General features: G+C 44.7%; 4 protein-coding genes across 12 annotated transcripts; 2 read left to right on the top strand and 2 right to left on the bottom strand.

Moving 5' to 3' along the window:
• Positions 1–22,177: 22,177 nt before the first annotated feature.
• On the bottom strand, positions 22,178–28,418 carry LOC125544871 (WAT1-related protein At3g30340-like). 6 transcript variants are annotated; one of them, XR_007299776.1, is made up of 7 exons: positions 28,022–28,416; positions 27,683–27,740; positions 27,492–27,571; positions 26,365–26,643; positions 24,818–24,914; positions 23,391–23,458; positions 22,178–23,295 (listed from the first exon to the last, which is right to left on the bottom strand). XR_007299776.1 is itself a non-coding variant. In XM_048708650.1 (4 exons), exons 3-4 carry the CDS (start codon positions 27,522–27,524, stop codon positions 26,407–26,409), a joined length of 270 nt encoding a protein of 89 aa, XP_048564607.1. In that variant the 5' UTR covers positions 27,525–27,571; positions 27,683–27,740; positions 28,022–28,407; the 3' UTR covers positions 26,255–26,406. The 6 variants fall into 6 exon arrangements, 3 of the variants coding, with proteins under 3 accessions (XP_048564607.1, XP_048564606.1, XP_048564605.1); XR_007299775.1 differs by having other exon boundaries at positions 22,180–23,295; positions 26,150–26,643; positions 28,011–28,418; XR_007299777.1 differs by lacking the exon at positions 24,818–24,914 and having other exon boundaries at positions 28,022–28,415.
• Positions 28,419–35,632: 7,214 nt separating this feature from the next.
• Positions 35,633–42,342, bottom strand: LOC125544870 (putative pre-16S rRNA nuclease). Of its 2 annotated transcripts, none has more exons than XM_048708647.1 (8): positions 42,104–42,342; positions 41,139–41,302; positions 40,291–40,348; positions 36,696–36,767; positions 36,522–36,617; positions 36,216–36,308; positions 36,013–36,073; positions 35,633–35,913 (listed from the first exon to the last, which is right to left on the bottom strand). In XM_048708647.1, exons 2-8 carry the CDS (start codon positions 41,285–41,287, stop codon positions 35,906–35,908), a joined length of 537 nt encoding a protein of 178 aa, XP_048564604.1. In that variant the 5' UTR covers positions 41,288–41,302; positions 42,104–42,342; the 3' UTR covers positions 35,633–35,905. The 2 variants fall into 2 exon arrangements, with proteins under 2 accessions (XP_048564604.1, XP_048564603.1); XM_048708646.1 differs by having other exon boundaries at positions 41,139–41,297; positions 42,104–42,341.
• A 103-nt stretch (positions 42,343–42,445) lies between these two features.
• Positions 42,446–46,431, top strand: LOC125544869 (isopentenyl phosphate kinase). 2 transcript variants are annotated; one of them, XM_048708644.1, is made up of 12 exons: positions 42,446–42,608; positions 42,703–42,939; positions 43,464–43,561; positions 43,708–43,750; positions 44,147–44,208; positions 44,312–44,368; positions 44,796–44,831; positions 44,943–45,020; positions 45,231–45,297; positions 45,429–45,491; positions 45,898–46,001; positions 46,106–46,431. In XM_048708644.1, exons 1-12 carry the CDS (start codon positions 42,557–42,559, stop codon positions 46,196–46,198), a joined length of 990 nt encoding a protein of 329 aa, XP_048564601.1. In that variant the 5' UTR covers positions 42,446–42,556; the 3' UTR covers positions 46,199–46,431. The 2 variants fall into 2 exon arrangements, with proteins under 2 accessions (XP_048564601.1, XP_048564602.1); XM_048708645.1 differs by lacking the exon at positions 44,312–44,368.
• A 263-nt stretch (positions 46,432–46,694) lies between these two features.
• LOC125544868 (clp protease adapter protein ClpF, chloroplastic) lies at positions 46,695–51,568 on the top strand. 2 transcript variants are annotated; one of them, XM_048708643.1, is made up of 11 exons: positions 46,695–46,903; positions 47,257–47,671; positions 47,890–47,949; positions 48,034–48,125; positions 48,328–48,406; positions 48,478–48,571; positions 49,073–49,185; positions 50,029–50,074; positions 50,741–50,781; positions 50,868–51,026; positions 51,138–51,568. In XM_048708643.1, exons 2-10 carry the CDS (start codon positions 47,333–47,335, stop codon positions 51,021–51,023), a joined length of 1,020 nt encoding a protein of 339 aa, XP_048564600.1. In that variant the 5' UTR covers positions 46,695–46,903; positions 47,257–47,332; the 3' UTR covers positions 51,024–51,026; positions 51,138–51,568. The 2 variants fall into 2 exon arrangements, with proteins under 2 accessions (XP_048564600.1, XP_048564599.1); XM_048708642.1 differs by having other exon boundaries at positions 46,697–46,903; positions 51,131–51,568.
• Positions 51,569–71,119: the final 19,551 nt, after the last annotated feature.

Raw genomic sequence — 71,119 nt, 5'->3', positions numbered from 1 at the left:
TACTTGCCGTGAGCCTTATCACTCATCGGACTGCATACATCAGTATGTATTATTTCCAATAAGTCAGTTGCTCGCTCCATTGTTCCAGAGAACGGAGTCTTAGTCATCTTGCCCATGAGGCATGGTTCGCAAGCATCAAGTGATTCATAATCAAGTGATTCCAAAAGTCCATCAGCATGGAGTTTCTTCATGCGCTTTACACCGATATGACTTAAACGGCAGTGCCACAAATATGTTGCACTATCATTATTAACTTTGCATCTTTTGGCTTCAATATTATGAATATGTGTATCACTACGATCGAGATCCAACAAACCATTTTCGTTGGTGTGTATGACCATAAAAGGTTTTATTCATGTAAACAGAACAACAATTGTTCTCTAACTTGAATGAATAACCGTATTGCAATAAACATGATCAAATCATATTCATGCTCAATGCAAACACCAAATAACACTTATTTAGTTTCAACACTAATCCCGAAAGTATAGGGAGAGTGCGATGATGATCATATCAATCTTGGAACTACTTCCAACACACATCGTCACCTCGACTTTTACTAGTTTCTGTTTATTCTGCAACTCCCGTTTCGAGTTACTACTCTTAGCAACTGAACTAGTATCAAATGCCGAGGGGTTGCTATAAACACTAGTAAAGTACACATCAATAACATGTATATCCAATATACCTTTGTTCACCTTTCCATCCTTCTTATCCACCAATTACTTGGGGTAGTTCCGCTTCTAGTGACCAGTCCCTTTGCAGTAGAAGCACTCAGTCTCAGGCTTAGGTCCAGACTTGGGCTTCTTCACTTGAGCAGCAACTTGCTTGCCGTTCTTCTTGAAGTTCCCCTTCTTCCCTTTGCGCTTTTCTTGAAACTAGTGGTCTTGTTAACCATCAACACTTGATGTTTTTCTTGATTTCTACCTTCGTTGATTTCAGCATCACGAAGAGCTTGGGAATTACTTTCGTCATCCCTTGCATATTATAGTTCATCACGAAGTTCTACTAACTTGGTGATGGTGACTAGAGAATTCTGTCAATCACTATTTTATCTGGAAGATTAACTCCCACTTGATTCAAGCGATTGTAGTACCCAGACAATCTGAGCACATGCTCACTGCTTGAGCGATTCTCCTCCATCTTTTAGCTATAGAACTTGTTGGAGACTTCATATCTCTCAACTCGGGTATTTGCTTGAAATATTAACTTCAACTTCTGGAACATCTCATATGGTCCATGACGTTCAAAACGTCTTTGAAGTCCCGATTCTAAGCCGTTAAGCATGGTGCACTAAACTATCAAGTAGTCATCATATTGAGCTAGCCAAACGTTCATAACGTCTGTATCTGCTCCTGCAATAGGTTTGTCACCTAGCGGTGCATTAAGGACATAATTCTTCTGTGCAGCAATGAGGATAAACCTCAGATCACGGATCCAATCCGCATCATTGCTACGAACATCTTTCAACTTAGTTTTCTCTAGGAACATATCAAAATAAACACAGGGAAGCAACAATGCGAGCTATTGATCTACAACATAATTTGCAAAATACTATCAGGACTAAGTTCATGATAAATTTATGTTTAATTTAATCATATTACTTAAGAACTCCCACTTAGACAGACATCCCTCTAATCCTCTAAGTGATCACGTGATCCATATCAACTAAACCATGTCCGATCATCACGTGAGATGGAGTAGTTTCAACGGTGAACATCACTGTGTTGATCATATCTACTATATGATTCACGCTCGACCTTTCGGTCTCCGTGTTCTGAGGCCATATCTGTTATATGCTAGGCTCGTCAAGTTAAACCTGAGTATTCTGCGTGTGCAACTGTTTTGCACCTGTTGTATTTGAACGTAGAGCCTATCACACCCGATCATCACGTGTTGTCTCAGCACGAAGAACTTTCGCAACGGTGCATACTCAGGGAGAACACTTATACCTTGATAATTTAGTGAGAGATCATCTTATAAAGCTACCGTCGAACTAAGCAAAATAAGATGTATAAAAGATAAACATCACATGCAATCATAATATGTGACATGATATGGCCATCATCATCTTGTGCCTTTGATCTCCATTTCCAAAGCATCGTCATGATCTCCATCGTCACCGGCATGACACCATGATCTCCATCATCTTGATCTATATCAATGTGTCATCATATGGTCGTCTCACCAACTATTGCTCTTGCAACTATTGCTATCGCATAGCGATAAAGTAAAGCAATTATTTGGCGCTTGCATCTTATGCAATAGAGAGACAACCATAAGGCTTTTGCCAGTTGCTGATAACTTCAAGAAAACATGATCATCTCATACAACAACTTATATCTCATCACGTCTTGACCATATCACATCACAACATGCCCTGCAAAAACAAGTTAGACGTCCTATACTTTGTCGTTGCATGTTTTACGTGGCTGCTACGGGCTTAGCAAGAACCAATCTTACCTACGCATCAAAACCACAACGATAGTTTGTCAAGTTGGTGCTGTTTTAACCTTCGCAAGGACCGGGCGTAGCCACACTCGGTTCAACTAAAGTTGGAGAAACTGACACCTGCCAGCCACCTGTGTGCAAAGCACGTCGGTAGGACCAGTCTCGCGTAAGCGTACGCGTAATGTCGGTCTGTGCCGCTTCATCCAACAATACCGCCGAACCAAAGTATGACATGCTGGTAAGCAGTATGACTTATATCGCCCACAACTCACTTGTGTTCTACTCGTGCATATAACATCAACACATAAAACCTAGGCTCTGATACCACTATTATGGAACGTAGTAATTTCAAAAATTTCCTACGCACACGCAAGATCATGGTGATGCATAGCAACAAGAGGGGAGAGTGTTGTCCATGTACCCTCGTAGACCGAAAGCGGAAGCATTATAACAACGTGGTTGATGTAGTCATACGTCTTCACGGCCCGACCGATAAAGCACCGAAACTACGGCACCTCCGAGTTCTAGCACACGTTCAGCTCGATGACGATCCCCGGACTCCCATCCAGCAAAGTGTCGGGGAAGAGTTCCGTCAGCACGACGGCGTGGTGACGATCTTGATGTTCTACCGTCGCAGGGCTTCGCCTAAGCACCGCTACAATATTATCGAGGATTATGGTGGAGGAGGGCACCGCACACGGCTAAGAGATCTCAAGGATCAATTGTTGTGTCTATGGGGTGCCCCCTGCCCCCGTATATAAAGGAGTGGAGGAGGGGAGGGCCGGCCCTCTCTATGGCGCGCCCTAGGGGAGTCCTACTCCCACCGGGAGTTGGATTCCCCCTTTCCTAGTCCAACTAGGAGTCCTTCCAAGTAGTAGGAGTAGGAGACAAGGAAGGGGAAGAGGGAAGAGAAGGAAGGAGGGGGCGCCGCCCCTCCCCCTAGTCCAATTCGGACTAGTCAATGGGGGGCGTGCGGCCTGCCTCTCCCTCTCCCCTAAAGCCCAATAAGGCCCATATACCTCTTCCCCCGTATTCCCGTAACTCCCTAGTACAACGAAAAATACCCGAACCACTCGGAACCTTTCCGATGTCCGAATATAGTCGTCCAATATATCGATCTTTACGTCTCGACCATTTCGAGACTCCTCGTCATGTCCTCGATCTCATCCGGGACTCCGAACTAATTCGGTACATCGAAACTCATAAACTCATAATATAACTATCATCGAAACCTTAAGCGTGCGGACCCTACGGGTTCGAGAACAATGTAGACATGACCGAGACACGTCTCCGGTCAATAACCAATAGCGGAACCTGGATGCTCATATTGGCTCCTACATATTCTACGAAGATCTTTATCGGTCAGACCGCATAACAACATACGTTGTTCCCTTTGTCATCGGTATGTTACTTGCCCGAGATTCGATCGTCGGTATCTCAATAACTAGTTCAATCTCGTTACCGGCAAGTCTCTTTACTCATTCCGTAATACATCATCTCGCAACTAACTCATTAGTTGCAATGCTTATGTGATGTGCATTACCGAGAGGGCCCAGAGATACCTCTCCGACAATCGGAGTGACAAATCCTAATCTCGAAATATGCCAACCCAACATGTACCTTTGGAGACACCTGCAGAGCTCCTTTATAATCACCCAGTTACGTTGTGACGTTTGGTAGTACCCAAAGTGTTCCTCCGGTAAACGGGAGTTGCATAATCTCATAGTTATAGGAACATGTATAAGTCATGAAGAAAGCAATAGCAACATACTAAACGATCGGGTGCTAAGCTAATGGAATGGGTCATGTCAATCAAATCATTCACTTAATGATGCGATCCCGTTAATCAAATAACAACTCTTTGTCCATGGTTAGGAAACATAACCATCTTTGATTAACGAGCTAGTCAAGTAGAGGCATACTAGTGACACTCTGTTTGTCTATGTATTCACACATGTATTATGTTTCCGGTTAATACAATTCTAGCATGAATAATAAACATTTATCATGAAATAAGGAAATAAATAATAACTTTATTATTGCCTCTAGGGCATATTTCCTTCAGTCTCCCACTTGCACTAGAGTCAATAATCTAGTTCACATCGCCATGTGATTTAACAGCAATAGTTCACATCACCATGTGATTAACACCCATAGTTCACATCGATATGTGATCAACACCCAAAGGGTTTACTAGAGTTTGTAATCTAGTTCACATCGCTATGTGATTAACACCCAAAGAGTACTAAGGTGTGATCATGATTTGCTTGTGAGATACTTTTAGTCAACGGGTCTGTCACATTCAGATCCGTAAGTATTTTGCGAATTTCTATGTCAACAATGCTCTGCACGGAGCTACTCTAGCTTATTGCTCCCACTTTCAATATGTATCTAGATCGAGACTTAGAGTCATCCAGATCTGTGTCAAAACTTGCATTGACGTAACTTTTTACGACGAACCCTTTTTGTCACCTCCATAATTGAGAAATATTTCCTTATTCCACTAAGGATAATTTTGACCGATGTCCAGTGATCTACTCTTAGATCACTATTGTACTCCCTTGCTTAACACAGTGTAGGGTATACAATAGATCTGGTACCCAGCATGGCATACTTTATAGAACCTATGACTGAGGCATAGGGAATGACTTTCATTCTCTTTCTATCTTCTGCTGTGGTCGGGCTTTGAGTCTTACTCAACTTCACACCTTGTAACACAGGCAAGAACTCTTTCTTTGACTGCTCCATTTTGAACTACCTCAAAATCTTGTCAAGGTATGTACTCATTGAAAAACTTATCAAGCGTCTTGATCTATCTCTATAGATCTTGATGCTCAATATGTAAGCAGCTTTACCGAGGTCTTTCTTTGAAAAACTTTTATTCAAGTATCCCTTTATGCTATCCAGAAATTCTACATCATTTCCAATTAGTAATATGTCATCCACATATAATATCAGAAATGCTACAGAGCTCCCACTCACTTTCTTGTAAATACAGGCTTCTCCAAAAGTCTGTATAAAACCAAATGCTTTGATCACACTATCAAAACGTTTATTCCAACTCCGAGAGGCTTGCACCAGTCCATAAATGGATCGCTGGAGCTTGCACACTTTGTTAGCTCCCTTTGGATCGACAAAACCTTCTGGTTGCATCATATACAACTCTTCTTCCAGAAATCCATTCAGGAATGCAGTTTTGACATCCATCTGCCAAATTTCATAATCATAAAATGCGGCAATTGCTAACATGATTCGGACAGACTTAAGCATCGCTACGGGTGAGAAGGTCTCATCGTAGTCAAACCCTTGAACTTGCCAAAAACCTTTTGCGACAAGTCGAGCTTTGTAGACAGTAATATTACTGTCAGCGTCAGTCTTCTTCTTGAAGATCCATTTATTCTCAATTGCTTGCCGATCATCGGGCAAGTCAACCAAAGTCCATACTTTGTTCTCATACATGGATCCCATCTCAGATTTCATGGCCTCAAACCATTTCGCGGAATCTGGGCTCATCATCGCTTCCTCATAGTTCGCAAGTTCGTCATGGTCTAGTAACATGACTTCCAGAACAGGATTACCGTACCACTCTGGTGCGGATCTCACTCTGGTTTACCTACGAGATTTGGTAGTAACTTGATCTGAAGTTACATGATCATCATCATTAGCTTCCTCACTAATTGGTGTAGTAGTCACAGGAACAGATTTTTTTGATGAACTACTTTCCAATAAGGGAGCAGGTACAGTTACCTCATCAAGTTCTACTTTCCTCCCACTCACTTCTTTTGAGAGAAACTCCTTCTCTAGAAAAACTCCGAATTTAGCAACAAAAGTCTTGCCTTCGGATTTGTGATAGAAGGTGTACCCAACAGTTTCCTTTGGATATCCTATGAAGACACATTTCTCCGATTTGGGTTTGAGCTTATCAGGTTGAAACTTTTTCACATAAGCATTGCAACCTCAAACTTTAAGAAACAACAGCTTAGGTTTCTTGCCAAACCATAGTTCATACGGTGTCGTCTCAACGGATTTAGATGGTGCCCTATTTAACGTGAATGCAGCTGTCTCTAATGCATAACCCAAAACGATAGTGGTAGATCGGTAAGAGACATCATAGATCGCACCATATCTAATAAAGTACGGTTATGACGTTCGAACACACCATTACATTGTGGTGTTCCAGGTGGCGTGAGTAGTGAAACTATTTCATATTGTTTTTAACTGAAAGCCAAACTCGTAACTCAAATACTCTTCTCTACGATCAGATCATAGAAACTTTATTTTCTTGTTACGATGATTTTTCACTTCACTCTGAAATTCTTTGAACTTTTCAAATGTTTCAGACTTATGTTTCATCAAGTAGATATACTCATATCTGCTCAAATCATCTGTGAAGATCAGAAAATAATGATACCTGTCGCGAGCCTCAGTATTCATCGGACCACATACATCAGTATGTATGATTTCCAACAAATCTGTTGCTCGCTCCATTGTTCCGAAGAACGGAGTCTTAGTCATCTTGCCCATGAGGCATGGTTCGCAAGCATCAACTGATTCATAATCAAGTGATTCCAAAAGCCCATCAGCATGGAGTTTCTTCATGCGCTTTTCACCAATATGACCTAAACGGCAGTGACACAAATAAGTTGCACTATCATTAATAACTTTGCATCTTTTGGTTTCAATATTATGATTATGTGTATCACTACGATCGAGATCCAACGAACTATTTTCATTGGGTGTGTAACCATATAAGGTTTTATTCATGTAAACAGAACAACAATTTATTCTCTTACTTAAATGAATAACCGTATTACAATAAACATGATCAAATCATATTCATGCTGAACGCAAACACCAAATAACACTTATTTAGGTTCAACACTAATCCCGAAATTATAGGGAGTGTGCGATGATGATCATATCAATCTTGGAACCACTTCCAACACACATCGTCACTTCACCCTTAACTAGTCTCTGTTTATTCTGCAACTCCCATTTCGAGTTACTAATCTTAGCAACTGAACTAGTATCAAATACTGAGGGGTTGCTATAAACACTAGTAAAGTACACATCAATAAGATGTATATCAAATATACTTATGTTCACTTTGCCATCCTTCTTATCCGCCAATCACTTGGGGTAGTTCCGCTTCTAGTGACCAGTCCCTTTGCAGTAGAAGCACTTAGTCTCAGGCTTAGGACCAGACTTGGGCTTCTTCACTTGAGTAGCAACTTGCTTGCCATTCTTCTTGAAGTTCCCCTTCTTCCCTTTGCCCTTTTCTTGAAACTAGTGGTCTTGTTAACCATCAACACTTGATGCTCTTTCTTGATTTCTACCTTCATCAATTTCATCATCATGAAAAGCTCGGGATTCATTTTCGTCATCCCTTGCATACTATAGTTCATCACGAAGTTGTACTAACTTGGTGATGGTGACTAGAGAATTCTGTCAATCACTATCTTATCTGGAAGATTAACTCCCACTTGATTCAAGCGATTGTAGTACCCAGACAATCTGAGCACATGCTCACTAGTTGAGCGATTCTCCTCCATCTTTTAGCTATAGAACTTGTTGGAGACTTCATATCTCTCAACTCGGGTATTTGCTTGAAATATTAACTTCAACTTCTGGAACATCTCATATGGTCCATGACGTTCAAAACGTCTTTGAAGTCCCGATTCTAAGCCGTTAAGCATGGTGCACTAAACTATCAAGTAGTCATCATATTGAGCTAGCCAAACGTTCATAACGTCTGCATCTGCTCCTGCAATAGGTTTGTCACCTAGCGGTGCATTAAGGACATAATTCTTCTGTGCAGCAATGAGGATAAACCTCAGATTACGGATCCAATCCGCATCATTGCTACTAACATCTTTCAACACAATTTTCTCTAGGAACATATCAAAATAAACACAGGGAAGCAACAACGCGAGCTATTGATCTACAACATGATTTGCAAAATACTATCAGGACTAAGTTCATGATAAATTTATGTTTAATTTAATCATATTACTTAAGAACTCCCACTTAGATAGACATCCCTCTAATCCTCTAAGTGATCACGTGATCCATATCAACTAAACCATGTCCGATCATCACGTGAGATGGAGTAGTTTCATTGGTGAACATCACTGTGTTGATCATATCTACTATATGATTCACGCTCGACCTTTCGGTCTCCGTGTTCTGAGGCCATATCTGTATATGCTTGGCTCGTCAAGTTAACCTGAGTATTCTGCGTGTGCAACTGTTTTGCACCCGTTGTATTTGAATGTAGAGCCTATCACACCCGATCATCACGTGGTGTCTCAGCACGAAGAACTTTCGCAACGGTGCATACTCAGGGAGAACACTTCTTGATAATTAGTGAGAGATCATCTTAAAATGCTACCGTCAAACTAAGCAAAATAAGATGTATAAAAGATAAACATCATATGCAATCAAAATATGTGACATGATATGGCCATCATCATCTTGTGCTTTTGATCTCCATTTCCAAAGTATCGTTATGATCTCTATCGTCACCGGCATGACACCATGATCTCCATCATCTTGATCTATATCAATGTGTCGTCATATGGTCGTCTCGCCAACTATTGCTCTTGCAACTATTGCTATCGCATAGCGATAAAGTAAAGCAATTATTTGGCGCTTGCATCTTATGCAATAGAGAGACAACCATAAGGCTTTTGCCAGTTGCTGATAACTTCAAGAAAACATGATCATCTCATACAACAACTTATATCTCATCACGTCTTGACCATATCACATCACAACATGCCCTGCAAAAACAAGTTAGACGTCCTATACTTTGTCGTTGCATGTTTTACGTGGCTGCTACGGGCTTAGCAAGAACCAATCTTACCTACGCATCAAAACCACAACGATAGTTTGTCAAGTTGGTGCTGTTTTAACCTTCGCAAGGACCGGGCGTAGCCACACTCGGTTCAACTAAAGTTGGAGAAACTGACACCTGCCAGCCACCTGTGTGCAAAGCACGTCGGTAGGACCAGTCTCGCGTAAGCGTACGCGTAATGTCGGTCTGTGCCGCTTCATCCAACAATACCGCCGAACCAAAGTATGACATGCTGGTAAGCAGTATGACTTATATCGCCCACAACTCACTTGTGTTCTACTCGTGCATATAACATCAACACATAAAACCTAGGCTCTGATACCACTATTATGGAACGTAGTAATTTCAAAAATTTCCTACGCACACGCAAGATCATGGTGATGCATAGCAACAAGAGGGGAGAGTGTTGTCCATGTACCCTCGTAGACCGAAAGCGGAAGCATTATAACAACGTGGTTGATGTAGTCATACGTCTTCACGGCCCGACCGATAAAGCACCGAAACTACGGCACCTCCGAGTTCTAGCACACGTTCAGCTCGATGACGATCCCCGGACTCCCATCCAGCAAAGTGTCGGGGAAGAGTTCCGTCAGCACGACGGCGTGGTGACGATCTTGATGTTCTACCGTCGCAGGGCTTCGCCTAACTCCGCTACAATATTATCGAGGACTATGGTGGCTGGGGGCGCCGCACACGGCTAAGGAAAAGATCACGTGGATCAACTTGTTTTTATGGGGTGCCCCTTTCCTCAGTATATAAAGGATGGAGGAGGAGGAGGCCGGCCAAGGCTAGGTGCGGCCAGGATGTGGAGTCCTACTAGGACTCCAAGTCCTAGTAGGAGTCCACCAAGAGGGGAGGAAGGGAGAAGGAAGTGGAGGAGAAGGAGAGGTGGCCGGCCCCCTTTTCCCTAGTCCAATTCAGACTAGAGGGGAGGGGGGCGCAGCAGCCCCTTGGCCCTTTCTCCTCTTCCCACTAAAGCCCATCAAGGCCCATTGCTTCTCCCGTAACTACCCGGCACTCCGAAAAATACCCGAATCACTCGGAACCTTTCCGATGTCCGAATATAGTCGTCCAATATATCAATCTTTACGTCTCGACCATTTCGAGACTCCTCGTCATGTCCCCGATCTCATCCGGGACTCCGAACTCCTTCGGTACATCAAAACTCATAAACTCATAATATAACTGTCATCGAAACCTTAAGCGTGTGGACCCTACGGGTTCGAAAACAATGTAGACATGACTGAGACATGTCTCCGGTCAATAACCAATAGCGGGACCTGGATGCCCATATTGGCTCCTACATATTCTACGAAGATCTTTATCGGTCAGACCGCATAACAACATACGTTGTTCCCTTTGTCATCGGTATGTTACTTGCCCGAGATTCGATCGTCGGTATTCCAAATACCTAGTTCAATCTCGTTACTGGCAAGTCTCTTTACTCGTTCTGTAATACATCATCCCGCAACTAACTCATTAGTTGCAATGCTTGCAAGGCTTAAGTGATGTGCATTACCGAGAGGGCCCAGAGATACCTCTCCGACAATCGGAGTGACAAAACCTAATCTCGAAATACGCCAACCCAACATGTACCTTTGGAGACACCTGTAGTACTCCTTTATAATCACCCAGTTACGTTGTGACGTTTGGTAGTACCCAAAGTGTTCCTCCGGTAAACGGGAGTTGCATAATCTCATAGTTATAGGAACATGTATAAGTCATGAAGAAAGCAATAGCAACATACTAAACGATCGGGTGCTAAGCTAATGGAATGGGTCATGTCAATTAGATCATTCACTTAATGATGCGATCCCGTTAATCAAATAATAACTCTTTGTCCATGGTTAGGAAACATAACCATCTTTGATTAACGAGCTAGTCAAGTAGAGGCATACTAGTGACACTCTGTTTGTCTATGTATTCACACATGTATTATGTTTCCGGTTAATACAATTCTAGCATGAATAATAAACATTTATCATGAAATAAGGAAATAAATAATAACTTTATTATTGCCTCTAGGGCATATTTCCTTCATTACCTACCAGAGATGACCCCTAAAAATGTATGAAGACAATGGTGGTCTGTGAAGATATTCAAAGTGAAGATTATGACATGAGAAGACATCGCATGAAGACTATGGAGTGCGAAGACATAGTTGTTTCGTAGCTTCCTTTTCTTCTGTGTTGAGTCATAGGAACCACCGTATTGTTAAGTGGGGTCCAAGTGAACAAAGTCAGAGTGACTAATGTGATGCTCAACCAAATCCTATGTCTTCGAGCGAAGACAATGAGAGCAAATCTTATCCAGATCTGGATGAGTCAGCTTTACTTGTTGCCCAAGTCAAGCTGTCGCGTGTGTTTGAAATCTGACCATTGGACACGTGTCAGTTCCTTAGTGACCCAGGGTCATTTCGGACAAATCAGGTCGGGTTGCCTCCTTGCTATAAATAGCCCACCCCCTACACACCATAAATTGGTGGCTGCTCAGAGTTAGTTCACGGCTTTTGTCATTTGAGAGCAACCCACCTCTGAAGCATTTGAGAGAGAGATCCTTGCGAGGACAAAGCCCTATACACCCAGATCCAAAGAGTGTTAGGCATCACTGAAGTCTTTCTGTCCGCGTGATCTGAAGACTTGTTACACTTGAGGACTGTGAATCCTCCAGCCGGTTAGGCGTCGCGTTTTGAGCGTCAAGAGTCATTGTGGATCACCGGTGAACGAAGTCTGTGAAGGTTTGGAAGTCTACCTTGAAGACTTACCAGAGTGATTGGGGTGAGGACTGTGTGTCCTTAGCTCCAGGGGAATAAGGTGAAGACGCGGTCTTCTCAGTTAAATCTCAGCCTCCCTAACCAGACGCATAGTTGACACAGCAACTGGAACTGGTCTACCAAATCCTTGTCTTCACCAAGCTACTGGTTCTATCCTTCACTTCCCTTTACTTCACAGTTTGTCTTCGTGAAGTCATTTCTCTCCTGTATGATCTGATTGACTTCACTGAGTTAAGACTGTTTACTGTTTGGCTTCATACTATCTTCCATCCTGATCCTTACTGCCTAGTTGCTGATAGTCTTCGTGCTTTCACTTCATTGCTTACTTGACTATGGCTTGTCTAGTGTAGTCTACCTTCCGCTGCATATCAATAGGTTCATTCCCATCGGTTGTCTTCAAAGCCCCCATGTTTTGAGGACTTTCATAAAAATCGCCTATTCACCCCCCTCTAGTCCATAACTAGCACTTTCACACTTGTGATAGGGACCTTTATTGTGCAATCTGTCGCTTTTATTTCTTCCATATCACAAGCTTGTATAAAGCTTATTTTCTCCACACTAATAGATCATACATATTTAGAGAGAAATTTTTATTGCTTGCAACAATGACAACTTACTTGAAGGATCTTACTCAATCCATAGGTAGATATGGTGGACTCTCATGGCAAAACTGGGTTTAAGGATATTTGGAAGCACAAGTAGTATCTCTACTTGGTGCAAAGAATTTGGCTAGCATAAGGGGGAAAGGCAAGCTCAACATGTTGCATGATCCATGACAATATAATTTATTTCGGATATAAGAAAACATAACCGATTACGTCGTCTTCCTTGTCCAACATCAACTTTTTAGCATGTCATATTTTAATGAGTGCTGACAATCATAAAAGATGTCCAAGATAGTATATTTATATGTGAAAACCTCTCTTTCTTTATTACTTCCTATTAATTGCAACGATGACCAAAACTATGTTTGTCAGGTCTCAACAACCTTCTCATCATACTCTTTATATGTGAAGTCATTACTCTCCATAAGATCAATATGCTCTCTTTATTTCCTTTTATTCTTTTTTTCTTTTATTTCCCTCAAGATCATAGCCAGATAACCAATCCCTCGACTCAAGACTAATCTTTATTATATATAGTTCACGGACTCGATTACATAGATGAGGATCAACACAAAAACTCAAACCTAGATCATAGTAAACTTTATTCTATTAGATCAAGATATAACCAAAAGGATCGAACTAAGAAAAATGGTAAAGATAGAAGTGTGATGGTGATACGATACCGTGGGCACCTCCCCAAGCTTGGCAGTTGCCAAGGGGAGTGCCCATACCCATGTATTTATGTCTCTTTCCTCGGAGGTGGTGATGATGGGGTTGTTGATGATGTAGGCTTGTCATCCATCTTCCAAGGCATAGGCTCACCATCATAAAAGGATGATCGAGTCTCCGAGATCCTCAAATCTGCAGCCAAACTCATCCTCTTGAATCTATATTCATACTCATAGTTTTGGTTTTGCGGGTCATAGATCTGGGCTTGGAGGTGCTCGATTTTCCCGTGAAGCTTGAAGATGGTCTCCCCAATGTTCTTGGTATCCAGCTTCTGGCTGTTGGTGAACTCCGCGATCATCATATGGTTGGCGTTGAATCCGCATTCCACCATCCACTGGCACTTGAAAACTTGTTGCTCCATTGCTTCGAGTCTTGTCTCCACGCTTCTGGTCCTCCTTGGTCCCTCAACATCGCGGATGTGCAGCATCCCCTCACGCATCTCAATGGTTTAAGGGTGTTTCAGCACCTCCGCAAGGTAGGGGTTGATGAACTTCTTGAAAAATTTATCCTTGGGGGCGTTTGAAGACGTCATGGTGATCTAGATCTGTCAGAAAAATAGCTCGACACAAAAGCAGAGAACTTCGTCATGGTACGGTGGTCAAAACCTTCGGGAGATTATATAATGAATTTTTGCCGACCAAAAGAAGTATCGTGCAAGAAAATGGAGTCCGGAGGGCACACGAGGTGCCCACGAGGTAGGGGGTAGGGCGCGCCCTCCACCCTCGTGGATGCCTCGCGTCCTTTCCAGACTACTTATTTTCCTACTTTCTTAAGTATTCCAAAAGAGAGAGAAATTGTTGTTAGAGATGTTTTGGAGTCGGTTTACTTACCGTACCACATACCTATTCCTTTTCGGAGTCTGAAACGTTCTGGAAAGTGTCCCTTATGTACTTCTCCGGGGTTATGGTGTCAATAACATTGGTTTCAACATTTATGGGATTACCTGAGATATAATGTTTGATTCTTTGTTCGTTCACCACCTTCGGATTTGTGCCTACAAAGTTGTTGATTTTTATGGCACCGGAACGATAGACCTCCTTGATAACGTAAGGACCTTCCCATTTAGGGAGGAGCTTTCCTGGAAAATATCTTAAACGAGAGTTGTATAATAGAACATAATCACCTACATTAAACTCACGCTTTTGTATCCTTTTGTCATGCCATCTTTTAACTTTTTCTTTAAACAGTTTGGCATTCTCATAGGCCTGGGTTCTCCACTCATCAAGTGAGCTAATGTCAAATAGTCTCTTCTCACCGGCAAGTTTGAAATCATAATTGAGCTCTTTAATGGCCCAATATGCCTTATGTTCTAGTTCGAGAGGTAAGTGACATGCTTTTCCATAAACCATTTTATACGGAGACATACCCATACAATTTTTATATGCAGTTCTATAGGCCCATAATGCATCATCAAGTTTCTTGGACCAATTCTTTCTAGATCTATTAATAGTCTTTTGCAAAGTTAATTTAATCTCTCTATTACTCAGTTCTACTTGACCACTAGATTGTGGGTGGTATGGAGATGCAATTTTATGATTAACATCATACTTAGCAAGCATTTTACGAAAAGCACCATGAATAAAATGTGAACCACCATCAGTCATTAAGTATCTAGGGACTCCAAACCTCAGAAAAATAACTTATTTAAGCATCTTAATAGAGGTGTTATGATCAGCACTACTAGTTGCAATATCTTCTACCCACTTAGTAACGTAATCAACAACAACTAAAATATGTGTATACCCATTAGAGGAAGGAAACAGTCCCATATAATCAAAGCCCCAAACATCAAATGGTTCAATAACAAGTGAATAGTTCATAGGTATTTCTTGAGGTCTACTAATATTACCAATTCTTTGACATTCATCACAAGACAAGACAAACTTACGGGCATCTTTGATAAGTGTGGGCCAATAAAAAACCGGATTGCAATACCTTATGTGCAGTTCTATCTCCAGTGTGGTGTCCTCCATAAGCCTCAGAGTGACACTTGCGTAGGATATGTTCCTGTCATTCTCAGGTACACAATGTCTAATAACACCATCTACTCCTTCTTTATAAAGGTGTGGGTCATCCCAGAAGTAATGTCTTAAATCATAGAAATACTTTTTCTTTTGCTGGTATGTGAAACTAGGTGGTATAAATTTAGCAACAATGTAATTAGCATAATCAACATACCATGGAGCAATACGAGAAGCATTTATGACAGGTAATTGTTCATCAGGAAAGCTATCATCAATAGGTAGTGGGTCATCAAGAACATTCTCTAACCTAGATAAGTTGTCTACAGCGGGGTTCTCAGCTCCCTTTCTATCAATAATATGCAAATCAAATTCTTGTAGCAAGAGAACCCATCTAATAAGTCTAGGTTTAGCATCTTTCTTTTCCATAAGATATTTAATAGCAGCATGATCAGTGTGAACAGTTACTTTAGAATCAACAATATAAGGTCTAAACTTATCACAAGCAAATACAACTGCTAAAAATTCTTTTTCAGTAGTAGCATAATTTCTTTGGGCACTGTCTAGAGTTTTACTAGCATATTGGATAACATTTAATTTCTTATCAACTCTTTGTCCTAGAACAGCACCTACAACATAATCACTAGCATCACACATAATTTCAAAGGGTAAATTCCAATCAGGTTGCTGAACAATAGGTGCAGAAATCAAGGTTTTCTTAAGTATTTCAAATGCTTCTACACAATCATCATCAAAGACAAAAGGAACATCTTTTTGTAAGAGATTAGTCAGAGGCCTAGAAATTTTTGAGAAGTATTTAATGAACCTATTATAAAAACCGGCATGACCAAGGAAACTTCTTATACCTTTAATGTCCTTAGGACATGGCATCTTTTCAATAACATCAACTTTAGCTTTATCAACTTCAATACCTCTTTCATAAATTTTATGCCCCAAGACAATACCTTCATTAACCATAAAGTGGCACTTCTGCCAATTCAAGACAAGATTAGTTTCTTCACATCACTGCAAAACTCGATCAAGGTTGCTTAAGCAATCATCAAAAGAAGTTCCATACACGGACAAATCATCCATGAAAACCTCAACAATCTTTTCACAAAAGTCAGAGAATATAGCAGTCATACATCTTTGAAAGGTAGCTGGTGCATTACATAAAACAAAAGGCATACGTCTATAAGCAAAGGTATCGAAAGGGCAAGTAAAAGTGGTCTTTTCTTGATCCTCTTTTGACACAGGTATTTGAGAGAAACTAGAATAACCGTCTAGAAAGCAAAAATGTGTATGTTTGGATAATCTTTCTAGCATTTGATCAATAAAAGGTAAAGGCTAATGATCCTTTCTAGTAGCTTTATTTAATTTGCAAAAATCAATTACCATTCTATAACCTGTAACAATTCTTTGTGGGATCAATTCGTCTTTATCATTAGGAACAACAGTAATACCTCCCTTCTTAGGGACACAATGGATAGGACTTACCCACTGACTATCAGCAACATGATAAATTATACCTGCCTCCAGAAGCTTTAGTATTTCATTTCTTACCATTTCTTTCATCTTAGGATTTAACCGTCGTTAGTGATCAACAACCGGTTTAGCGTATTTCTACAATTTTATTTTGTGCTGGCATAGAGTGGGACTAATGCCCTTAAGATCATCAAGAGTATATCCAATAGCAGCACGGTGCTTCTTCAGAGTTTTCAATAATTTCTCTTCTTCCTGCTCTGAAAGGTTAGCACTAATAACAACAGGATATATCTTCTTTTCATCAAGATAAGCATATTTAAGAGTATCAGGTAATGGTTTAAGCTCAAACACGGGATCGCCCTTGGGTGGAGGAGGATCCCCTAGAATTTCAACAGGCAAGTTGTGTTTCAAAATAGGTCCCTGTTTAAACAATACTTCATCTATTTCCCTTCTTTCATTCATAAACATATCATTTTCATGGTCTAGCAAATATTGTTCTCAAGGATCATTAGGAGGCACGGCAATAGAAGCAAGACCAATAGTTTCATCTTTACTAGGCAATTCTTTATCATGGGGTTGTCTACGAAATTTGGCAAAATTAAAATCATGAGACATATCCCCTAAACCAACAGTTACAATATCCTTTTCGCAGTCTATCTTAGCATTAACAGTATTCAAGAAGGGTCTACAAAATATAATGGGACAAAAGTCATCTTGTGGGGAAGTAAGAACAAGAAAATTAGTAGGATATTTAATTTTACCACACAAGACTTCAACATCTCTAACAATCCCAACTGGTGAAATAGTATCTCTATTGGCAAGCTTAATAGTAACATCAATATCTTCTATCTCAGCAGGTGCAATATTGATGACCCACAAGTATAGGGGATCTATCGTAGTACTTTCGATAAGTAAGAGTGTCAAACCCAACGAGGAGAAGAAGGAAATGACAAGCAGTTTTCAGTAAGGTATTCTCTGCAAGCACTAAAATTATCGGTAACAGATAGTTTTGTGACAAGGTAATTCATAACGGGTAACAAGTAACAAAAGTAAACAAGGTGCAGCAAGGTGGCCCAATCCTTTTTGTAGCAAAGGACAAGCCTGGACAAACTCTTATATAAAGGAAAGCGCTCTCGAGGACACATGGGAATTATTGTCAAGCTAGTTTTCATCATGCTCATATGATTCACGTTCGTTACTTTGATAATTTGATATGTGGGTGGACCGGTGCTTGGGTACTGCCCTTCCTTGGACAAGCATCCCACTTATGATTAACCCCCCTCGCAAGCATCCGCAACTATGAAAGAAGAATTAAGGTAAACCTAACCATAGCATGAAACATTATGGATCCAAATCAGCCCCTTACGAAGCAACGCATAAACTAGGGTTTAAACTTCTGTCACTCTAGCAACCCATCATCTACTTATTACTTCCCAATGCCTGCCCCTAGGCCCAAACAATGGTGAAGTGTCATGTAGTCGACGTTCACATAACACCACTAGAGGAAAGACAACATACATCTTATCAAAATATCGAACGAATACCAAATTCACATGACTACTTATAACAAGACTTCTCCCATGTCCTCAGGAACAAACGTAACTACTCACAAATCATATTGTTCATAATCAGAGGGGTATTAATGTGCATAAAGGATCTGAACATATAATCTTCCACCGAATAAACCAACCAGCATCAACTACAAGGAGTAATCAACACTACTAGCGACCCACAGGTACCAATCTGAGGTTTTGAGACAAAGATCGGATACAAGAGATGAACTAGGGTTTGAGAGGAGATGGTGCTGGTGAAGATGTTGATGGAGATTGACCCCCTCCCAATGAGAGGATCGATGGTGATGACGATGGTGATGATTTCCCCCTCCCAAAGGGATGTTTCCCCGGCAAAACAGCTCCGCCGGAGCCCTAGATTGGTTCCGCCTCGAGACGGCGGCGCTTCGTCCCGAAAGCTTCCTCCCTATTTTTTCCAGGGCAAAAGACACCTTATACCAGAAGATGGGCATCAGGGGCCTGCCAGGTGGCTCACGAGGCAGGGGGCGTGCCCAAGGGGGTAGGGCGCGCCCCCCACCCTCGTTGACAGTGGCTGGCTCCCCTCTGGTGCTTTCTTCGCCCAATATTTTTAATATGTTCCAAAACTGACTTTTGTGGAGTTTCAGGACTTTTGGAGTTGTGCAGAATAGGTCTTGCTCCTTTTCCAGCCCAGAATCCCAGCTGCCGGCATTCTCCCTCTTCATGTAAACCTTGTAAAATAAGAGAGAAAAGGCATGAGTAGTGTGACATAATGTGTAATAACAACCCAAAATGCAATAAATATCAATATAAAAGCATGATGCAAAATGGACGTATCAAAGATCATCTCCCTTAGGAACGATATAATGAATTTTAAGCAACTTGATCATGAACATGTTGCACAATCTTGGGAAAGGATGAAATTGATGATAAGAAATTGCCCTAATCACGATTTAAGTTTATGGATGATCATACAAAAATTTTATGCCAGATTGAATTTTGCATCTAGAAATCTTTTAGATTCCGCCGCGGGAGGTACTTTTATGCAAATTACATTAGGAGAAGCTACTAAACTCCTAGATAATATTATGGCTAATTACTCTCAATGGCATACCGAAAGATTTTCTACTAGTAAAAAAGTGCATGCGATTGAAGAAATTAATACTTTGAGTGGATAGATGGATGAACTTATCAAATTAATTGATAGTAAGAGTGATCCTATTGATCCCAATGATATGTATCTGCCTACTTTGATTGAGAACAATAATGAATCTATGGATGTGCATTTTGTTGGAAGGAACAATTTTGATAATAACGCTTATAGAGGTAATTTCAACCCTAGGCCGTTTCCTAGTAATTCCTCTAATAATTATGGTAATTCCTACAACAATTCTTATGGAAATTATAATAAAATACCCTCTGATCTTGAGAACAATATTAAAGATTTCATTAATTCCCAAAAAGCTTTCAATGCTATGGTTGAAGAAAAATTGCTCAAGATTGATGATTTGGCTAGGAACGTTGATGCTGCGCTTTTCTCATATTGATATTTGCTAAGTTACTTTCGTTGATGCTGCTGTTACAATCATTACAGAACTACTATTGTTACTGTTACTACAACTATCAAACTATCATACTACTGTGCTACTAAACAGTTTGCTGGAAATATTTAGTTTTTAAGGTGTGATTGAATTGACAACTCAACTACTAATACTCATAAATATTCTTTGGCTCCCCTTGTGTCGAATCAATAAATTTGGGTGAAATACTATCCTCGAAGGCTGTCGCGATCCCCCATACTTGTGAGTTATCACTAGGTAGTATCCCTTATTGTATTGGTGGCCATTGGCCTCAAAGTTGACCTTTGGGCAGTTGCCTTTTGCAAGCCTTCCGAACACCGGAGATCGCTGAATCACATTGATGTCATTGTAAGAACCTGCCATGCCAACAAAGAGTGACAAATCCAGATATCTTGTGATGCCATAACTTCAAGTATGCAAGCTTTAACATGCCCCTGCGAAGCAAATGGAGAGTTTCTTCCACTTCCGATGCATACACCCTATGCTATCGAGCATTCCTAGAAAGTAGGCATGTCCAAGTCCGCATGTCGGTGCCACTTCCAATTATCTCCACATACAGCAGTAGGCCTGTCCAAGTCCGCGCCCGCCGGCGATGACCATGAAGGTGAGGGCGGCGTCAATGCTGGTGAAGGACCGTGCCTTCTCATGCTCTGATGTCGCTTGAACTACATTTGTATTTCCCTCAAAGAGGAAGGGAGGATGCAGTACATTTATGGTAGGTATTTCCCTCAATTATGAAACCAAGGTATCAATCCAGTAGGAGAACCAAGCAACACTATGTAAACGGTACCTGCACTCAAAGAACAAATACTTGCAACCCGACGCGTAAGGTTGTCAATCCCTCCATGGTAAAAAGATAGATAAATTTGTGATGGATTGGATAAATAGCTCTCGATAAAACGCGAAACAAAATAAGTAATAAAAAAGTGCAGCAAGGTAATTTTGAGTTTTTGGAATAATAGATCTAAAAATAAAAGCAAATAAAAATAGATCTCAAAGCAAATATGATATAGAATAGACCCGGGGCCGTAGATTTCACTAGTGGCTTCTCTCAAAAAAATAGCGCACGGTGGGTAAACAAATTACTGTTAGGCAATTCATAGAAGATCGAATAATTATGACGATATCCAAGGCAACGATCATTATATAGACATCGCGTTCAAGATTTGTAGACCGACTCCTGCCTGCATCTACTACTATTACTCCACACATTGACCGCTATCCAGCATGCATCTAGTGTATTAAGTTCATGGAGAAACGGAGTAATGCAATAAGAACGATGACATGATGGATGTAGACGAGATCCATTCATGTAGGAATAGCCCCCATCTTGTTATCCTTAATAGCAACGATACATGCGTGTCTTGCAGCCCCTTCTGTCACTGGAAAAGAACACCGCAAGATCGAACCCTTCACAAAGCACCTCTTCCCATGGCAAGAAAAATCGATCTAGTTGGCCTAACTAAACCAAAGATTCAAGGAAGAAATACGAGGCTATAAGTAATCATGCATCAGAGATCAAAGAAGACTCAAATAATATTCATGGATATAGATCTGATCATAAATTCAAAATTCATCGGATCCCAACAAAGACACCGCAAAAAAAGAGTTACATCAAATAGATCTCCAAGAGACCATTGAATTGAGAATCAAAAGGAGAGAAGAAGCCATCTAGCTACTGCCTACGGACCCGTCAGTCTATGATGAACTACACACGCATCATCGGAGAGGCACCACTGAGGATGATGAACCCCTCCGTGATGGTGTCTAGATTGGATCTCGTGGTTCTGGAACTTGCGGCGGCTGGAATTGTGTTTTGTCTACTCCCCTATGGTTTCTGAGATATTTCGGCATTTATAGGGCGAAGAGGCGGTGCGGGAGGCCACCGAGGGGGGCACAACCCCCCTGGGCACGTCTGGGCTGCTGGGCGCGCCCAGGTGGGTTGTGCCCACCTCGGGCCTCCCCTCGGGTACTTCTTCGGCCCATGTTGTGTCTTCTGGTCCAAAAAAATTCTCCAAAAAGTTTCGCTGCGTTTGGACTTGGTTTGGTACTGATATTCTGTGAAGTAAAAAACAAGCAAAAAACACCAACTGGCGCTGGGCACTATGTCAATAGGTTAGTCCCAAAAAAATGATATAAAGTTGTTATAAAATAATTGTAAAACATCTAAGAATGATAATATAATAGCATGGAACAATCAAAATTATAGATACGTTGGAGACGTATCATGCTTCGACGCTGGGAAGGGCGACCATAGATGCCGGCAAGGGGTGGGCCCCAGTGGATGCGGCGTGGCCGTTGGGAAGTGGTTGGATGCGGCGGCGGCCTGAGTACTGTCGAACCGACCAAAAAATGGGTGGCGGCGACGAGGGCGGGGGTGTCGAGCGTGAAGGAGGGAAAGGAAGAATGACCGATGTGCCACCAATGGGTGGACTAGGGAGAGGACAAGGACGGGCGTCGCACACGTCGGCATTGTGTCTGCGATGCCGCAAACTCAGCCCAACTTTGGACCGAACATGGGTCACAGCGGACAGAAAAACGGACACCTGCCCATTTTCGTCAGTGCATTGGCCCACGTTTTCTATCTGCGCGGATCCAAACGGACGCGGCCGGACCAAATGGGTCGCCGCATTGGAGTTGGCCTAATTTCATGTCGGGAGAGTAAGGGTTTTTTTACCGGCTTCTTGCCCTAGGGTGACCAAACTTGTTCTAAACCCTTTCTTAATTAATAAATGCGGCAAGTCTTTTACCCATTAAAAATAGAAAAAAACCTGTCAAAAATTGGGGATCGGGTGTTGTTAAATCTTCTACAAACATGATTTTTGGTTCTTAAATTTGGTATTAGTTTTGCTAAAAAATAGTCGTTTATCAAAAGACGAGCCTAGTCCTTTTTTTGGCAAAGACGAGTCTAGTCTTTTTTCTTTGTGGTAATAGGTGTCTCATTAATAAAATAAAGATTCAGTTATAAGCCATGTAAACAACGGCATTACATGACTGAAAAGATAGAATAATCCTATACAAAAAACCAGCGTATGCCCCTCTCTTTCAAGGCAAAGAAGACAAATCACCTTTTCACCCGAGCTCGACGCGACTTCATCGCAGTTCTGCAGCTTTACGAACCTTCAATGTAGTTTGCCTAAAGCAAAATCATAGCCGTTGAAAGAAACAGACTGGCGCAATGTGTCCGCGGACATGCAATCTAACTCCAGAATTGGCACCCCAGCACAACTACGACATCGGAGGAGGAAACCAAAACTGTCAGCTGCCAACCACCAAATCAGCACAACATGCACCTTCTTGCAGTTGTCACCTGCGTAGAGAGCTGTCTGCGCGTACTCCTGAATGTCAAAACCTCCCAGCTCCATCGTGACGTCGGAGACAACGCCATAGCAACGGAGACAAAGCAGAAGGAGAAACACACCTGAAGGGGTCGTTGCCGCCGCCTCGCCGAGACCATCCATGAACCCTAACGCCGCCGATCTAAAGGATCTGCAAACAAACAATGTCATTAACTCCAAGACGCTGCCATAAAGAACACCGACGGTGTGAGAGTGGAACTGAAGCAGATTTATTCTTCCGAGCGTCACTCCCATCACTCCAACGACGCATCACGACTTACAAAATCAATCCCTAGCTACAGTGCGGAGGAACAACAGAGTCCCCCTTCCTCCTGCCGTCGAAGCAGTAGTCGGAAGGAGAAGGGACCAGCCCAGGCCGGTGGAGATCGGAGGTAGAGGGTCGCCTCCCTAGTTACCTTCACGTGGCAGCGGCTAGGTTAAGCCGAGCCTAGTCTAACACGACGAATTGATTTGGCAGCTCGTGGTAGTGGATGTGCGTACCGGGCGTACGTATGCGTAAAGCGACGCGTGGCCCAGGCGGCAGCGCACGGCGCGCGTACCCGACCCACCCCTCGGCGGTCCGGGCCGGGAGGGCGCCGCGTCTGGCACCACTTGGATGGATCGTGCGAGCCGCCGCCGTGAGCGCGCGCGGCGCGGGGCCGTAAAACACACCCGTTGTCGAGCGACGTCACACGCCGCCCGCATGCGCGGATGAGTCCCACAACCGCATGGCATCTCTCGCGTGATCAGTGTGTACGTGCAAGGGGGCGCATGCGTGCGTGCTCTAACAAACTGGCCATGGGCATCTAACTAGTGGTTCATGCATATGCATGAATGGAGAAGATACTCGTTTTCGCAAGGAACATGCATGAGGGTATGGATATGGCCGGGGTAGCGTGCCTTTTGCGGGTAGGCTAGCAGCTCTCCGCTCCAAGTTTTGTGGCCTACCGGAGTGCATGAAACTGAGTATTACTAATACTCCCTCTAAAAAGAAATATAATAGCGTTTAGCTCATAGTGATCTAAACGCTTTTTATATTTCTTTACGAAAGGAATACTAATTTGTGTTCCCTGGCTTGCTATGGTCACCGTGTCAGCCTTAGAATCACACAAGTATTAATTGGAGAGCCGTTGATGCGGATGGACGCCTGATATATTATGCTCCGGGCCATTGGCTCCAGTCCCTTCCTTTCTCCAGCATACTACTATTGCTTACAACACAGACCAAATTGGTCCTGATTTGTTAAGAAACTCCACTAGTAACGCATATATCTTTCTTTAGCATACATGTACACTCCAAGCATATTTTGAGTGGAATCAGTTCAAACACACGTTATGTATTGGTTGATGAATTAACACTTAATGGAATGACGCCTCATCCATATATTGTTTACGTTTCATTTATATATATATATATGTATATATATATATATATGTATATATATATATGTATATATATATATGGAATGTGATAACTGTCAATCATGTGGCAGATTCAAAAACTACCGCACCTCCCGAACGAACCCCCTCCTTCGATCCGATTTTCTCCTCCCCGCACACGAGGTTGCGTGCTCTCCCCGGTTTTCTAGGTCGCTGCACCCGAACTATCTGCAGTTTAAAAAAAAAGAAAAACACAGGCCTTACAAGAGGATTGAAACCACAACCTACCATACTAAATGTAACAACAACAACCAGCTGATCTAGCTCCCTTTGCTGATTCTACAAGAGTTACATGGAAATTGTATCTTCCTGAGACGAGATTGAAAAAAAAAGACAGCGATCGATAACTGAAAATCCAAACCAGTGGCCTCACTTGTCCAGGTTTCAGGACACGCCCTAGTTCCATCATTTTTTCTGCACGTTTCACGCCGGTTCACATGGTTCACAAACCCGATCATCCTCTTCCCTCCTTTTTAGATGCAAATTACCACAATATTTTCACCTAAGTTATCAACTATGTTGGTCGTATATTACCATGTTATTTACATAGAAGTTAATGAGGGATATTTTTCAACAACCTTTTCACCCTTGGTTAAATTTAACGCGGTGTCTTATGTAAGTTATCAGGTATGTGGTTCGTATATTATCGTGCTATTTTCACATAAGTAACCAGGGTATGTTTTTTAATATTTTCCCCTTTGATCAAATTTACCATGGTGTCTGTAAGTAACTTATCGGGTATGCGGCTCATGTATTACCGTGCTATTTTCACATAATTTACTGGGGGTACATTTTTCAATAACTTTTTCCCCTTCTTGCTCGAAGTTCTCACGGTGTTTATACGTACTTATCGGGTATACGGTTCATACATTACCGTATTATTTTCACATAAGTTATTAGGAGTATGTTTTTCAAGAACTTTTTCCCCTTCTTGGTCAAATTTACCATGGTATTTGCACCTAAGTTATCAGGTATACGGTTCATATTTTATCATGTTATTTTCACAAAAGATACCAAGGGTATATTTTCAATAACATTTTTCCACTGTTCAAAGTTACCGTGGTGTTTGTATGTATGTTATCGGGTATCGGTTCATAAATTACTGTGCTATTTTCACATAGGTTACTGGGACTATGTTTTTCAACAACTTGTTCCCCTCCTTGGACAGAGTTACCGTGGTGTTTGACCTAAGTTATCAAGTATGTTGCTCATATATTACCATGCTATTTTTATATAAGTTATCCAGAGTATGTTTTTCAAAAACCACATGCTATTTTTATATAATCTATGGGTTGATTCCATGAGTTTTGGGTCTTCTATGATTTTGTTTTTTGCTTCACTAGTTCCATGAATGAACAACCACATGGATTGGTCAATCTTAGCACAAGCATGATGTAGCTGACCTGGTTAGCGTGGTCAGAATTTCCCACTGAAGAGGCTAGGTCATGGGTCGATGCACCATGTCAGCATCACGAAGGAATGCATCATCACAAAGGACATGCCAGACGCGACCACAACCCGAATTCAGGTAAAATCAATCAAAGTCGATCAGCGGCAAGCCATGTTGTGCATAATGTAGCAAGCAATTCAAAAGCATGATGGTTGGTTGGTTTCTTACGGAGTACATGAAAGTGATGATCTGGAACTTGCTGGAGATGGTCTAGCCGGCGAGGTTGCGCTGCACGGTGACCTGGATGAAGCTGAAGACCACACCTATGTAGAAGGTGATCACCATGGCGCCGTCTAGCGAGACGAGCGTGTTGGCGAGCTTGGTGGCGCCGATGGCCGCCCTAAGGTTGAGCGACTCGGAGCGGGTGACTACAACGAGCATGAAGGAATGCTGGGGGATGGCCATCCGGCGGTTGGAGAAGCCCGTGTTAATGAGGCTCTCCGCCATCTGATAAGATAAAGAGAAATGTGGTTTATCAAGTTGAAACAATACAAAGTTATCGGCCAAAACAAATACAAGTTATTGTGCTGACACATCATAAATTATCATGCTAAAATGAAGTTACCATGCCAAAAAATAGAATGAGTTCAACATGTTGACAAAGTGTGAGTTAAATGTGGTGACACTTCAAAGTTATCAAGCTGACATATTGTTATCATGCTCAGTTTGCATAATTATCGGGTTGAAAGTAAAAAAACTGTTCAAATCAGATCAGATTAAAAATGCTGACACGGTATAAGTTATCAGGCTAAAACAATATGGATTATCAATCAAAAAAAATTCAAGTTACCATGTTGAAAAAAATAAAATGAGTTAAATAGGCTAACAAAGTGATTCTTACCATGTTGACACACTAGAATTTATTCAGGCCGACATACTATAAATTATCAGGTTCAAGCCGCATAAGTCATCAAGTTGAAGTTAAAACATGAGTGTTCAAACCAGTTAGAGTTAAACATTTTGATACATCACAAGTTATCAGGCTGAAGTTTCATAAGTTATCTGGTTAAAATAGAAAAGAATAAGTATTCAAAGCGGTTCGAGTTAAACTGTTGGCACGATATAATTTATCAAGCTAAATCAATATGAATTATCAGGTGGAAGTAATGGAATTACTATGCTGAAAAATAAAATGAGTTAGACAGGTTAGCAAAGTGATCGTTATCATGCTGACCCACTAGAAGTGACCAAGCTGACACTGTAAGTTATAAGCTTCAGACTTTATACTTCCTCGGAACAAAATACTCCTCATGTCAACTGGTCTCAAGGCCAAGAACAGAAGGAAACGCAAGTACCTGAATGGTCAGCCCCAAGATCGATGACACCATGTTTGTGCAGCTTTCGGAAGGTCTTGAGGCCCTTTCATGATATGTAGCTGAAGCGGTGCACGTCGATGTCAATCTCAGGCCATTGGTGATGTACATTCGATTACCACATATCACACAATTTAAGAATAGCAACCAAATGGGTTGATCGAGCAACGCACTTCAGTTCTGATGGACCCCATAGAGGATGAGCGCAATTATGGCACCATGATCAGGAACCTGTCACATACACATACAATTGAAAATAATTTATTCAGTCTCATAGGTATAATTACAAACAAGTTGAGGGCACTCATACCACAGCAAAAATAGATGACAATTTGGAATTTTTGAAGACTTCTGTCCATCAAACTAGGACTTCAGAGAAGGAATTTTTCAATTTCCATAGTAACTGATTCAATGCTATATTGTTTGAACAAAATTGAGAGAGAAAAGAGGATGATTGCGCCAGTGGAAACTTTCCTCAGAATGGTCAAAGAAGGCACTCACCATAAGCTCACCTGTCGATGTAGTAGGCGGCGACGGTGGATCGTCCATTTGATGAGCGGCGGCGGTGGTCAGAGGTGGCGGATGGGGTGGCGGAGGCACACGACGCGCGGGGTTGGCCCGACGATGACTTGTGGAGTCGAGGAGATGGTGGGAGGTTGGGGATAGAGAGCAGCGGCGGTGGGCATGGACGCGGCGGTCGTGCGACAGGTGGCTGACGGCGGTTGTGCACCGGATCAGCCGTCGCGGCACGGCAGAAGCTCGGGAGGAGATGGGGGCGGGACGGCGCCGGCCGGGAGCAGGGGAGGAGATGGGTGTGTGGCGACGGCGGACCTGGGCAGGAGAGGAAATGGGTGCGAGCGAGGAGATAAGGCTCCTGTCAGTTTTCCGTTTTCCTTCTTCTCCTGTGCAGATCGCCAGCAGCCGTGCGATCACAAGCGTTCTCATTTCATGTGGTCGTTTTTTGCAATCGAGCACAGGGTTGCCAAATACATATTTCGTATATATATATATATATATATATATATATATATATATATATATATATATATATATATATATATATATATGCTTGTTCAAGTTATGTAGCTAGTTGCCGTCGCTTTCATACGTACGACTTGTTCCAATTCAGAAACCAAATCAAGAAAAGATGAGTTATTGGATCTCTCTTCTTTAAAAAAAATTCTACAAGACTTGTCCTCTAGAACACGTTTGTCCCAGAAATCAAACAACGGCTTAATTACGACGACCCCAGGATATAAACGCACACCTGACTGGCCAATGATGATAACCTATTTATATTCTCACAAACGTATATAGTTTATCCAGGAGTGACGAAGGAGACGGTATCTAGCTATATATATCTACGTAGCTAGCAGAGAGCGGGAGACAAGATGACGATCAAGTCCAACCTGAACCAACCAACTACAATTCCCGCTGCACCTGATGTCTGTTGGATCGTCGTCCTCGTCCATACCAAGTCAAAACCTACACCATTTTCCACGCACGTAGCCGCTGGAACCACACGCCGGCACCTGGACACCCGCTGCAAACATGCCGGCCGTACGTGGTGCCTGGATTCATCCGTTAATTCCTGCCTGCACCACGGTTCACGGACAAGCGGGTGATGAAAACCCTAAAAATGATTAACTAAGCGAGCATCATCCATGACACCTACTGTACGTGATGGATGGGTGCCGGGAGGAAGAATTGGGCACTACGCTGGCTGCTGAAGGCCATTACTTTACTCCGGCGAGATCCGAGACAGGGATATGCTCCGTTTGCCTAGTTTAACACAATGCGTACGTAAGAATGCGATGGCCAGCCCAGACAGACGACGATCGAGCGTCAGTGGCCGGGCGGTCCGCTGCAACTTGCGCCTACAAAATGCGATATATATGCAGCAAGTCCCGTTATGTAGCTAGCTAGCAGGGGGAATCCTCAACCTCCTCCTATAGACAAATTAACTATGGGATACATAATTATTTTCATGAGCTAATTAGGCCAGCTCTCAAGCTAATTAGCCATCCTTGTTAATCAGCTTGCCGGAATGAAGCAGCGATTGAGTGATTAGAGGGATTCCGTTCCCTACGTAATAAGCAAGCCCAAGGCTAACGATGTTTCTATCTCAAGTCAAGTCTGGGTGCTGTACGTACTCCCAAATTAATCAAATTCAAACGGCAGTTTTATGTGTCCTCCGTACTTATACATGCATGGCTTTCGTCAACGGCGAAGGCTATAGTACACCAGTGGCGGTGGTACATACATATAGTAGGCTAGCATCGCGGTGACGTGAGAGGAATAACGATGGGCGTCGGAGTTGGACTAGCGAGCTGGTGAATGGAATGAAAGCCCCTCAATCAATTTGTTATGCGCTAATTGGCGCCGTGTGTTCCATACGGAAAGCAACCGCGGACCCGACCGGGCCAAACAGACCTTGATGATCCGAGACTAGCTAGCAAGACAAGAGAGAAACGAAGGGATCGACGTCAATGGGTGCCGGCCGTCGCGATCGGGTGCTGTCGATCGGTCGGCACCCGAGGAACAGACGGGGATGGCATAAAATGTTACTACTAGCTAGTAATTCAAACCCCCGTGATCTCGATCATTCCCGGCCGTCTCCGGTGGGTGGCACCGGCACCGGCCCCGGCAGGCCGGCCACCACCACCACGTACCAATCAGCTGATGCCCGCATGCGTGCATGCACCGAGCAGCAGCAGCAGCAGCAGCATATATACTTTACTCGTGCGGGCCGGGCGTCAATCGACATGGATGCATGGCTACTTGCGTAGGGTGATTGGCTCATTGGCTTGGCCCGTTGGCATGCATGCATGCCGTTTACGACGAATCACTAGTAGGATCTATCGACTAGATTGTGTTCACCAGTACTCTCCGTAGTACTGCAAGATATAGACAGGGGAATTATTCGTAGTACTGATTCGCCTAGCCGTCCTCGATCGGGCCCGAGTAATCCAGGCATGTACCTTGACTTGGCGCCACGATTGTCTTTGCTTTCCTCGGCATATCCCGACCACACGGCCCTTGAATTAGCAGCAGGACGGTATGTAGTTTCTTGCTTGCTGCTATATCCTATAGCAGATTAGATAAATCGGCTGCCGCGCGCTGATCCATCGAGTCTTTGATCAAGTCCTGAGTGACATCAGTGAGTTGATTGTTGATTCCACGGTGCATGCAGTGCAAGTGCAGCCGGCGGTGGTTGGGCTTGGCTTTGGGCAGGACGGGACAGGTGCTGCCGCGTCCATGTGTGCCTGCTTTTGGACTGGACGACTTTTGCACTGCACAGGGCACATCGCTTTCGAGTTTTAACCGGGCTGTATGTATTGCCAGTATGCAATGTTCTTCAGTGGTTACTGTGACAGAAACATCGGCTAATTTTACTATAAGAGGTGAGACTCGGATATATAGATTCTTAAGAGGATTGTGTGCAGATATTATGTACCTGTAGTCCGTAAACCAGCAGGCAAGGTGTTGGTGGGGATGTTGAACAGCAAAGTGGCACTGTGTTGTGTCTAGGCTGAGTTAAGCTGACAAAAAGGGGGAGATTTGATTCGACTTTAGGCACTTTTATTTGCTTTTGGAGCTAGCTAGTGCTTGTCCAACGTACTCTATACGAGTATAGTCATTCCTAGTCTCCTCTTAACTAGTTAGGACTACATACACAACGTACAGAACAATGGCAATGGCCTAGCTAATAAGTTCCTACGTACTACATTCATGTTCAAAAAAGAAAAAGCTCCTACGTGCGTGCATATGATATGAGTACGCATTATTACTAACAAAGAGAGAGGCGGGAAGTCTGTCCCGGGGACACACATGACATGATTCTTGTCGCCCAAAGAAAATCCACCCTCGATCCCTCCCCATCGGATCACAATCCTCAAGCCTAGCCACTCTATCCATCCTAAACGCACGCACATATATACAGCCTCGACCAGATAGTCGTCGTCCCGCACGTCGTGGCTACTCCGATCCTAGTGCCACTGCCAGAGCTACACTGCGTAGGCAATTTAGGTTGGGGCCGCGTCCAAAACGCCGACGGGAACAGGCCGACCGTATGAATCACCGCTGTCCGGCGTAACGTGGATGGAGTCCAACTCCATCGGCGCCCAGTCCCCGACGCGCCGCTACGACGGCCAATGCCGTCTGTCCTTTCACGAGGCTACCATCCCCGCCACCCTCACGTATACTCGTCCCTACCTACCACCATTAGTCCTACACGGCACGCACTGACCGGCGATCGATCGGCTGACGAGCAATCCCTCTCGACCGATCCCATCTATCGACGACCGCATGCGAGCTGGGCGGGTGGGTCGCCGTCGACCGTCGTCTGGCCGGCGCCTTGTTGGAACGCGGCGGCGCGCGGCCGGGACAACTCCTTTTTCTTCCTTTGCTTGCGTCGCATTGCATTGATCGGCGTGAATACAGTGCCCCGATCCTGACAAGTCACACTTTAGGCGGTGCACGGCGGATCCTGATCTGATCTTGACCGCGGCGCGCCGCTCTGCTCTGACTTTGAGGCCGAGCTACACCCTACACGCTACACACCTGCGGGCACCATGGTCACCAGAGCTGACTAGCTACGATCGACCCGGTGGACGTGTGCGGGGACAGCACGGCTCCGTAGCCGTGCGACCAAGGGACACGCCTACGCCTACGGGGCCGGACGACAAATTAGTTGACACAAGCTAGCAAACATGCAGAGCGGGGATCGATCGACCGATCGATGGCCATGGCGCGTACGTGGCTTGATTAACCCAGTCACCGGGCAAGACCCGTTGCTGTCCTCGTAACGTATGGTGGCCGGTAGGGTCCCCGGCCCGATCGAGCCGTCCTACGTGTTGATCCGACATGTCGCAAGCGTGTGATGTTACTGCTCACACAAGATATGGCACCCTGCCATCTCGCTGTCACGCGACTACACGAGGGCAGGGACATGCTGCGGTGGAGAAACCGAAGTTTGCACGTTGGATCGAGACATGTGATAGCTAGCCAAGTGTCCGTCGAACTCGACCGATCATTACTGTGAGATTTGACAAAGATCGACTGATGTTCGTGAGGGCATAATCGAAGCTGCCGCAGGTGCTTTATGCTCTTTGGAGAAGCTGTTTTTTTTTCCTTTTACGAAAAAAACTTTCAATCTATTCATCAATATTAGGCTTGTGGTAGTTCTATTTGAACTCTAGAGATTTTTATTACTCGCTTTTTTAAGAAGTCACCTTGTACTAGCATTATACCTTTTCTTTTTTGCGAAAAAGCATTATACGGCACCTAGCTTTGTTTCCAGATTCAAGACTATCCTTCATTTTGGTTGCACCAGACGCTATTTTTTACGGAAATGTTAACGCTCACACGTGTGGGCGTTTGTATCTCGCTCACACGTGGATCCGCGTCCGTTCGTGAGCGCACGAATTTTGGCATGTTTCTAGTGCCACGTATGACTGGCCTGGTGTGTGGGCGTTCAGCCGGTCGCCCACACGGTCGTTTCACCACACAGGAGGAGCTGGTATGTGGGCGTTCAGCAGTTCGCCCACACGCCACTTTGCACGCACACACAAGGGCCAGTGTGTGGGCATTTGGTATCTTGCCCACACGTCTTTCTCCTCTCCCACACCCAAGCTGCTAGTTGCCATGTGTTTTTGCACTGCACATGGCAACTGCCCCTAGTGTGCTTTTATAAGCAGGTGGCAACTCTTTTTTTTTATCCGAGTTTGCCATGTATTTTGCAGGGTACACGACAACTGCCTAGTGTGCACGTAAGCAGATGGCAACTCTCTTTTACCGAGTTGCCATATGTTTTTGCATGATACATGGCAACTGCCCTAACGTGCATGTACATGGCAACTGCCCTAACGTGCACGTAAGCAGATGTCAACTCTTCCTTTTTACATGGCAACTGCCCTAACATGCACGTAAGCAGATGTCAACTCTTTCTTTTTACATGGCAACTGCCCTAACATGCTTGTGAGCACATGGCAACTCTCTCAACTGCCTAGTGTTAGTATGTGGCAACTCCTAAAGTTATGAAATCATGGCAACTACATTAGATCAGACCATACATGGCAACTGCAGTTGAGCAACCATGGCAACTGCAGTTATCTGACATGGCAACCGTAGTTCAGCGACATGGCAATTGCAATTAAACGAACATGGACGAGGGTCTGGACCATGGCAACTGCGGGCGCGCGGTGACCGTCACGCGTGACGTGCGGGACCAGGAAGTACGAGGCCTGACATACGGGTGTGTGGGCGTTATCAACTTCGCCCACACGCACGCGTATAAGAGGGATCGGGAGAGAAAAAAAAAGACGTGTGGGCGCTAATTGTTTTGCCCACACGTAGATGTGTGGGCTGTTTCTTTTATAGACAACACAAAATGTATGGGCGGACTCCCTAACGCTTACACGTGTGGCACTTATCAGCGTCCATTTTTTATGTTGTTTTTCCGTTATCTGATGATAGTGGAGCCCGGCCATGAGGAGTCATGTTGTACGTATGAACGTGTACAGCCGCAGAGTCAGTACAGTACGTAAGAGGTCATGTGCTACGTATGCACAAGATTGGTACGTATGGTTTAGATATCATATTGTGGTTCCTAGCAGCAGCTATTAATATATCTTTTCTAAACAGATTGGCCATGTTGGTCGACTGGTCAAAGTCAACAATCACACGAGCAAAATCAACACGAGAGAATCCTGAAATGTTGACTGAGAATTATCAATTATCTGGTCGAGAAATCGCCAAAATACAAATCAATCGATCAGAAAGAAATAAACAAATGGAATCAAACTCGTGCATTCGGTCCGAAACCGCCGGCAACCAGCGGGCAGCGGCTGCTCGATCGTCTAAACCTCACGCCGGCTGATGGAATCAAACTGTCGTAGGCCGGCCGTCTTCTTTACCTTGAAGCCACCTCCAACTCCAACGTGCATGGTGGTATATCTTGGGCAGTGCCCGGATTAGACAGTACAACTCCTCGAGAATGAGTCGGAGAACTTGTAACATATCTTCTTCTTTTATAAAAATATAATACGCCGTTGACGTACTTAAAAAAAAGCCGGAGAAACGAAATAACAGTACGGTCGACGGCTGACCTCATGTGTTCCTGACCTGTCTTTCCTTGCCCGACAAATCTCGTTTGCACCAAGCCACTACCACTAGCTGCAAAGCGTCAACGATGCTGACATTGCATGGAGCAGCAGCTGGCAGGAGCGCCCGAGGCGAGGCAAGGCGTTCCAGAAGTGCAAGGAAAAATAAACTTGTCGTGGCAGCAGCAGTAGTGTAGATTTCTACGGAAGCACACGCACGGGAGAGTCTGTGGCTCGACAGGTGGCCCATTTTTCTCCTTTGTTTTTCCCTATGTGGAGCAGTGACTTGGACGGACGAAGTTACCTGTCGTCGCAAAATTCTTCATGAGCCTAACTTTCCTGGTAGGATCACACTTGCGATCTCTTGTGTGCAAGCAACGAACATGTCAGCCGGTAGAGCTCCACGGGATTATATCGCGAAATTCTTTACGATGTTGCATTGTCTATCTTTTGATCAGACAATCCAACAAGAGAGAGAGAGAGAGGAACAAGACGCGAATATATGGCACGTCCCAGGAACGCGCCCAGTGAGCACAAGCAGCGTACCAAGACGAATTGGAGTTGGACATGTTGTGATGACCTGGCTTATTAGGGATGATAGACTACTCATATCAATAAGAAATTCTTTTTTTTCGATAGCCCATTCGGACAGAACTCCAAAGTTAAGCGTGTTCAGCTTGGAGTAGTGTCAGGATGGGTAACCGACCGGGAAGTTCCTTCCAGGTGCGCATGAGTGAGGACAAAGTGCGTAGAAAAGACTAGTATTGATCTGTGGGGCCAGTCTAGATCCTGTCAGGAATAACGACCACGGGCGGGTGTGTCCGAAGCGTTACACATGTACAGTAGGCATACGCTGGGATATGGCTCACTCCACTCCAGGTGCACCTGGCACCATCACCTGACCGTTCTTGGGTCGACAAGCAAACCGAAGGCCGCAGGAAGGGGGTTAACTGCCCGGGCTGCTAACAAAGCATTTGTGCGCTTAATTTGTGGAAATTAGAGGACGGGAACAGGCAAGCATTTCGGTGGCCATGCAATGGCATGGGGCATCATCATCAGCTTATGCCGAGAATCTCATAAGCAGACTGAGGTTGTAAGGAAAGGGGAGAAGGGATCTTCCAAATAGATTAGCATCAGTTACGACTAATTTGCACAGGTGATGTGCTGTCAGCGGAATATGTCAGCTCTGCACCTACATCTCGACCAACTGAATGTTACAGGAAACGGAAATGCTTTCAGAACCATGCTTCGACCAAAGACTGCAAGGCTGAAGAACCTTTAAGAGGCAAATGTTCATTGTCCTATGCAAATTGTAAACAACAAAGATGTCAGTTGTCACACACACACACGCACAAGAAAGAAACAAACAAAGAGGCCACACTATACAAAGAAGCACTTACCAGAAGCTGAGTCACACTTATCTGCAGATCTCAATGCCCTGTTCATGTTATCTAAATAACCCTGCCCACAAAGGAAAATTCTCAATGCGACTAATAGCAGTTCTCAACCGAATGGCCCAAAGATCTACTATAATGATTATGTCAACTGAAAACATGAACCGAGTGATTGGAGTATGATGCCATCCTTGATTTGGTGGGCGTACCTGGAGTATGCAAACTGCAGCAAATTTATCTGTCATTGTTTTGGTCTCAACTGGATCATTTAGTTTCAGAGGATTTAAAAGGGCTTCTACGCACTGGAGAAACAGCATCATTTGAACCAAAAAGCAAGGTCGATCAGAAAACTTCACAACCAAATACTTGTAAAAGAGACATGACAGTCATTTCCCCACAAAACAGCCCAATAGCAGTCTTAAAAACTAAAATGTATCCGATGGCCAAAACAGTACTGCAGTCCACACCTTATCCTATTTGAATAAGAAGGCACACAGAGGAAAAAGAGCTATCACCTTTGAGGTAAAATTTTCATCCCAATATGTGTAGCTCAAATCATCAAGTTTCCCAGTTTTACAAAGTTCTCCTACAAGAAGGCTTACTTGTGATGCCTGTTTTACAGAAAAAGAAACATTAGAAAACATAAAGTGAAACAGGAGGTGAACTATACTACCAAAAGGGCACCGTACATCTGGAGAAGATTGACCCTGTAGGTTGAATGGATAACCCACAACAAGCCCAGCAAGGGAATAGTTTTTAACCTATTCACAAAACAAAAAATGGCTTTATCTTCAATATGCATAACTGAAAATTAAAGAGAGGTCAGAAATCCAGAAAAAAATATAACATATGGAACAACTGAAAAAAGTAATGAATGAGAAATCACTAAGTTTGTAAACTTGTCAAACACTACTACCAGTGTTTGATGTGCTGTGCCGCACTGTGATTTGAAATCTATAAGAATCCTTACTAACTCTAGTAAGATAGTTTTGTTATGGTTCTAAAAAAAGGATAATAGCAAAGCTACACTTGAAAGGCCACTAGATGCCCAACGGAGCCTAAATGAGTTATTGGTAGAAACTAGGGTTCTACCCGATCTAGGGCGTAGCCTGTAAGGAAAGGAGGGAGGAGGTCGGAGGAGATTGCGCGGCGGCCGGCGGCTGGGCGCCGTCCTTGCGGCTGGTGCGACGGCGGCGGACGCAAGAGGCGGCTAGGGTTTAGGTCTCCCGGCTCCTTAAGGGAAGCCGAGCAAATATTGATTGCTTCTTGCTTAATTCCAAAAGGAGTCTTACAGTCTATATTTATAACCTAGATAACTTGCATAAGAATTAACCTAAGATAACTTGTGGGCTAAGATTGCCCGGTGGGCCTAGCTAAACCAGCCATAACACTTCTCCCTGCCTGCACAAACAGCTCGTCCTCGAGCTATAAGGTGGGGAAGCGCTTGCGGAACTCCTCGAGGCGATCAACCAGCGTCAAACACCTTCTCGACAGCTGGGGCGGCCAGGTCGGCGGCGACGGCGTCCTCCGGAATGTAGTCTGCAACCTCCAGGTAGAAGAGTCGCGGGCAGGCATGGCCGGGCGTGTAGGGCTCGTCGCAGTTGAAGCACAGCCCTTGGCGGCGACGCTCGAGTAGCTCGGCTGAGGTGAGCCGGTGGAACGGGCGCGCCGCGGTCGCGGCGAGGGGTGCCGCAGAAGCTTGCGCAGGCCGACCCTGCACGGAATCCGGCCCGGGTAGCGACCCAGTGGTCCGGGACGGTGATTCGAACACGCGGGCGTAGTACATGGCCGACTGGAGATCCTGGGGTCCCCGAAGCTCCACGTCCACGCGAATGTGATCCGGAAGTCCACCGACAAAGAGGTCGGTCCGCTGCTGCGGCGTCACGCCCGACGCATGGCATGCCATGGCCTGGAAACGGTCGGCGAAGTCCTGCACCGTGGAGGTGAAGGGAAGGCGGCCGAGCTCCACCAGGCGGCTCCCGCGAACCGGAGGCCCAAAGCGAAGGAGGCAGAGCTCGCGGAAGCGCTCCCAAAGGGGCATGCTGCCCTCGTCCTGCTCGAGGGCATAGTACCAAGTCTGGGCTGCACCGCGGAGGTGGTAGGATGCCAGCCAAGTGCGCTCCGACGCGAGCGTGCGCTGGCCACGGAAAAACTGCTCACACTGGTTGAGCCAGTTAAGCGGGTCCTCCGTGCCGTCATAAGTGGCGAAATCGATCCTGGCGAACTGTGGCGGCATTTGGGTCGGCGCGCCATGGCCGACCGGCTCGGCGGTGCGGAGCAGTGATGATGACGGTGCCCGGTCAACGGTGGGGAGGCCGTCGTAGGCCCCCGCGGAGCCGGACGAGGCCCCAGACTGCAGCGTGGGTACCGGTGGGTCCCCGGCCTCTGTGTAAACTGGCGGTGGCGACGTCCCGGTTAGCCAGGCCGGGATCGGGGACGGTGACGGCGGAAACCGGATCTGCTGGATCGGAAGTCCTCCCGGCGTGGACTGGCCCAGTCCGGAGCTGGGCGGCTGCAGTGGGAGCTGGACCGGCGCGGCTGGGGCCGACGCGGGCCACTGCGGCGCTGGGGCGGGCGCGGGTGGCGCCGCGAGAACCGGCGCGGGCCACTGCGGCCAGGACGGCGCTGGGGCGGGCGGCGGCTGGAGCGACGGATGGGCCCCGGCGATCGCCGCGGGTACCGAGTACCAAGGCAGGTGCAGCAGCGACGGGGGCCCGCCGGTGTAGCCTGCCTGGAACGGCAGCAGGGGCGTCCCGCTCGGGCCCGACGCGTTTTGGATCGGCCAGTGCGTCGCCGGGTGGCTGTAGGCGGGGGCCGCAGCCAGCGGGGTGGTGTGCGGGCCGGCCAAGTACAGGGAGATGCCCTGGACGGCCGTCATGAGGTCCCGCAGGGTGCTGGTCATCTCCTCCGGCGTGAAGACGGAGGTTGTCGGCGGCGCGGAGGTGATCAGGGCCGGCGGCGTTGGGGACCCGGCAGTGGTCATCGGGGCGGTGGTGATGATGGGAAGCGGCGGCGTGGGTGTTGATGACGACATGATCGAACCCGAGTCTCTGGATACCAAATTGGTAGAAACTAGGGTTCTACCCGATCTAGGGCGTAGCCTGTAAGGAAAGGAGGGAGGAGGGAGGAGGAGATTGCGCGGCGGCCGGCGGCTGGGCGCCGTCCTTGCGGCTGGTGCGACGGCGGCGGATGCAAGAGGCGGCTATGGTTTAGGTCTCCCGGCTCCTTAAGGGAAGCCGAGCAAATATTGATTGCTTCTTGCTTAATTCCAAAAGGAGTCTTACAGTCTATATTTATAACCTAGATAACTTGCATAAGAATTAACCTAAGATAACTTGTGGGCTAAGATTGCCCGGTGGGCCTAGCTAAACCGGCCATAACAGTTATCTATGCATAAAATGGTGCAGTATTGCTTCTTAATAAATTACATGCAGTTCTCCTGCATATTATTGGCAAAAATATTTGGTGCAGTATTGAAAAGGCTAACATATTTGGGTAATATCTCCTTCATGCTATCTGTGCATGCTTTGCCAGGTGATGGCTTTCGCTTGAACTTCTGGACTATATGTCGCATATATCTTCTCTTTCTGCTAGAAGATTCTACATACTCCTCTTATTCCGGATGCGCCATAAGATTGACAATACTAGCCGATTTTAGTGTTTGCTGGCTCCCAGCGCACATCTGTAAATTAGCTTCGACCAAGCCTGCATCAGCTCCATTCTATGCACAAATCTAAGTTAAGAGTTGTGATAACCATCCACGAGGCCATGACACTCCAAGTTAGCACCAGCATTGCGATATAACAAGCCTGGAATTTTTTTTGTTGAATTTTGCAAAGTGGGACCAATAGTTATTTTGCCCATCCACAGATTAAAAGCCTATCAGAGGTGAGAATCTTTTCTGTACAGCTAGATACACAAAAAAATATACCCTTTCTACATATGATGCTGTTTTGATTTGTTTGTGGTCAATTATCAATGTCACCCTTAAATATCTTAGAAAGGTAAATGAAATGGGTAACTTGAGTAAAGAAGCCAATACAGATAGACCTGAAACCCTGACTTAATGCCAATAAGAGCACATTTCCTTTTTCGGTTTTACACATTAAGTTGAAGCAAAATTTGCATTTTCAGAGTGCAAAATCAGTTTCAATGAAAGATAATTTTTGAAAAATGGTGGAGGGAGTGGACAAGCATTAATTACAGAACAAAATGATATTTTTTTATTGAGTACTTGATCTTGTGTTTACCAGTAAGTTTTAAACGTGAACAAGTATAACATACCAGTGTTTTGAAATCATCTGCCATCAAATTAATGTTTGTCTTTGTCCTACCCAAGACACTGCAGAATATCAATGCACTTGTCAATCCCAATATGTAATTTTACCTTATTAAGGAAATGCAAGCGTGTCATCTATCTCATCACCAAATTATAGAAAAGAGAAGCTACTGGGCTATCATAATATATTTTTTCTCTCAAGATGTAAGTACTCACGACAATAGACCAAGCACATCATTGCAGAATTAAGATGACATCCCATGTCCAAGAAACTGGGAAAATAATGGCAATGACAATCATGACTATACTGAGTCAAGCCACTCTCTTGGTCTGGGTGAAACATATCAAACACAGGAAAGTCATGATTACTATCCAAACAAGCCTTACAGAGCACATAAATATGAAAGCAAACAAGTTGTGTGATCGAAACAGGTCCCCAAAATAGAAATGTGCGTCACAGGATTTTGTAAACCACAACACTAGTTTTTTCCTAACAAAATTGAAGGTCTACAGTCATTTCATATAAAATGAAGTTATGCTAACATTAACATGCAGACATCGCTCTAGTCCTAACACAATCATGCATAGAGTAAGCCCGCATACAAATTCAATGAATTACTAGTAGTGCTTTGTTTGCGGTTGGACAGTCCGATTCCAACAGGGTGATGGTTTGTACTATTACTTACAGAAAAAATTTCAAACATTCAGTGAATAGACTGTAAATACTCCGCTCCATTAAGCCATTAAGAGGAATGGAATATAACCATTCTTGTGCATTACTTACAAGCATACATGACCACTTACATTTGCATCAAGAAACACGTCCTCAACACCAATTGCTAGAAGCCCATACCTTAGAGGCAAGGCAATCCTGTTTTTCTGATCAGAAACTGCCAGCCCAACGTACTTACTACCAACATCGAGCCCAAGAAGCCGAGGCTGCTTCTTGGACCCACCCTCAAGCAATTTCTGGAACAACTCCTCCGCTTTCAACAGCCTCATTGTACACCTCCTGCGCTTTCAAGTGCGAACACAGAAGACGTAAGACAAATGTGGTATTGCAAGTAAGCATGTAACACAAACCTTCAATCATACACATCTGAATACGTAGTTCATTTGCTAAATATCACTGGCCTACACTGAAGGGAAGAGGCGAGTGCGTGGCGAGCCGGGAGGGAGCGGCGCCCTGGGATGCCGGAGAGAGCGGCTAGCAGACTGCGACCTGAGAGGAGGCTTTGGCGAACAGACAGCGACCTTAGAGGAGGTGTCGGAGAGCCGGCGACCTAGGGCTAGGAGCCAGTCAACGGCGTCTAATTGGAGAGACCTTGGAGCGAGAGATCTAGGATTTTAAAACAGGGTGGTCCATCTTTTTCTTTCGACAACAAATATGACATGCCAACGTTCTAATTAGTTTACCAATAGCACATAGAAATAGATCAATATGGTCTTACAGACATATTAAAATTCTCAATTTTGCATAAGAGAATACTCCTACTACATAATACATATCTTGAGAAGTTCAAAAAAGACTGTGTGGCATTGTTAATTTGTTAAGAGTGGCGTCATTAGAGTAACTTGTTAAGAGTGCCAAACAATCGGACAAATCATTATTTTGTCACTGATCAGGTGTTCAAGTACTGGATAGCAAAATTATGTGCATGTATTCACAGGACTGTGTGTTCATGTACGGGATAGCAAGTCCGGTTGTTTAGCTAACGCAATAGACTTGACTCTTCCACCTGATTGATGCAATAGACAGCAAAGTGCAAAGCCTGAATCAGGAATTGGGAAGGGGCAGTGCCACAGTTGACAACTTACCTCAAGTCCTCAAATCGGGCTCAAGGCTTGCTGCCGGAGCCGGCGGAGAGCGGACTGGGCGGCGGCTGGTGTCTTCTTGCAGGGGCGCCAGGGAAGCGCAGTGGCGCCGAGCGCTGGGCAGCGACGGCTGACGGCGTCCGGCGAGGCAGGCAGCGAGCCAGCGAGATCGGGAGCCGAGCCGCCGAGGTCGGGGACGAGCAGGGGCTCGGTGCGTCTGTCTGTCCCAGTGTTTGTTGGGCTAGCCGGCTGAGACGGGCCGGGAGTGACGAGTTTGTTGGGCCTTTCTTTCTCAGGCCCATCTGTAATCTCCTATGGCCTGGCCGGTCTAAAATCTGTAGCGTCCACACTGTAGATCCGACCATGGTCACGCTGAACTGAACTCAAGTGGTGCTCAGATTCCCGAGCGGTCATCGGAGAGACGGAGACTGCGCGAGGACGAGGAGAGGAGCTCCCATGGCGGAGGCGGCACGGAAGCCCCGCCCTGTCCGCTGCATCGTTAAGCTAGGTGCTCTCTCCAGCCGTGTGTTTCCTTGTGTGCCTCTGTACCGGCGTGCGCCTCTCCAGCCGGCGCTGATTCGACGAACTCTGTGCTGGCGCAGGCGGAGCGGCCATCACGAACAAGGGGGAGCTGGAGAGCATCGACGAGGAGAGCCTGCAGTCTGCGTGCGCGCAGCTGCGGCAGGCCATGTCCGACGGCGCCGCCCCGGAGAAGGCTAGGGGGATGGACTGGAGCAGGAGGCCCGGCGATCCGGCCGACCCGGTCGTGGACGCGGAGGGGTTCGCGGGTATGGCGGGGCTGGGTCTCGACAGCAACTTCGTCGTCGTCCACGGCGCAGGTATATATAGCTCGGAATCTGTAGCCTCCTCTGGGCACTGGCTCTCTGTCTTACGCTTGCTGATGAGCTGAACTAGGTGATTTCTGATTTGGGTATAGAATCCACATGAACTGATGAACATAATTTGGGATGCTATGTGCTGTCAGAATTGACACTAACTACCAAGTGACCTTGACATGCCTCTTAGTGAGCGAGCTATGCTTAGATTATTAGTGCATCTAACCTGCTTGGAAGATACTCCCTCTGTAAAGAAATATAAGAGTGTTTAGATCACTACTTTAGTGACCTAAACGCTCTTATATTTCTTTACGGAGGGAGTATTTAGCATTCGATGGGTCTGATTGATAGTCTCTAGCGTCTGCCTGTAGGACAGTGCTGAACAACCAGGGAAGTTGGTCAGTTCCAATGTTATATGGTACCCGTAATCCCTGTAACTATAATTGCGCTGCTAGAGTTTGAGTTTGTAAAATTAGTGTCATGATATCAAGATCGTAATAGTCCTCTGTCTGAATTTACTACTTCAGGTTCTTTTGGCCACTTCCAAGCAAGTAGATCTGGAGTACATAAAGGAGGGTTGCATTCAACGCTGGTGAAGGCTGGCTTTGTGGCTACAAGAATTTCAGTACGGTGTACTTCTAAAATTTCACTATCATGTGGATATCGTAACTTCCAGTTCCATAATTTTTTTCAGGATTTTGTCGATGTATGCCATGCTTCTTTGATGCAATGCTTAAACAGTGTTCTAATAATATATATGTTGCAACATAGGTGACTTCTCTCAACCAGGAAATTGTTAGAGCCTTGGCAAGAGGTACACTACATAGAAATGAAGACTAGTGCATTTTATGCTAATAATTCAGCTACATGCTTATCATGGTAACCTGTCATTATGGTCAAGTAATCAACTAGTGTGTTGTCATTAGTGTCGTCTTGAATAGGTATTGAAAATTCATGATTATGTTTATTATTATTTTTCCATGGGATCTGCGTGTGTTCCTTTGTCTGGATGAATTATGTCGTGATCTGAAGTTTTTACTTAACATTGCAAGGATGCATGTTCATATAATAACAATTCATATATCTACTATGTATTTTCAATGACCTGACCAGCTTATGTATCAATTTTGTGATATATGTTTTACAAAAACTATTAATTTGTTAAGTGTGAATCAGTGTTAATAAATGACTTGTGGAAGTGCTTCTGCAGAAGGAATACCGTCTGTTGGGATGTCACCATTTGCTTGTGGATGGTCTACTCAGCGAAGAAATGTGAGCAAACTAGAGGATTGTTGCATCTTTGGATAGACACCTGACAATACACAGTTCTTGTCTAATCCTGTAAATAAAGATGTTGACATATGTGCATTTGCAGCTTGCATCAGCCAATGCTTCTCAAATCATTGAGTCGCTCCATGCTGGCTTTGTCCCTGTAAGCTACTGCACCTTAGGTTCTTGAGTAATAATTTCTGTAGAAATTTGCTTTGATCTAAGTTTGCAGCTCAAGTGCGATAATTATGTGAATCATATGCGGCAAAAATGTTGTTTCTGGATATTAGTAGTATATTCTTTAGACTTGTGTTTAATGAGTATTGTTTACATGGAGCTTTCACTGATGCTTTTGGTAAGCTGCAATGATTCACAATACATATATGTTCCCAACATAGCTCTGTGTGTATTGTTAAGTAATAGATCAGTTCTGACATTTGAAATAGCTTGGACAGTTTTTCAGTAACGTTATGAGAATTAAGGGAAGCATCGCCTAACTTCCACCTGTTCTTTTTCCATCTACATATGAAGAAGAATACAAACTTGCAGCTATGGTTTTCTGTGTAGAATAATGGTCCATTTCCTCGCAGGTTTTGCACGGAGATGCTGTTCTTGATGAATCGCTGGTGAGTTTTAAATTGGATTATGCCCACATTCTTGTTTAGATTCACATACAGGTCGGCATACACACTATTTGTTCACTTGTACTGAGACTGATGTTAGGATTAAATGACCAGGACTGCACCATATTGAGTGGGGATGTCATTATACGCCACCTTGCACAGCTTTTGACTCCAAAATATGTCGTGTTTCTGGTACTGTTACCTTGTCTCCTTACCATGACTTGATCATTTATTGTAACAGTATGGCAACTTGCTGACTTCTTTCTTATAATTCAATTTTGTTGTTATAAGATGGGCTTCATCTTATTTCATTTGTATGCACCATGCTTCATATGTTTCATTGTTTTGTCAAGTTTTTCGTTACTTAGACTTTTACATAGCTCTCTGAAAATTTATATTTAGACAGATGTTCATGGAGTATATGACCGTCCTCCAACTGACCCCAATGCAGTACTTCTCAAAGAGATAGGTTAGTATCCACCTGTTGTAGATCAACTTTGTCTGCATGTGTAATCTTCTTGGTCGATATACATCAATTATTGTAGGGAAATGCAGGAAAAAACATGCAATTCCAGTTTACTGACATGTGCTGCTTAACAGAGGTAGATGACAACGGAGGCTGGTCGATTGTAAAACCTGCATTACAAGGCAACAGAAAAGGAGGTATAATCATGTCTCCCTTCCATGTGTACCATGATGGTTGAGTGATTGATGTCTGCATAGTTGTGTAGTATATACTGATGAAGGCATGCCGCTACAGCCTGCAGAGGTTGAACATAGCAATTTCAAGTTCATAATTGTATCAAATAAGACAAAAAATGCTTGATCCAGGTAGTCAGTGATGATTTCCCAAGTGACAACCTAATCATAACCGAATGCATTCTTTGTTCTTATGTATCGTTTGAAGGGGGGGGAAATGCTCTGAGGGAGAAATTATCTGTAACATGAGTCGCTGTCATCAAAATTATGGTTTATTGGACTGAGAACAGGCTAATTTCATGATCCAGATGTACTGCTTGTAAACTAGTATCGCTTGTATAAGCCTAACATATCCAGCGATTCACTGCAGTGGAGATATCAGTAGCCGCACACGACACTACTGGAGGAATGGAGACCAAAATACTGGAAGCTGCCGTGATAGCTAGGCTTGGAGTTGATGTGTACATTACAAAGGTGTGAATATTTCCTCTGCTCATACTGTAAACCATAACTAAAACGATAACTAAATTCATGATGCGGCAGTACAGTTTTTGTTCAAAAGTTGTTTTGTGATGCAGGTTGATACTGAGCACTCCCTGAGAGCCTTGAAGGGGGATGTGAACACAAGCTCGGACAATTGGCTTGGAACTGTTATACGCGCTGCCAAATAGAGTTCTAGCTACAGAACAGAAGCAACACAATTTTTATGTCGCGTAGGGTTCGCTGTTGAGCATTGATGTTCGCCAGATGAAAAATTAGAGGTTTATTCCTACTGCGATCACTTTCTCGCCGAATGTCACGCTAGTATTGTGACCAGTGGTAATACCTCCATTTATCGGAGAACACAGAATCTTCCTTTGTGATTTACGATACCATTTTTTAATGAGAATGCAGTTGTTTGTCAGCTGGAGTGTGTGGTGGATTTTCTGTAACTAGTACCATAAATCAATATAGGTTTATAAATAAGTATTTGCCGAGCTGAAATAGTGGTTAAGAGTTGAGAAAAATCATTTGCAAATCGAGTAACCTATTTTTGATAGTTTGATAATGGGAAACGAACTGAAGGCAAGGTAACTATAGGGTCGCGGCAGAAATTTAACCGCGAATTCCACGAAAAAATCGCAGCAAACGCTGGGGCCAAAGAAAAGAAGGAACGACTGGTCCAGGGCGAGGCCAGTTGGGGGCTGGGGCTGGGCGCCGTCTATCCACCCACATCCACCACCACCGTAGAGCATAGCAGCAGCAGAGACAGAGCGCAACACCAGCGCGAACCCGTTCCGTGCCCTGGCGCTGCGGAGCGCCCACGCGTTCCCTTCGCCCGCTCACCGGCGCCGCACCGTGCTTCCTCTCCCCCAAGCCCAAGGCCGCCGCCTCAGGTAACCGAGCTCTGCTCTCTCCCCGCCCCGCCTTGATTTTTTCCGTGCCCCGCCGCACCAGTCCTCGTCTTGATACTTGAGCGCCTGTTCTGTAACTCAAAACAGATTGACCAACATTTAGGGATCAGAGGAATCTGCCTTGCAATTTTTTTATATGGGATCTCTAGCACTGCTTTTAAATAGGAACATGCATTTGTTAATTTTCAGATGTGTTTTTATTATTTCAAGCGATTTGGTAAAAGTATAATGAGTTTCAGGCAAAGTTGCTTCAGTTGATGTCAGAGCGTGTCATCGTTTGTGTGCTCTGGTGCACTTGTATGCCCCATTGACTAGCTGCTTACCACTGTATGTAGGTGTGGTGATTGCACCGCTCCAGCGGCGGTGATCGACGGCCCGTGCACGTTTCGGACCTACTGCATTGCATATACAATGCAAGGCATATCTGTGTGCGGCTCGGGCGTCTCGCCCCAGGGAACAAACTGCAGATCAGCTTGTGTTGCTAGGAATGGTCTGAGGTTCTGTTACAAAATAAATCCAGTAAGCCGTGGGGCATACGCGTGGCGCTGGTGTGCGGAAAAGCTGCACATGGGGACCAACCGTGGAAAAATAAACACCACAGTAAGGACTAACGCCAGATGGTTCTTTGGAGGAGATGCTCGTAACAGTAACAGTAACGATAATGCGGCCGCGAGGCTGGAGCGCAGTGAGTCTGCTAACGAAGACATCTTGATCTTCTACTTTCAGCTGGATGTACAGACTCGGATACAAGTGAGTGTTTGCTTCTTTGCCACCACCTCGCCGCAACTACTAATATCTGTCATATTTCTGTAATTTTTTACCAGACAGTTGTCTAGATTACAGTTTACTAGTTAGTTGAATCTAACATCGTTTCACTGCTGTTTCCACTGACAACTGATACATCCAAATGTTTGATGTTTACCTTTTGTAAATCCAACCTCACGATTGAACTGCTTGATTCTTGCCAGTATGCATTGAATATAGAGCAATTTGATGCAGCAAAGCAATTGAGGGAAAAGCTCGCTGAGGTACCTTGATGATGTTCACTTCTAAGATAAGTGAATTTTGAGGATGATTTCTTTGTGAAGAAAGTCTTATCTCTTATTTTGTAGATCGAAACAGAGGTAACTAGGCAGCGTGAAGCTAAAAGAGGTTCATCGAAGAATGAAGCTCAGGATAAATCTTTAAATCTACTACGTGCGCGGTATGTTGATATTTCCTTGTTACCCATAAGGAGAAGATTTAAAATACTTTTAAGATGTACATTTTCCCAATATGATGATTATGCTCTGGTGCTCCATTTTCTTAATTAACATATAGGCTAATCTCGTAAGGGGAAATTTGTTGTGGAACACTCCAAAGTTGGTTCATTTGGCAGATAGCTCACCTTTATCCTTTTGTTGCAGTGCAGATTTGCAGAATGCTATTGAGAGCGAGAACTATGCTTTGGCAGCTGAGCTGCGTGACACAATCTCTAAGCTTGAGGTATGCCAAAACTTAGGTGCACCAGTCATGTCATGATTATGTTAAATAGCTTTACTTCAAATGTCATGTAGGGTGATTCTCTGGCACTTTCTGCTAAAGCCCTGGCTTACCAAAGTGTGAAATATGAGTTTCGACTAGGGCAGAAAGTACGCCACAAAGTACATGGTGAGTAATTTTGCACCATCTGTTATTGTTAAAAGCTCTGGCATGCTAAAGGACTGCTAATAATTCCATTGATTGTTATTTCTTATGTGTTCTGCATTCTAACTGGTAGGGACATATATGTGATATACAAATACTTTATCAGTATACTTGAAGGGGATATTTATAAATTATAACATATAGAAAGTAAACATATCAGTGTTGGTCACTATCTTTTTTTGTCAACAATAGTTTGTCGATTGTTTAAGTTCAAGTCTGCGTTCCTACAGTCGAAGACTGAACTGAACCACTGAAAGTAATCATATGTATCTCTAGCTGCTATGTAGGTGTGACCTATATTTAGGTAATTATACTGTAGTAGTATATGGTTTGAAATATTTGAGATATATTTTTTTATCTTTATTCATTTGTTTGTCATTAGGCTTAATTTGTTGTAGTTCAGCACTCATGATTCATTCATGTGAGACACTAGTTTATTTTGTCTTTTGATTTCTCCTGCTGAAGGATATAGAGCTGTGATATGTGGCATGGATCCTGTGTGCTGTGAATCCAAGTCATGGATGGAGACGGCAAATGTGGAGAAGTTATCTAAAGGACCAAATCAACCTTTTTATCAAGTAAATGATGCTTCCAGTTTAAGTTGTTCCTCAGTATCCACAGTTCCAAGCAAATCTCAGTTTTTTTTTCTTGTAGCATCTGCAAGATATATTTTAGTGCTAATTTTGTTAAGTTTAGAGTTTAGATTGTGTTACATGGACGTAATATTAGCGCAATGACAACCATTGATACATGATTCTGGCAACAGCTAACTTAGTGACATGGTACATCTTGTACTTGACTTATCCTTCTGTGGCCAGTTGGCCCATAGTCCTGATTTTAAATCCACGATTGTACACCTTGCACACAAGTCCTGAAATTGCTGAGAATCTTTTGCAAGGTTGTGATGGGAACTTTCATTTATTATAATTTAGTTACCATCTAAGCTAGCTCATCATAGCAATATCTATCTATCCTTCTTCTTACTTTCCTCCTTGCAATATAGCACATAAAGGCTTTGAATTATGGATTTGAGGTGATGGAAAATAGGGGAGCCCCCTGACAATATAATAAGTAGGAACCCAAATCCGTGTCCACGAGGACATAAACCAGGTGGTGGGATTGTACACCCTCCCCTACCCAGGTGAGCTAGGCTCACTTCCTGAGGTGGTGATATTCACAATTGTCCTTTTTTAACCCTGAACTAGTTAACCATCCCCTTCATAAGGAAAATTTGTTAGTGAAAACACTGTTTCTCTCTGGAATCTGGATTGGCATCTTCGTTGGACTCTGCTTTAACTTCAGCATGGTTTTGCATGCTCATATGTGTGCAATTTAATCTATAGGGTTCCAAATCTTCGTTTTAACTGGTTCCAAAAAAAAATCTTACACATTATGATGCTGTGGTATTGCTATTTTTTCAGGTGCTGGTTGATGTATATGCTGATCCAGAACTTCTTGTTGCATATGGTACTATTCTCTTCTTTTCCTAATCCATATATATGTGGGGCTTTGAAATTGTTCTTTTTTTCAGTGAAAACAATGCATGCCCTTTCTGTGTTATTCAGATACCATGTGCTGAATAATTTTTGTTCCAAAATTTCGTTTCTGCTATGCTATTATTCATAAAATTCCCAAAATATGCATCAAAATAGATCAGTATTTCACTATGTCTCCCAACTCCTTGCACCCTTTTTGTCAAGAATGAAGGGGTAAACCTTCTGAGTTCTAATATCCGAAGCCAGCCTACAGTTCATCAAACAGTGTTTAAAACAACCGAAAATGAAAAGAAATCAGCAACTATATTTTCCCTTGTACATACCCTGAAAAAATGTAGAATGCAGCATTTTCTCCAGTCTGTTTACTATAAATAATCTTCGCTTGGCGAAGGTGGATCGACCGTGTGTTGACTGTTCTGGTACACCATTGTGGAGACAATGTCATGATATCTAGAAAGCTGGTGGAACCAAATCAACAACGTCTAAGATGTGGAACTTTAATAAGCATACCTTTTTATGTTTTAAATACTGTACAAGAAAACAATATAGCAGGCTATTTCATAATCAAATCCGTTCATACTTATATTTTTGTCTATCATTGCCGTTTTGAGATATATTTATCGCATTGTAATTTCAGTCGCAGAAGAAAATCTTTCAGAAGCTGAAGAATCAGAGAAAGTGAGTTCCAGTTCCTCGTTTGCTTGGTTGTTTCCCTTTTCTTTTTACCAAAGTGAATTGTTGATTGTTCCGTTATTAATATATAGGGAAGGTTTGAGCACCCCTACACTGAATTCCTATTTTATGGCGAGGACACAGCTCGGGACTTCATTCCTGTGAAGCAACTCCGTGAGAAGTATGACCAGCCACGCTATGAAGCTTCTGGAGATGAAAATGACGACGATGGCACTACAAATAGCTAAACGGTGAGGCTGCACTGAGAATGTGGAGTTTGTGTATTTGGAATAGACTATCAACTCTTCTTTTTGCAAGGAAAATAGACTAGCAAATTGACCTGATTTTCATTCAGGTAGCAGGAGTTTTTCTAAGAACATTCCTTATTCACCACCACTAATGAGGATCAGAGAAGATAGAGGATCAAGGTACTATCTGGCATAGCTACAGTAGCACTGAGTGGGCAGGTGTAATGAAGACCGAGTCATCGCGGATATTGCAAGAAATCACAAAAACCTGCAATGAGAGGAGCTACATGCAGTGTCCGACCTTGCAGATTGGGGAAGCATTGCGCTGATAAAATGTGCAACTTCCTCCTGCGCTTTTGAGTGCGAGTGGTTCTAAAGTCAATGAATGTGAAGAAGATCCTGATGGATATTCAGTGTATATTTGGCCGAGTTCTACTGCAGCTCTGTCCCCTCTGATGGGCATATGTACATAGCATGATTACTACTACTCCATACGTACTTGCAATTTTGCTGGAGTATATGAAATAAGCAGGGCTTCACGTACAGTACAGATGTTGGACTTGTGTTTGGTTCAGCTTGAGCTGCCAACTTCTGGGTCCAAAAGCTATAAGCTGAACCAAAGGTGGTCTTCAGCAAACCAACTTCCTTAAGGCAAGTCCAACGCGGATCACCAAGATGGACACATCAAATGTCCATAGACAAATCCGGACATGTCCGTGGATATGGATGGAGGAGACGGCCATCCAACCAGAGTCACCAAATGCCTGCCCTTGGTCTGTCCTCCTTCATTTGACATGCATATATCAATACCACTTTTAAGCATATGTTTAATTGTTGCAAACATATGCAATCACAAAACAAAAATCATTTGATATTCAATACGCTTTTACATCCGACTGATCCCAAAAGTCTGATTGTCCATGCCAAAGACGCCCTTCTTCAGCTCCAATCCGGCTACGCGTGGCAAAGACTTCACCCTTCGACACCCTCAAATTGCCTGAAGCACTTCAACAAGCCTAGGCTAGGACAATCTTCGTCACATCAGGATCATAATCCAACATCTTCACAAACAACATCTTGGAGTCATTGGAAGCAACCTTGATCTCAAGATTCTTCTCTTGTATCTCCATGAACTTGCTAAACCCCTTCGTCGTCTTTGACTCCTTCACCTCATGGCGCTTTACACATGTCTCCTCCTTCATTATGATGACCTCAAACTTCTCCGTCATTTTGTCTATCGCCCCTTCTCGCTTCTCCTTACCCGTTCCCAATCACCTTATTAGGCAGAGCAAGCCCTTCTTGTGTTGGAACAGTTGGATCATCACCTTATTCATTGAGCACGACGGTCTTGACGAAATCGGAAACAAAGGCACCGCACAACAGTCCACCACATTTACCGAGGCACTCTGTTCTCACTAATCATCGTCAACCATGCCAAATGAACGCCATGTTGTGCCCGACATTGTAGTCGGCATCGCCCAGTCGGCCTCCTTGCCCGTGGCCTACACTCACGCCGCCTTAATCACTTTGCTAGTATGCAATCAAGCACTAGGCGCTTACATCAGCCCAGCCAATGCACACAACTAAACACAGACAGTCTACATGTAGACAACCAAACTACATACAGACGTTGGTTTGCCTGCATTAGCTTAATCAGACTCAACTGAGAGAACTATGCAAAGTGCCTAGAAACGATGCAAGTAACCAAACACGTCCCATGTAAACATCCAATCTCAATATAATCTATCTATCTATACCAATATAAAAAGACCCAAATGGGCAGATCCAAACCATCTCGACCGTCAAATCTTGTTTTCTAGCGGTTCAAATCGTTCCAATGTTGAGCACCAAACACATTTAACGCTCTAATTACCCATCACTGCCATTGATTATAAACACGTTTTGACTCAACGCTATCCCTTGAAATCTGCCATGTAATTAATATCCTACCATTCTGCGAAAAAGTAATTGATATATTACGAAATACCAACGTGCAACAGATATATCTTACCTAATATAATGTGCAACTAATATCCTACCTAATATAAGAGCAACTCCAACGGGCCGACCCAAACGGACGGCGATTTCATCCGCTTTTTGTCCGTTTGGGTCGGCCGCCCGCCCGGCGTCCGCCCTGTTTTTCATATGGGTCGGCAGCGCGCCCAACGCGCCGACCCATATATGCGGGCGTGGCCGGCTGGCCGCCCAATTTTGCATTGCATTCTCACATATGGTGAAATGAAAATTTAACAAACAAAATAGTCCACCCAAATAAATAGTATAGTTTACAGGCCAAATAAAAATAAAAATGTTTCACATAGTTTTGCAAAACGAATAAAAAAGATACATCTATTGGTTGACAACATGAGTCCACATATGCTCAACCAAATCATTTTGCAGTTGCACGTGAGTTTCCCAATCACGCATGTCTTCATGAAACTGAGTGAACTGCTCAAATATTGCCGCTACTCCATGCTCAGGCACAACATTCTCACCCTGAAACTGAAAGTCTTGATCGTACAGACGTTCCGGGCGCTCGTCTTCTACGATCATGTTGTGCATGATCACACAAGCAGTCATCACCTCCCATAGTTTCTGCGTGCTCCAAGTATTAGCAGGATACCGAACGATGCGAGATTGCAAAACACCAAAGGCACGCTCGACATCCTTTCTAGCACTCTCTTGCTCTTGGGCAAATCTTTTCCTTTTCTCTCCGATAGGGTTGGGTATTGTCTTGACAATAGTGGTCCACTGAGGATAGATACTGTTGGGGATATTACTGCTGGGCGTAAACCGGCCTATCTTGGCCGGGTCAACTTCATCAGTAGTTCCATAGTGATAAAGCCCAAGAAGGCAGATGAGGGCCTAAGGCCCGTAGCTGGTTCAAGACTTGTAGCTATAAACCGGGATTTGTATATAAACTTGTACTGTAAGTTAGGAATAAGGAGAGACCAACCCGGAATACGAATATCGACCGGTGTTAGGACTCTGTGAGCCGACGGGTGTCACCCGTGTATATAAGGGGACGACCCGGCGGCGGTTCAGAGAGAGACAACAACTCGAGACATAGGTGAAGCTTGTTGGCTCCCTAGTCATCGAAACCCCATCAATTCCATCACAACTAGACGTAGGCTTTACCTTCATCGAAGGGGCCGAACTAGTATAAACTCTCTTGCGTCCCTGTGTCCGCTTTAACCCCTTCAAGTTAACCCGTCGCGATGGCTCCACGACTAAGTCCTTTCTCTAGGACATCTGCCGTGACAAAGCCACGACAGTTGGCGCCCACCGTGGGGCTATCGCATGATGGTTTCCGGTTCTTGGAGGGCCGCTTTGAAGGACTCGAGGGCTACGCTGTAGGCCGGATGACTAAGAGTCGTCACGGCAAGTTCTACATCGACGACGCAGGCTGGGGCCCCGAGGCCGGCTCAATTGAGTACGGGTACCGGGTCCCCTTTGGTGGCATTCACGTTTTCATTGGCAAGATCGGTGAACCGGGCCCTGAGCCGGACATCTGCACCGACCTCGTCGAGACGGCTCAGCGTGCGCGATCCGCCTGGGTTAAACCAGCCATGAAGCGTGCCTTCGTGGGAGTCATCCATGGAGGAAGTTATGAGGATGGATCGGAATCTCACGGCGATACCGTCGTTTGTTCCGATGACGAGTCATCGACCGGAGAAACCGAATCTCTTTATCAGCTACAAGACGGCCGGATTGGGGGCTGTTCCGATGGCGACAGTATTCCGGACCCCTCTGATCTGCCCAACCGGGTTGGAATATTCATGACTGGCACACAAGCAGCGCTTCATTCTTCGACCGCTGCGGCAACAACCTCCGGTTCAGCAGCGGCGACGGCTGCCGGGGCAGGAGGCCCTGTGCGCCCGCCGGCTCAAGTTCTATCAGAGCTATTTGATGCATTGGCTGTGCTTATGGCGGAGGCTAATCCGACGGATCAGGGCGTTCACAACGCCGAGATTGCAAAAGTGAAGGAACAGATCACCCAGGCCAAGGCAGATCTGGCAGCTGAGGACACCAGGATGGCCACGGAGCGGGCCGCTTTAGACGCACAAGCCTACAGGCTCATGTTGGACCAGAGTGCGTCGCAGGAAGTCATGAGGAGGAAGTACCGATCCCGTTTGCCTCCGGTTTTTGAGGCCAGAGACCTTTTCAACACTCCAGGAGTAGGAACCGGCAATCCGCTGGAGGGAAACCGGGCGGAAGCTCCCGGGACCGGTGCACCGGTTCAGCCTCGTCAGATGGACCCACCTCGTCAAAACACCATTATACCTCAGGCTGTTTTAACACCTCCGGGTCACTACTCCAACCCGATGGACAATCTCGTTGCCGCTGCTGCACGGCTGGAGGCCATTCCAATTGAAGGTGATTCGCCGCAGGCAGTAGAGATGCGACGGGTCAAGGAGCTTCTGAGGACAGCTTTGGTCCAACAGGAAGCATACTCGTACAGCCGCGACCGGATCCACTCGACCCCCCGTCCAGGCCGGAGCTATAGCAGACATATGGATGAACCGGCAGTGTCGAGTAACGAACGACGTGGAGCACCCCGTGGCAACAACCCGACGGGTGGTGCTGATAACGCTCAGGAAGTGGTGAACCGGGCCCGAGCGCAGGGAGGCCGAGTTAGCCACACAGCATCAGGCTCGGCAGCTCACGCCGGTTCGTCCAACCATCTCGATCGAACCTGGTGTTACTTCTAGTTTGGGGGTGCCTTGCCTTATCCCCACTTTACGCAATGTGCGCCTGCCCAAGGATTTCAAGGGCCCGCGCAAGGTACCAAATTACACGGCGGATCAGCCTCCAGAGACATGGGTGGAGAGCTATGAGATGGCCATGGAGATGCTTGATGTGGATGACGCAGCGTGTGCGAAATACTTCACCATGATGCTTGAAGGAACGGCCCGTACTTGGTTAAAAAGCTTGCCGGCTAATTCTATCAGTTCATGGGCCCAATTACGAGCCCGGTTTATCAGCAATTTCAAGGATACATGTAAACAGCCTATGTCGATAGTGGACTTAGCTGCATGCGTCCAGGAGGAAGGAGAATCAACGACTCATTGGGTGCGTCGGGTTTCACAAGTGTTGCACTCATCAGACCGCATCAACGCTGACACCGTGGTATTAACCCTAGAAGGCAACTGCCGGTTTGGGCCCCTAAAGCTGAAGTTGGGACGGATGAAGCGTCATTGCACTGACATGGGGACCCTCATGGCCGCTTTGGTGAAATATGCTGATTCTGATAGTACCAAGGATCCCGAATCTGATGATGACAGGACAAGGAAGGGAAGAGGAACAGCAACTCCAAAGGTCAGCAGCATCACTGGGCAGGCAATGGTGGTGGAGGCAAGCGTAAAGCGGATGGTAACATGGACTTTGTGGCTAATACCAACGCACAGGACAATGGCCAGCGACGCAAGGGTAAACCGAAAAATTGTAATGGGGCACCCAACCCTAACCCAGACCGCCTAAACTATCTGCTAAGCCAGCCCTGTCCAAGACATGAGACGAAGGAGGCGCCAGCAAACCACCTTTGGAAGGATTGCTTTATTATGCAAGAGTTCAAGAATTCTAATAATTTCCGGTATGATCACGAATCTGGCGGGGGCTCGGGATCCAGGCCGGGTTACGGTGGAGGAAGTTCCGGTCCAGGATTTAATGGTAATCCAGGCGGACATAATGGTCAAAATAGTCAGAACAACCAGGGTGGTTACAACCAACAGCAGCAACAGTCAGGTTACCAGAGCAACCGAAAGCAGTTGAGTAGTGGGCAGTACCATGTCTTCACCACTAGCTTGGACAAGCGAGATCGGAAAGTTCAGAGGCGGGCGGTCAACTCTGTTGAACCGGCCATACCCCGTTATCTACGTTGGTCTGAATAGCCAATCATATGGAGCAGAGAGGATCACCCTCCCCAGGTCGATAATCCGGGTCAGTTGGCTCTGGTGGTGGCGCCTCAGGTGGGAGGTTACAAGTTCACCAAGGTGCTCATGGATGGAGGTAGCAGCATTAATATCTTGTACTATGAGACCTTCCGTCATATGGGACTGACAGATAAAAATCTTAAACCGTCTAATACGGTGTTCCATGGTGTAGTACCTGGCAGATCAGCATATCCTGTTGGTAAGATAGCTCTGGAAGTGGCCTTTGGGGATGATCATGATTCCAGGTCGGAAACATTGATGTTTGAAGTGGTGAAAATCCAAAGTCCATATCACGCCCTATTTGGGCGACCGGCCTACGCCAAGTTTATGGCACGGCCCTGTTATGTGTATTTGTAGCTCAAGGTGCCGGGTCACAAGGGGACAATAACGGTTCACGGAAGCTGCAAAATCGCTTTGGAGTGCGAGGAAGGTGATGCGGCCTATGCAGAGTCGGTTTGTGCCACCGAGGAGCTGAAGTATTATAAGGACAATGTTGATCCGGCGGACATGACTCCATTAAAGAAGCCAACTACGGAGCATGATCCGGCCCTGAAGTTCAAATCGGCAGCAAAAACTAAGCTTGTTGACTTTGTACCTGGCGATTCGTCCAAGCAGTTCAGCATCAGTGCTAATTTGGATCCAAAATAGGAAAGCGCGCTCATCGAGTTCATCCGTGAGAATCGGGACATTTTTGCATGGAAGCCCTCTGACATGCCAGGTGTACCGAGGCAACTCGCTGAGCACACCCTTAATGTGGATCATAAATACAAACCGGTGAAACAGTTCCTCCGCCGGTTTAACGAAGAAAGACGCAAGGCAATTGGAGAAGAGGTAGCCAGGCTCTTAGCAGCTGGTTTTATTGTTGAAGTTTTTCACCCTGAGTGGCTTGCCAATCTGGTGCTGGTCCTTAAGAAAAACGGCACCTGGCGCATGTGTGTGGATTACACAGATCTTAATAAAGCTTGTCTAGCAGATCCTTTTTCCCTCCCCCGTATTGATCAAATTATTGATGCTACGGCGGGTTGTGAGCGTTTAAGTTTTCTGGATGCATATTCTGGCTATCATCAGATCAAAATGGCAGTTAAGGACCAGGAGAAAACGGCATTCATAACTCCCTTTGGAGCCTTCTGCTATGTGTCTATGCCCTTTGGGCTCAAGAGTGCCCAGGCAACTTATCAACGTTGTGTGCAAAATTGTCTACACAAACAGATTGGCCGTAATGTACACGCCTACGTGGATGAAATCGTGGTTAAATCCAGGGAGAAGGAGACTCTGATTGGTGATTTAAAGGAAACTTTTGATAACCTGAGGACATACAAGATGATGCTTAATCCGGACAAATGTGTCTTTGGTGTACCGGCGGGCAAGTTATTAGGCTTCCTGGTGTCCAATAGGGGAATTGAGGCTAATCCGGAGAAGATCACAACCATCACCTCCCTGGCTAAACTGAAGTGTATCAATGATGTTCAACGCCTGGCAGGCTGGATTGCCGCGTTAAGCCGGTTTATCAGTCGTCTTGGTGAGAAGGCAATCCCTTTGTATCAGATGTTGAAGAAGACGGATCAGTTTGTATGGAGTTCTGCTGCTGACGAAGCATTTGAGGACTTAAAGCGGCAATTGGCCAATCCGCCTGTGCTCGCCGCTCCCATTGACAAGGAGCCGTTACTGCTATATGTTGCTGCTAATGCTCGGGCGGTCAGCGTGGCTATTATGGTGGAGCGAAAGGAGGCAGGTAAGGAGCATCCGGTTCAACGTCCGGTCTATTATATCAGCGAGGTGCTCATTGAGTCCAAGCAAAGGTATCCGCATTGGCAGAAGCTGGTGTATGGAGTTTTTATGGCAAGCCGGAAGCTTAAACAATACTTCCAAGGGCATCCAATTACGGTGGTCAGTTCTGCTCCTTTGGGGGATATCATCCAGAACCGGGAAGCAACTGGCCGGATTGCCAAGTGGGCTATAGAGCTTGGGCCGCACGATTTGAAGTATGTGCCTCGGACGGCGATTAAGTCTAAAGCACTGGTTGATTTTATCAATGATTGGACGGAAATGCAAGCACCTGAAGAAAAGCCGGATCACACATATTGGACCATCCATTTTAACGGATCCAGGCAATTGGAAGGTTCGGGGGCTGGAGTCGTATTAACTTCCCCACGAGGTGATAAGTTTTGTTATGTTCTCCGCTTAATGTTCCCTTGTACTAACAATGCAGCTGAGTATGAAGCCTTGCTCCATGGTCTCCGGATGGCTAAGGAGATGAATCTAGGTCGAGTTAAGTGCTTCGGTGACTCGGACCTCGTGGCTCAGCAAGTGTCTGGCACTTGGGACTCTAAGGATCCACTCATGGCGGCATATCATCGTGAGGCGGATATTGTTGCAGGTCATTTCAAAGGCTATCAGGTGGACCACGTGGATCGGCGGAAAAATGAAGCGGCGGACGCTTTAAGCCGGCTGGGCTCTCAGCGCAAACCGGTTCCGCCCAATGTTTTTCTGGATGTGCTGCACAACCCGTCGGTCAAGATCCCTGGTGAAGCGAATTTGGCTATTCCTGATTCGGAGGCTCAATTGGTGGCAGCTCTTCATGTTATTCCGGATTGGACGCTTCCCTACCTGGCGTACAAGAACCGGGGCGAGTTACCAGAGGATGAGACTCTGGCCAGACAGATAATCCGGCGATCCAAGTCCATGACTATTATCAACAGTGAGTTGCATCATTGCAGTGTGTCAGGAGCATTTCAACGCTGTGTGTCTCCTGAAGAAGGCCGTGAAATTTTGCGTGAGATCCACGCAGGAGATTGTGGTCACCACGCTGGTTCAAAATCTCTGGTGGCTAAAGCGTTTCGCCATGGATTCTATTGGTTAACTGCTCATGCTGATGCAGAGGATCTGGTCAGACGATGTGATGGTTGCCAAAAGTTCTCAAGACGTGCTCACGTACCAGCTCAAGAATTGAGAATGATTCCAATTACTTGGCCGTTTGCGACTTGGGGGCTGGATATGGTTGGGCCTTTCAAAAGGTCCAAAGATAAGAAGACCCACCTCCTGGTGGCGGTTGACAAGTTTACAAAGTGGGTGGAGGCAGAATCTGTTAGCAAGTGTGATGCGGCCACGTCGGTTCAGTTCATTAAAAAAGTGATTTTCCGGTTTGGCTTTCCACACAGTATCATCACAGATAATGGTACCAATTTTTCCAAAGGTGCCATGAAGGAGTTCTGCGAACGGGAGCACATCCGGCTCGACATTTCATCAGTGGCACACCCACAGTCCAATGGTCAAGCAGAAGGAGCTAATCAAGAGATCTTGAGAGGTATCAAGCCCCGGCTCATGGTTCCTTTGCAGAGAACGCCGGGTTGTTGGGTAGAAGAATTACCATCTGTGTTATGGAGCATCAATACAACACCCAACAGGTCAACAGGATACACACCGTTCTTCATGGTTTATGGAGCGGAGGCGGTTCTCCCCAGTGATATCCGTCATGATTCACCTCGTGTGATGGCTTATATTGAAGCGGACAACGAGACAGCACGGCAAGATGCTTTGGACCGGTTGGATGAAGAGCGTGACATAGCAGCCGCCCGATCGGCGATTTACCAACAGGATCTTCGTCGTTATCACAGTCGTCGAGTCAGAACCAGAACCTTCTAGGAAGGAGATTTGGTGCTTCGGCTCATCCAAGATCAGACTGATATGCATAAGTTATCCCCACCTTGGGAGAGGCCTTTCGTGGTCAGCAAGAATCTGCACAACGGGTCATACTATCTGATCGATATTCGAGAGCATAAGGACTCACGTACATCAGAGGAGGAGACCAACAGGCCATGGAACATAGCTCATCTTCGGCCTTATTATACCTGAGCCATTGGTTCTACTTATGTACATATTACAACGATGTATATATTATGATTAAATATAATAAACCGGAACCTCAGCTAAAGCGGGGTATCTGTTCTTTTACATCATGTGTGGTTACACGGAGTTGTTCTAAAGCGGCCTCCGGTTTACCCCTTGAGTTCGCTTTTTAAAAGCATCATGTTATATCACTTGGAGGTTTGGTCGTGTCCGAACCAATACCATACCTCTTGATAGGCGAGAGCCACCAGATCACTTGGGGACTTGGTCACGTCTGAACCAGTCATGCCTCTTGATCGGCCTAAGGCCACAGAATCACTTGGGGGCTTGGTCGAACCCGAACCATTGCCATGCCACTTGGTCGGCATAAATGCCACGGTTTCATTTGGGGACCTGGCTGACTAGAACCATAGTTACACCTAACGGGAGCTTGGTCGTGTTCGGCCATGGTAATGCCATTTGATCAGCTCAAATAAACCTTTTTTGCAAACGGTTTTGTCATTGCTTTTGCTTCGCACTTTTCTTTGCAAGATACTTTTTTCTTTTTTATTGCGTTTTTTTAAAACCGACAAAGTTTTCAACCAATCAATTGACGGAACACAGTTCACGTCAATCCGGAGACTATTTGCCCGGTTTGATCCTTGTTGTTAACATCCTCTTATGGAGTAACACGGTGTTTATTATAACCCGGCATAGTTTACATGGTAAACCAGCTCATATATATATAGGAGCTGTTATCTCCTCCAACAGTGTGGGTTTGCAAAACTCCGCTTCAAGATTGGCCAAGCCAACTTCACGCTCAACGATGGCAGGTATTATGTATCTCAAAAATTTGGTCATATACTTAAATTTTTTTGGATGTTTTGACTTCATATATGCAGACATCATATTCCGCCTAACAGTACAACCGCGGTGGCACTTGAAGAGTTTCTTATTGCAGAAAGTGCTTTGGAAAGTTCATCACCACAGGAAGAACAAATTATGCACGAAGGCATATCAACATCAAAAGTATCAGCTAGCCTATTACAAGGCAACACGGTGCCCATAATAATATCATTGTTTTTCGCAAAGGAGAGGCAGTTTTAAAACCGGCTTCCGGTTCAAACTTGGTCACCAGCCTGGCCTGATGGTTGTGGGTCATCCTGCGCCGCTTCAGCCTCCGTTTCTCTACCCAGTGGCTGGAAATCAATAGTTGTCCAATCGATTCCCATTAATGCTTGAAAAACAGCTTCATCATGGATCAGCAATGACGGGTCAATATCGGGAGCGTAAGTATGCTTACGGATTGGAGGGATCAGATTTTCCGATTCATGGATTGGTGCAGCTATTCGCTTGTTCTGATTGTCATATTGGGCTTGATAATGAGACAAGTCTGCTTCTTCAGCCAATTGACAAGCTAGCGGACGTACCTCCCGGTTTATTGCTCGCAGATCCGCTTCACCAAACTCTGACCCGTCTTCCTTCAAGCTGGGATAGCCCTGAGCTGCTTCAATAGGATCAAAATCCGGCACCCAGGCTTTTGCCCGGATTAATGAAGGAAATATGCCCTAGAGGCAATAATAAAGTTATTATTTATTTCCTTATAATCATGATAAATGTTTATTATTCATGCTAGAATTGTATTAACCGGAAACATAATACATGTGTGAATACATAGACAAACAAAGTGTCACTAGTATGCCTCTACTTGACTAGCTCGTTAATCAAAGATGGTTATGTTTCCTAACCATGAACAATGAGTTGTTATTTGATTAACGGGATCACATCATTAAGAGAATGATCTGATTGACATGACCCATTCCATTAGCTTAGCACCCGATCGTTTAGTATGTTGCTATTGCTTTCTTCATGACTTATACATGTTCCTATAACTATGAGATTATGCAACTCCCGTTTACCGGAGGAACACTTTGGGTACTACCAAACGTCAAACGTAACTGGGTGATTATAAAGAGGTACTACAGGTGTCTCCAAAAGTACATGTTGGGTTGGCGTATTTCGAGATTAGTTTTTGTCACTCCGATTGTCGGAGAGGTATCTCTGGGCCCTCTCGGTAATGCACATCACTTAAGCCTTGCAAGCATTGCAACTAAATGAGTTAGTTGCAGAATGATGTATTACAGAACGAGTAAAGAGACTTGCCGGCAACGAGATTGAACTAGGTATTGGAATACCGACGATCAAATCTCGGGCAAGTAACATACCGATGACAAAGGGAACGACGTATGTTGTTATGCGGTCTGACCGATAACGATCTTCGTAGAATAGGTAGGAGCCAATATGGGCATCCAGGTCCCGCTATTGGTTATTGACTGGAGACATGTCTCGGTCATGTCTACATTGTTCTCGAACCCGTAGGGTCCGCACGCTTAAGGTTACGATGACAGTGATATTATGAGTTTATGCATTTTGATGTACCGAAGGTTGTTCGGAGTCCCGGATGTGATCACGGACATGACGAGGAGTCTCGAAATGGTCGAGACATAAAGATTGATATATTGGAAGCCTATGTTTGGATATCGGAAGTGTTCCGGGTGAAATCGGGATTTTACCGGAGTACCGGGAGGTTACCGGAACCCCCCGGGAGCTAAATGGGCCAAAATGGGCCTTAGTGGAAAAGAGAAGAGGCAGCCCTACATGGGACGCGCGCCCCTCCCCTCCCTTGGTCCGAATTGGACAAGGAGAGGGGGCCGGCCCCTCTCTCTCTTTTCCCCCCTCCACAAGTCCTATTCCAACTAGGATTGGGGGGGGGATCCTACTCCCAGAGGGAGTAGGACTCTCCTGGCGCGCCCTATGTGGCCGGCCAGCCTCCCCCCCTTTGGTCCTTTATATACTGAGGCAGAGGCACCCTAGAGACACACAAGTTGATCCACGTGATCTTTTCCTTAGCCGTGTGCGGCGCCCCCTGCCACCATAGTCCTCGATAATACTGTAGCGGAGTTTAGGCGAAGCCCTGCTGCTGTAGTGCATCAAGATCGTCACCACGTCATCGTGCTGACGGAACTCTTCCCCGACACTTTGCTGGATCGGTGTCCGGGGATCGTCATCGAGCTGAACGTGTGCTAGAACTCGGAGGTGCCGTAGTTTCGGTGCTTGATCGGTCGGATCGTGAAGACGTACGACTACATCAACCAAACGCTTCCGTTGTCGATCTACTAGGTATGTAGATCACACTCCCCCCTCTCGTTGCTATGCATCACATGATCTTGCATGTGCGTAGGAAATTTTTTGAAATTACTTCGTTCCCCAACAGTGGCATCCGAGCCTAGGTTTTATATGTTGATGTTATATGCACGAGTAGAACACAAGTGAGTTGTGGGCGATATAAGTCATACTGCCTACCAGCATGTCATACTTTGGTTCGGCGGTATTGTTGGATGAGGCCCAGACCGACATTACGCGTACGCTTACGCGAGACCGGTTCTCCCGACGTGCTTTGCACAGAGGTGGCTTGTGGGTGACAGTTTCTTCAACTTTAGTTGAACCAAGTGTGGCTACGCCCGGTCCTTGCGAAGGTTAAAACGGATTCAAATTGACAAACTATCATTGTGGTTTTGATGCGTAGGTGAGATTGGTTCTTACTTAAGCCCGTAGCAGGCACGTAAAACTTGCAACAACAAAGTAGAGGACGTCTAATTTGTTTTTGCAGGGCATGTTGTGATGTGATCTGGTCAAGACATGATGCTGAATTTTATTGTATGAGATGATCATGTTTTGTAACCGAGCTATCGGCAACCGGCAGGAGCCATATGGTTGTCGCTTTATTGTATGCAATGCAATCACGATGTAATGCTTTACTTTATCACTAAACGGTAGCGATAGTCGTGGAAGCACAAGCTTGGCGAGATGACAACGATGCTATGATGGAGATCAAGGTGTCATGCCGGTGACGATGGTGATCACGACGGTGCTTCGGAGATGGAGATCACAAGCACAAGATGATGATGGCCATATCATATCACTTATATTGATTGCATGTGATGTTTATCTTTTATGCATCTTATCTTGCTTTGATTGACGGTAGCATTATAAGATGATCTCTCACTAATTATCAAGAAGTGTTCTCCCTGAGTATGCACCGTTGCGAAAGTTCTTCGTGCTGAGACACCACGTGATGATCGGGTGTGATAGGTTCTACGTTCAAATACAACGGGTGCAAAACAGTTGCACACGCGAAATACTCAGGTTATACTTGACGAGCCAAGCATATACAAATATGGCCTCTGAACACGGAGACCGAAAGGTCGAGCGTGAATCATATAGTAGATATGATCAACATAATGATGTTCACCAATGAAACTACTCCATCTCACGTGATGATCAGACATGGTTTAGTTGATTTGGATCACGTAATCACTTAGAGGATTAGAGGGATGTCTATCTAAGTGGGAGTTCTTTAAGTAAATTAACTGAACTTAAATTTATCATGAAACTTAGTACCTGATAAGTATCTTGCTCGTTTATGCTTGTTTGTAGATAGATGGCTCGTGCTATTGTTCCGTTGAATTTTAATGCGTTCCTTGAGAAAGCAAAGTTGAAAGATGATGGTAGCAATTACACGGACTGGGTCCGTAACTTGAGGATTATCCTCATTGCTGCACAAAAGAATTACGTCCTGGAAGCACCGCTGGGTGCCAGGCCTGCTGCAGGAGCAACGCCGGATGTTATGAATGTCTCGTAGAGCAAAGCTGATGACTACTCGATAGTTCAGTGTGCCATGCTTTACGGCTTAGAATCGGGACTTCAACGACGTTTTGAACGTCATGGAGCATATGAGATGTTCCAGGAGTTGAAGTTAATATTTCAAGAAAATGCCCGGATTGAGAGATATGAAGTCTCCAATAAGTTCTATAGCTGCAAGATGGAGGAGAACAGTTCTGTTAGTGAGCATATACTCAAAATGTCTGGGTATAATAATCACTTGATTCAATTGGGAGTTAATCTTCCAGATGATTGCGTCATTGACAGAATTCTCCAATCACTGCCACCAAGCTACAAGAGCTTCGTGATGAACTATAATATGCAAGGGATGAATAAGACTATTCCCGAGCTCTTCGCGATGCTAAAAGCTGCGGAGGTAGAAATCAAGAAGGAGCATCAAGTGTTGATGGTCAACAAGACCACTAGTTTCAAGAAAAAGGGCAAAGGGAAGAAGAAGGGGAACTTCAAAAAGAACGGCAAGCAAGTTGCTACTCAAGAGAAGAAACCCAAACATGGACCTAAGCCTGAAATTGAGTGCTTCTATTGCAAGCAGACTGGTCACTGGAAGCGGAACTGCCCCAAGTATTTGGCGGATAAGAAGGATGGCAAGGTGAACAAAGGTATATGTGATATACATGTTATTGATGTGTACCTTACCAATGCTCGCAGTAGCACCTGGGTATTTGATACTGGTTCTGTTGCTAATATTTGCAACTTGAAACAAGGACTACGGATTAAGCGAAGATTGGTTAAGGACGAGGTGACGATGCGCGTGGGAAACGGTTCCAAAGTCGATGTGATCGTGGTCGGCACGCTACCTCTACATCTACCTTCGGGATTAGTATTAGACCTAAATAATTGTTATTTGGTGCCAGCGTTGAGCATGAACATTATATCTGGATCTTGTTTAATGCGAGACGGTTATTCATTTAAATCAGAGAATAATGGTTGTTCTATTTATATGAGTAATATCTTTTATGGTCATGCACCCTTGAAGAGTGGTCTATTCTTATTGAATCTCGAGAGTAGTAACACACATATTCATAATGTTGAAGACAAAAGATGCAGAGTTGATAATGATAGTGCAACTTATTTGTGGCACTGCCGTTTAGGTCATATCGGTGTAAAGCGCATGAAGAAACTCCATACTGATGGGCTTTTGGAACCACTTGATTATGAATCGCTTGGTACTTGCGAACCGTGCCTCATGGGCAAGATGACCAAAACACCGTTCTCCGGTACTATGGAGAGAGCAACAAATTTGTTGGAAATCATACATATAGATGTATGTGGTCCGATGAATATTGAAGCTCGTGGCGGATATCGTTATTTTCTCACCTTCACAGATGATTTAAGCAGATACGGGTATATCTACTTAATGAAACATAAGTCTGAAACATTTGAAAAGTTCAAAGAATTTCAGAGTGAAGTGGAAAATCATCGTAACAAGAAAATAAAGTTTCTACGATCTGATCGTGGAGGAGAATATTTGACTTACGAGTTTGGTGTACATTTGAAACAATGCGGAATAGTTTCGCAGCTCACGCCACCCGGAACACCACAGCGTAATGGTGTGTCCGAACGTCGTAATCGTACTTTACTAGATATGGTGCGATCTATGATGTCTCTTACTGATTTACCGCTATCGTTTTGGGGATACGCTCTAGAGACGGCCGCATTCACGTTAAATAGGGCACCATCAAAATCCGTTGAGACGACGCCTTATGAACTGTGGTTTGGCAAGAAACCAAAGTTGTCGTTTCTGAAAGTTTGGGGCTGCGATGCTTATGTGAAAAATCTTCAACCTGATAAGCTCGAACCCAAATCGGAGAAATGTGTCTTCATAGGATATCCAAAGGAAACTATTGGATACACCTTCTATCACAGATCTGAAGGCAGGACTTTTGTTGCTAAATTCGGAAACTTTCTGGAGAAGGAGTTTCTCTCGAAAGAAGTGAGTGGGAGGAAAGTAGAACTTGACGAGGTAACTGTACCTACTCCCTTATTGGAAAGTAGTACATCACAGAAAACTGTTTCTGCGACACCTACACCAGTTAGCGAGGAAGCTAATGATGATGATCATGAAACTTCAGAACAAGATACTACTGAACCTCGTAGATCAACCAGAGTAAGATCCGCGCCAGAGTGGTACGGTAATCCTGTTCTGGAAGTCATGCTACTAGATCATGATGAACCTACGAACTATGAAGAAGCGATGGTGAGCCCAGATTCCGCAAAATGGCTTGAAGGCCATGAAATCTGAGATGGGATCCATGTATGAGAACAAAGTATGGACTTTGGTTGACTTGCCCGATGATCGGCAAGCCAATTGAGAATAAATGGATCTTCAAGAAGAAGACTGATGCTGACGGTAATATTACTGTCTACAAAGCTCGACTTGTGCAAAAGGATTTCGGCAAGTTCAAGGGGTTGACTACGATGAGACCTTCTCACCCGTAGCGATGCTTAAGTCTGTCCGAATCATGTTAGCAATTGCCGCATTTTATGATTATGAAATTTGGCAGATGGATGTCAAAACTGCATTCCTGAATGGATTTCTGGAAGAAGAGTTGTATATGATACAAACCAGAAGGTTTTGTCGATCCAAAGGGAGCTAACAAAGTGTGCAAGCTCCAGCGATCCATTTATGGACTGGTGCAAGCCTCTCGGAGTTGGAATAAACGTTTTGATAGTGTGATCAAAGCATTTGGTTTTATACAGACTTTTGGAGAAGCCTGTATTTACAAGAAAGTGAGTGGGAGCTCTGTAGCATTTCTGATATTATATGTGGATGACATATTACTAATTGGAAATGATATAGAATTTCTGGATAGCATAAAGGGATACTTGAATAAGAGTTTTTCAATGAAAGACCTCGGTGAAGCTGCTTACATATTAGGCATTAAGATCTATAGAGATAGATCAAGACGCTTAATTGGACTTTCACAAAGCACATACCTTGACAAAGTTTTGAAGAAGTTCAAAATGGATCAAGCAAAGAAAGGGTTCTTGCCTGTGTTACAAGGTGTGAAGTTGAGTAAGACTCAATGCCCGACCACTGCAGAAGATAGAGAGAAAATGAAAGATGTTCCCTATGCTTCAGCCATAGGCTCTATCATGTATGCAATGTTGTGTACCAGACCTGATGTGTGCCTTGCTATAAGTCTAGCAGGGAGGTACCAAAGTGATCCAGGAGTGGATCACTGGACAGCGGTCAAGAACATCCTGAAATACCTAAAAAGGACTAAGGATATGTTTCTCATATATGGAGGTGACAAAGAGCTCATCGTAAAAGGTTACGTTGATGCAAGCTTTGACACTGATCCGGACAATTCTAAATCGCAAACCGGATACGTGTTTACATTAAACGGTGGAGCTGTCAGTTGGTGCAGTTCTAAACAAAGCGTTGTAGCGGGATCTACATGTGAAGTGGAGTACATAGCTGCTTCGGAAGCAGAAAATGAAGGAGTCTGGATGAAGGAGTTCATATCCGATCTAGGTGTCATACCTAGTGCATCGGGTCCAATGAAAATCTTTTGTGACAATACTGGTGCAATTGCCTTGGCAAAGGAATCCAGATTTCACAAGAGAACCAAGCACATCAAGAGACGCTTCAATTCCATCCGGAATCTAGTCCAGGTGGGAGACATAGAGATTTGCAAGATACATACGGATCTGAATGTTGCAGACCCGTTGACTAAGCCTCTTCCACGAGCAAAACATGATCAGCACCAAGGCTCCATGGGTGTTAGAATCATTACTGTGTAATCTAGATTATTGACTCTAGTGCAAGTGGGAGACTGAAGGAAATATGCCCTAGAGGCAATAATAAAGTTATTATTTATTTCCTTATATCATGATAAATGTTTATTGTTCATGCTAGAATTGTATTAACCGGAAACATAATACATGTGTGAATACATAGACAAACAGAGTGTCACTAGTATGCCTCTACTTGACTAGCTCGTTAATCAAAGATGGCTATGTTTCCTAACCATGAACAAGGAGTTGTTATTTGATTAACGGGATCACATCATTAGGTGAATGATCTGATTGACATGACCCATTCCATTAGCTTAGCACCCGATCGTTTAGTATGTTGCTATTGCTTTCTTCATGACTTATACATGTTCCTATGACTATGAGATTATGCAACTCCCGTTTGCCGGAGGAACACTTTGTGTGCTACCAAACGTCACAACGTAAATGGGTGATTATAAAGGTGCTCTACAGGTGTCTCCAAAGGTACATGTTGGCTTGGCGTATTTCGAGATTAGGATTTGTCACTCCGATTGTCGGAGAGGTATCTCTGGGCCCTCTCGGTAATGCACATCACATAAGCCTTGCAAGCATGGCAACTAATGAGTTAGTTGCGAGATGATGTATTACGAAACGAGTAAAGAGACTTGCCGGTAACGAGATTGAACTAGGTATTGAGATACTGACGATCGAATCTCGGACAAGTAACATACCGATGACAAAGGGAACAACGTATGTTGTTATGCGGTCTGACCGATAAAGATCTTCGTAGAATATGTAGGAGCCAATATGAGCATCCAGGTTCCGCTATTGGTTATTGACCGGAGACGTGTCTCGGTCATGTCTACATTGTTCTCGAACCCGTAGGGTCCGCACGCTTAAGGTTTCGATGACAGTTATATTATGAGTTTATGAGTTTTGATGTACCGAAGTTAGTTCGGAGTCCCGGATGTGATTACGGACATGACGAGGAGTCTCTAAATGGTCGAGACATAAAGATTGATATATTGGACGGCTATATTCGGACACCGGAAGTGTTCCGGGTGATTTCGGAGAAAACCGGAGAGCCGGAGGGTTACCGGAACCCCCCCGGGAGAAGTAATGGGCCGTATGGGCCTTAGTGGAGAGAGAGAGGGGCAGCCAAAGGTGGGCCGCGCGCCTCCTCCCCCCCTGGTCCGAATTGGACTAGGAGAGGGGGGCGGCGCCCCCCTTTCCCTCTCCCTCCCCACTTCTTTCCCCCTCCTAGTAGGAGTCCTACTCCTACTAGGAGGAGGACTCCTCCTTGGCGCGCCATAGAGGGCCGGCCGGCCTCCTCCCCTTGATCCTTTATATACGGGGGTAGGGGGCACCCCTTGACACACAAGTTGATCCACGTGATCATATTCTTAGCCGTGTGCGGTGCCCCCTTCCACCATAGTCCTCGATAATATTGTAGCGGTGCTTAGGCGAAGCCCTGCGACGGTAGTACATCAAGATCGTCACCACGCCATCGTGCTGACGGAACTCTTCCCCAACACTTTGCTGGATCGGAGTCCGGGGATCGTCATCGAGCTGAACGTGTGCTAGAACTCGGAGGTGCCGTAGTTTCGGTGCTTGATCGGTCGGGCCGTGAAGACGTACGACTACATCAACCAAGTTAACGCTTCCGTTGTCGATCTACAAGGGTACGTAGATCACACTCTCCCCCTCTTGTTGCTATGCATCACCATGATCTTGCGTGTGCGTAGGAAATTTTTTAAAATTACTACGAAACCCAACACATGTTATGTTCTATGTATTCACACATGCATTATGATTTCCGGATAACACAATTATAGCATGAACAATAGACAATTGTCATGAACAAGGAAATATAAT

Source organism: Triticum urartu, chromosome 3, assembly GCF_003073215.2.
Source record: "Triticum urartu cultivar G1812 chromosome 3, Tu2.1, whole genome shotgun sequence".
Taxonomy (NCBI): Eukaryota; Viridiplantae; Streptophyta; class Magnoliopsida; order Poales; family Poaceae; genus Triticum; species Triticum urartu.
Note: the sequence above shows the minus strand (reverse complement) of the source record. Positions and strands in the feature narration are given on the sequence as shown.

Excerpts from the sequence above, each read along its gene's own strand:
- LOC125544871 (XM_048708649.1), bottom strand. The coding sequence starts at position 27,620 with ATGTACATCACCAATGGCCTGAGATTGACATCGACGTGCACCGCTTCA. Across the intron at positions 26,644-27,491 it reads TCTTGGGGCTGACCATTCAG|ATGGCGGAGAGCCTCATTAA; the intron begins GTACTTGCGTTT and ends TTATCTTATCAG.
- LOC125544869 (XM_048708644.1), top strand. The coding sequence starts at position 42,557 with ATGGCGGAGGCGGCACGGAAGCCCCGCCCTGTCCGCTGCATCGTTAAG. Across the intron at positions 44,369-44,795 it reads TCCATGCTGGCTTTGTCCCT|GTTTTGCACGGAGATGCTGT; the intron begins GTAAGCTACTGC and ends ATTTCCTCGCAG. Across the intron at positions 45,298-45,428 it reads AGTACTTCTCAAAGAGATAG|AGGTAGATGACAACGGAGGC; the intron begins GTTAGTATCCAC and ends GCTGCTTAACAG.
- LOC125544868 (XM_048708643.1), top strand. The coding sequence starts at position 47,333 with ATGCAAGGCATATCTGTGTGCGGCTCGGGCGTCTCGCCCCAGGGAACA. Across the intron at positions 48,126-48,327 it reads TTAAATCTACTACGTGCGCG|TGCAGATTTGCAGAATGCTA; the intron begins GTATGTTGATAT and ends CTTTTGTTGCAG. Across the intron at positions 48,572-49,072 it reads AGTACGCCACAAAGTACATG|GATATAGAGCTGTGATATGT; the intron begins GTGAGTAATTTT and ends CTCCTGCTGAAG.
- LOC125544870 (XM_048708647.1), bottom strand. The coding sequence starts at position 41,287 with ATGAGGCTGTTGAAAGCGGAGGAGTTGTTCCAGAAATTGCTTGAGGGT. Across the intron at positions 36,768-40,290 it reads CAGATGATTTCAAAACACTG|GTTAAAAACTATTCCCTTGC; the intron begins GTATGTTATACT and ends TTTTGTGAATAG. Across the intron at positions 36,309-36,521 it reads ATGAAAATTTTACCTCAAAG|TGCGTAGAAGCCCTTTTAAA; the intron begins GTGATAGCTCTT and ends CTGTTTCTCCAG.